Source organism: Canis lupus, chromosome 8, assembly GCF_011100685.1.
Source record: "Canis lupus familiaris isolate Mischka breed German Shepherd chromosome 8, alternate assembly UU_Cfam_GSD_1.0, whole genome shotgun sequence".
Taxonomy (NCBI): domain Eukaryota; kingdom Metazoa; phylum Chordata; class Mammalia; order Carnivora; family Canidae; genus Canis; species Canis lupus.
The window spans coordinates 20,472,515-20,544,603 of record NC_049229.1 but is presented as its reverse complement, the minus strand read 5'-3'; the positions used below and the strand labels follow the sequence as shown (position 1 = coordinate 20,544,603).

Genomic DNA, 72,089 nt, shown 5'->3' with positions numbered 1-72,089 from the left:
TTCGCTATTATTATCAAGGTGTTCAACGGTTTTTTATTGATTTTAGGGGGGATCTCTCTATCTCCTGGATCTGAATGCCTGTTTCCCTCACGTTAGGGAAGTTCTCAGCTATGATTTGTTCAAATACACTTCTGGTCCTCTGTCCCTTTCGGCTCCCTCTGGAACCCCAATTAAACATAGACTTTTCCTTTTGAGGCTGTCATTTATTTCTCTTAACCTTTCCTCATGGTCTTTTAATTGCTTTTCTCCTTTTTCCTCAGCTTCCTTCCTTGCCATCAACTCGTCTGCTATGTCACTCACTCTTTCTTCTACCTCATTAACCCTCGTCGTTAGGACTTCCAGTTTAGATTGCATCTCATGTAATTGATTTTTAATTTAGACCTGATTAGATCTAAATTCTGTAGTCATGAAGTTTCTTGAATCTTTTATGCTTTTTTCCAGAGCCACCAGTAGCTTTTTTATTGTGCTTCTGAATTGGCTTTCTGACATCGAATTGTAATCCAAATTCTGTAACTCTGTGGGAGAGAATACTGTTTCTGATTCTTTCTTCTGTGGTGAGTTCTTTCTAGTCATTTTGCTCAGTGAAGAGGGGCTAAAAATGAGTTGCACTGGAAAAAGGAGGAAAACAAAAGAGAAACAAAAGAAAAAAACTACACAAACAAAATACAAGGTGGTGTATCTTCTGGTTCTACATAATGTAAATATCTCGGCCTCCGGGATCCCTGGGTGGCTCTGCGGTTTAGTGCCTGCCTTCACCCGGGGCCTGATCCTGGATTCCCGGGATGGAGTCCTGTGTGGGGCTCCTGCATGGAGCCTGCTTCTCCCTCTGCCTGTGTCTCTGCTTCTCTCTATATATTATAATAAATCGGCCTCCCCTGGAGCTTCCAGTGCTGCTGGGTCAGGGACTTGCTCTTCCCCTGTCCTTCCAGCTGGTTTTCTGGGGGCCGGGTGTGCTGTGCTGATTCTCAGGTATGTGCACCTGGGGGAGCTGCCCCGCCCCCTGCCAGGTGCACAACTCAGTGGGAGCTGTTTATCCTGTCAGGCTTCTGTTCCCTGGCAGTCCGGCTCCATCCCAGGCACAAGGTGATACCAGGAGGAACAACACAGACTGCAGCCAGCTCTCCACTCTCCAGGTGGAGAGTCCCCCAATAACTCCCGCAGTCTACCAGTCCGCACTGGCCTGGATGCTCCCGAGGGCGGGGGGGCCTTGATCTGCACAGCTTGGGAGTACCCAGCAGCAGGAGTTTCCTCGCTGTCCTGTGCCCTTCTGGCCTCTGCCTGTCCCGGGGGGAGCACAGGATCCTGGGCTGTGTCCCGGCGCCCTGGGATCCAGGGCCTGCGCGGATGCTATTGCGCTCCCAGGGCCGCTGAAGGGCAGGGCGCCGCCGCCCCCTCCACCTAGAGCCCCCTCCTGACAGTCCAGCTCCTCCCCGAAGCCCCACTGGGTGCACACTCCAGTCCTTTACCTAGCTCGGCCCATGGTGTGTGGTTCGCTCTCCCCTGGTGCACTTCCTCTGTTAGTGACCCGGGAACCTGGGGGCTCCACTGCCTCCCCGCAGTTCTGCCCGGTTTCCCTGCTGAGCGCCCTTCCATCCAGGAAGAATCCGGTGCAGATTTTTAAATTTCCTGCTTCTCTGGGGCTGGGCTCCACTGTCCAGAGATTCTTGCCACCCCTCTTAGCCCGGCTCCTCGCGGGCCCCTCCCGCACTTGATTCTTACTTACTTACTTACTTATTATTTATTATCTATCTATCATCTATCTATCTATCTATCATCTATCTATCTATTATTTATGATTTAGTTTTCCTGTCTTCCTACCTTGTTATAAGTGCAAACTCCTCTCTGCAGCGTTCCAGCTGTTCTCTCTTTAAATCCCAGGCCGAATTTGTAGGTTTTCAGGATGATTTGAAAGTGATCTAGGTAAGTTGGAAGGGACAGGTGACTTGGGTCCCTTCTCTTCCGCCACCTTGCCCTGCTCCCCCAATTACTTTACTATAAATTTAATCTTAAAAATAAATGCAGCACATACATATCATAAAGCACATTCTAGCACATATTGGATAGCCTTCGGGGATATCTAACACACAAATTTTGTATTTGAAAGGATTTTATTATTTTTAACTTTACTTTTTAAAACTATCCAGAGTTCACTTAAGCAAAATAATTTTCTTAGTTAATTGTGCTCTATAATTCATATGATAGTTAGATGGATTTTTTATAGCTACCATTAAATATATTTTTTAATTTAAATTGCTAAAATATATATATAAATTGTTGATTACTTACATGTATCATAGCCTTCTGTTTTTTTGCAATGGTTTCAAAGTGAAACATAGTTTTAATTTTAAAACTTTCCCTGGAATTATTTCAACATTATATGATTACTCTGAGGTCTATTTGAAAGAGCATTTCTATGTGTACCTGTCTTATATTCATTGTTGACCACATGGTTGAAGAATGCAATGAAAATACTGAATACTGACTCGTGGACTAATAACAATAAAATTTTGAAACATAAAATATTAACAGGAAAATTGAAAAAAACTTTTTTAGCCAAATATTTATTTTATGAATCAAAATAAACCTGTAACTTTCATGTGAACAATACCTGTTAATCACAGAGCTAGATCATGTTTCCCATACTCACTTTTCACTTTCAATTAGATATAGTCATGTAATAAGTTTTAGGCAATGTAGTAAGAGCAGCTACTATTTTTGATGAACACATTTCCAGGGGTGTACATGCTCTCTCTCTCTCTCCATATTTTATATTATATATATGTAATATGTATTAATATACATAATATAATAGTATGTTTTATTACAACATACATGCATAATACTTATAATACATATTCCTCCATGATCTCTCTATATTTATGTAATATTATATATAATGTATGCTATCCATTTATAAATTCTTTTTTTAAAGATTTTATTTATTTATTCATGAGAGACAGAGAGAGAGAGAGACATAGACACAGGCAGAAGGAAAAGTAGGCTCCATGCAGGGAGCCTGACATAGGACTCAATCCTTGGTGTCCAGGATGAGGCCCTGGCCTCAAGGCGGCACTAAACCACTGAGCCACCCAGGCTGCCCCATTTATAAATTCTTATGTGCTCTTTCTCTCTTTCTCAATGTTTGGAACCTAGAGATGGAAGTAATATTCAAGACCATCTTTGAATTGTATGTTGAAAGTGTCCCTATGATTCCTGGTCCCCAGTAAGTCCCACTTCAAATTGTTACACGAACAAAAACCATTCATTTCTTTTAAGCCACCTAATGTTCTGGGTATATTTCTTAGTATAATGTAGCCCAGAAAGATTATTGTATAATTGTGTACTGAAATATATGTTTTACAAAAAATAAAAATTATTAATGTTTAATAATTTCATATTATTCGAAAGTAAATAGTATCTGCTTATAGATGGCAGATAGATTGATTTCGGAGGCTGAAGAGGAGATCACGGTAATAAATAACAAAATATTTAGTACATATACTATCTACAATAACTGGAAAAGCAAATCAAATGACCACTTGGACTGTAGCTCTGGGAGCCAAGCGTGGAAAAAGTTGGTACATTATTGAACATTGACAGTTGCTTGCTGTGTTTAGCAGGATAGTAAAAGAAAGATGAGCTCAGGCAAGAATTAGCCTGTTCTCATGCAGAGATGAAACTAAGTTACATCTATAAATGTAAGACTTTTCCAAATGGGAGAAGCAAACATCTTCTGGATCTAAACAACAGAAAATATGATGAGAAAGTTTATGAACAAAGAAGATCCATTACAAGTTCCCTGAATACAAGGGGACTTGGCCTTGAGCAAAGCTCTGATTAAGTATGTTGACTTCCCACACAGGCTATTGTTTCACCTGGCTCAAAATTTTCAATTAAATTAAGAAAAGAAAGAGAGCAATAAATCAAAGAAAGTTGACTTAGTACCTTAAGTTCAAGGGGAAGAAAAGTATGTGTTATTAGCAACACATGAAATGAAGAGTGAAAATAAAAGAAACATAATTAAAAAAGACATTTTACTTTAAAATAAGTTTAGACTTAGAGTAGAGTTGTAAAGTTTGTCAGGACAGCTCCTTTATATTTTTCAAATAGCTTCCCGAATGTCAACAGCTTATATAACCACTGTACATTTTACATTTACACCCTGCTTGTCATTGTTTCTAGCACGTGGCACCCACTCATCTATTCTGCATTTTTATAATATTCTTATTTCAAAGCATATAAATGGAATTAAATAATATGTGACCTTTTGAGATTGGTGTTTTAATCTAGCATAATACACATAGTATATATCCAAGTAGTTGCAATTATCAATAATCTATTCCTTTTAATGCTGAATTATATTCCATGATATGGATATATCACAGTTTGTCTAACCATTCAGTTGCTGAAAGACATGCTGGTTATTTTCAATGGTGACTGTTAGAAATAATGCTACTATGAACATTTGAGTAGGAATTTTTTTGTGAATATAATTTTTTAATTTCTCTGGAATATATGTCCAAAAGTGTATTTACTAAGTTATATGGTAGGTGATGCTTAGTTTTGTTAAAAGACTGTCATATTTTTTCCAGTGTACCTATATAATTCTAGATCCCCACTACCAATGTATAAGTGACTCTGGTTCTCTGCATGCTTGTCAGCATTTGGTTTTGTCAGTATTGTATATTTTAGTCATTCTGACAGGTATGTAGTGGCATTTCATTGTGGTTTTAATTTGTATCTTCCTAGTGCCTAATGATGTTAGATCTATTTTCAAGTGCTATTTGGCATTTGTGTGTCCTCTTATGTAAAATCTATATTTGTTTTTCTTTCCAGTTTTCTTTTTTAAAATATTGTATTTATTTATTTGATAGAGAGAGAGAGAGATTGGGACTTCATCAAGATAAAAAACTTGTGTATAGCAAAGGAAACAAATGACAAAACTAAAAGGCAACCTGCAGAATGGGAGAAGACATTTGCAAATGACATATCAGATAAAGGGCTAGTATCCAAAAATCTACAAAGAACTTATCAAACTCAACTCCCCAAAATCACACAATCCAATCAAGAAATGGGTAGAGGATATGAATTGACATTTCTCCAAAGAAGACATATAAATAGTTAACAGACACATGAAATATATATGAATATATAATGGAATATATAATTCATCAGTCATGAAAAAGAATGAAATATTGCCAGTTGCAATGACATGGATAGAACTAAAGTGTATAATGCTAAGCAAAATAAGTCAGTAAGACAAAGACAAATACCATTTGATATCACTCATATGTGGAATTTAAGAAACAAAACAAATGAACACAGAGGAAAGGAAGGAAAAATAAAGTAAGATAAAAAGAGAAAAACCATTCGAGACTTAACTATAGGGAACAAACTAAGGGTTTCTTGAGGGGAGGTGGTGTAGAGAAGACATAGTTGGATATTGGGGACTAAGGAGGGCATGTGATGTAATCATGACTGGGTGCTATATACAGCTAATGAATCACTAAATTCTAACCCTGGAACTAACAATACACTATATATTAACTAACTTGAATTTAAATAAAATCTTAAAAAAAGTTTGTTGTTCATGTATATGAAAATGAGATTAATTTTTATGAATAGATCTAGCATCCTAAGAAATTTATCAACAAAGGTATTAATTTTCAAGGACTTTGGAGATTCTTTATATTATTCTAGGTATACCATAATGTTATCTGCAAATTATAACATTTTTACACATACACAAACACACATTTTTGTGTCTTCCTTTTCAATCTATGGGCACTTTGTTTCTTTTTCTTGCCTTAATGTACTGACATCCAATGTAAATTGATTTAAGAATGGCAACAATGGATATTTGTTTTCAAACTTAGAAGGCAGACCTTTAGTCCTTCTCCATTGAGTACAATGTAAATTGGAAATTTCTTTAAAATATTGGTGATCTTATCAAGTTGAGGACGTTTTCCTTTATTTTCATTTTTTTTAATTTCATCCCTCTATTTCTACTTTGCTGATAGTTTTTAAAATAAATTAGTGGTAGGATTTTTCAGATGCTTTTTTTGAATTGATAGGATTATGTGATTTTTTTTTCCTTAGCCTCTTGATATGGTAGATTATTTGATTGGTTTTCAAATATTGAACCAGCCTTGTATACCTGAAATAAATTTTATTTAATTTATATACAATTTTTATACAATTGTGGATTAAATTTGCTGATATTTTCCTGACAATTTTTGTATTTAATTTTATGATAGATATTCTTTTATTGTCGTTTTTTTGGTCTGATTTTGATACCAGGGCAATTCTGGCCTCAAAAACAAGTTGAGAAACTTTTTTATTCTCTTCTGTATTCTGAAAGAGATTGTGCTAAATTGCTGTTAATTCTTAAATGTTTGAAAATTAGTGATTATACAGTGAAGTTATCTGATAATTGTTTTACAAGAAAATTTTAATTACAAATTTTGTTTATTTAATGGGGTTGTAAGACCCCATTACTTTGTTATCTATTTCATTTTTGTTTAGTTTCATTAGCTTGTAGTTTTGGAAGAATTGATCCATTTCTTCTAAATTGTTGAACTTATGAGTGAAAGGTCGTAAAACCTTATTGTCTTTTTAATAGCTACAGTGTTTGTAGTTCTATAGGAATGATCTCCTGTCAATCCTAATAGTCATAATTTATTTATCTTTCTTTTCATCTTTTTTAGTCTCTTTACTTTTTTAGTCTTTCAGCTTTCATCTCTGTTTTTATCTTTTTCAGTTACTGGCCCTGTTTATTTTTTATTTTTTATTTTATTTTATTTATTTATTTTTTTGGTCCTGTTTAAAATTTCTTTACATTTGGGTTAACTCCTCCCCCTCCCCCATATGCTAACTCTCCAGAGAAAATATTGTTCTTGCAGTTCTCCTTGCTGTTCCCATTGTTATTTTTATCTAATGCTTGATGGCCTGGTGGCAGGGATTGGGAGATGGAGCATTCTCTGGCATTTTGACAAAGATTCAGTATTAAGTAGGTACTCTAAGCTTGTTTCCTGAGTGTGGTCTTCACAAAGGATCCTGTATACATAAGTTTACCATAGCAACTAAAGCAAACTACCACAAATCAGTGGCTTAAAATACCACAAATTTTAATTATTTCTTATCATTTTGAAGGTCGGAAACCTGTACCTGCCAACTCATTGGTGAAGTTGTATTCTTTCTACAGGAAGGGAAAAATCTAGGTCTTCAACTTTTCCATTTTCTAAAGGAATTCCTTGGCTAATGGTTGTTTCTTCCATCTTTAATATTCATCATTCTAACTTCTGGTTCTGTTATCACAGCTCATTATTCTGACTTTTGTACTTTAACAGTTCAATGAAATATGTATTGTAATCCCATGGTATGCTGGATTCTCTGGAGAAACTGTCCACAAAATTTTATTTTAGGAAAAAATTGTTGGTAATTCTATATTAGTTTCCTATTGATACTATAAAGAGTTATCATAAATTTAATGGTTTAAAAAATATAAATTTGTTATGTTACAGTTTTTGGGATCATATACCAGAATGGATCCTGTGGGCTGGAATCAAGGTGTCAATAGTGCTATGTTCCTTCTGAATATTACAGGGGAGAATCTTTGCATATGGTAGGTACTGAAGGTCCCTTGCATTCATTAGCTTGTGGATCTTTATTTTCACAGTACACTATTTTTTTTCCCTTTATTCATGTCATTTTATCTCTTTATCTCACTCTGAACCTTCTACTCTTCTCTTAAAAGGATCTTTGCAATTGCTTGTGACCCAGAGAGTGCAAGATGATCTCTCCTTGTATGGAGAACTTACGCAGATTGCCAAAGTTCATGTAAGGCAACATATCATGGTTTCTGGGATTAAGATGTAGACAATTTTGAGGCCAGTATAGAGCCTACTATGCTGATCTTCCTCCACTGCAGTGCTGGAACTAATACATATTCCTGCTCTTCTGTAGGTTAGAGCTATTATTTTTTTCCTGTTCCTGTCTCACAGCTGCAATGAGTTTCAAAAATGTCCTCAGGCTATAATTCCATTTATGTTGATTATATATATATATATTTTTTTTTTTGACTGGACTCTATTTCTCTGCTATAAGATTTTGACAATACCCTGCAAGAGTGAGCCTAGTTGAATGTGGAGTTAAAATCCTATGCTTATCTTTCTCACAAGGATTATATGATATTGTGTGGAATGTCTCAAAAGGACCTGTGTATATAATTATTTGGCTTTTATATTTAATATATAGAACTACTGTATCATAACTGAAAAAGTACGTGTATGAATATTTAAAACACTTGGACAGCTGCATGCAAAAGAATGAAACTAGACTACTTTCTTATACCACAGACAAAGGTAAACTCAAATGGATTAATACCTAAATGTTTAAGACCTGAAATCATAATACTTCTAAACAAAAACAGGCAATAAACTCTTGAACATCAGTCTTACAATGTTTATATGGATATGCATCCTCAGGCAAGGGAAACAGAAGCAAAGATAAACTATCAGGACTATACCAAAATAAAACTTTTCTACAGTAAAGGAAACCACCCACAAGATGAAAAGGTAGTCTACTAAATGGGAGAGTATACTTGCAAATCATACATCCTATAAGGTGTTAATATGCAAAATATATAAATAACTCATATAGTTTAACCCAAAAAATTAATCCAAGTAAAATATGAGAAGAGGACCTGGACAGACATTCTTCCATGGACAGGCAGATGGCCAACAGACACAGAAAAAGATGCTCAATATCACTAATTTCAGGGAAATACAAATCAAAAGCACATTGAGATATCACCTCACACCTGTCACAATGGCTAGTATAAAAAGACAAGAGGGATCCCTGGGTGGCTCAGCAGTTTAGCACCTGCCTTCGGCACAAGGCGTGATCCTGGAGTCCCAGAATCGAGTCCCGCATTGGGCTTCCTGCATGGGGCCTGCTTCTCCCTCTGCCTGTGTCTCTGCCTCTTTCTCTCTCTCTGTGTCTCTCATGAATAATAAATAAAATCTAAAAAAAAAAAAAAAGACAAGAAACATCATGTTTTGGTAAGGATGTGGAAGAAAGGAACCTTTGTGCACTGTTGGAATGTAAACAGGTGCAGCCACTGTGGAAAACAGCATAGTTTCTCAAAAAATTAAAAGTAGAAATACCATATGATCCAGTAATACCACTTCTTCATATTTACTGGAAGAAAACAAAAACACTAATTTGAAAAGATATATGTACCCCCATGTTTATTTCAGCATTATTTACAATAGTCAAGATACAGAAGCAAGTTAAGCATCCATTGATAGATGAATACAGAAGAAATATGTGGTTTAGATATACTCAACCATAAAATAGTAATGGAATCTTGCCATCTGCGACAACATGGATAGACCTAGAGGGTATAATGCTAAGTGAAATAAGTCAGATAAAGAAAGACAATTCCATATGATTTTACTTACAAATGGAATCTAAAAGACCAAACCCAACCAAACTGACAGACTCAGAAATACAGAGAAGAAACTGATGTTGCCAGAATGGAGAGGATTAAAGGGATGGGCTAAATAGGTGAAGGGGATTAAGAGGCCTAAATTTCCAATTATACAATAAATAAGTCATGGAGATGTAAAGGAGACATAGAGAATACACTCAAATAATACTGTAATATTTTTTATGATGACATGATAACTACACTTATGGTGATCATTTTGTAGTGCATATAAATATCAAATAACTGTGCTGTACACCTGAAACTAATATAATATTGTATGCCAACTATACTTTAATTAAAAATAAGCAGAAAGAAAATGTATTTGGATAATAAATAATTAATGGATCATTCAATGATATGATTATTGTGGCTATTTCAGAAAAATAGATATATCCTTACCTCCTCTAAATTCTAGTTAAAGTTAATGACTAAACATCAAAAAGTAAACCAGAATTAGCCAGTAGTGAATAATTTCATGATCTTGCCTGAGAGATATCTTTCTAAGCATATGAACAAGAGAAGTAAAAAACACAAAGTTCACTATACTTCAGCAAATAAGTATTCAAAACCACTACATACCAAGCACACACACACACACACACACATGCACACACATGTGATACAAAATCGTGGGCAAAGGTATAATATGAACTATTCAAGAAGTTAATAGAGGTATAATATTTTTCATAATAATGTTGGTAGACATCTCAAATATTAGGGAGTATTAGTGGTATAAAATATTCTAACTAATCCAATAGAAAAATATAACTAAAGAATTATCACACACTTAGAAATAAGTAAAAATAAAAAAAAAAAACTAATGGTATCATTATTGAGTTGAAAGAGGCATTCTAATTAAATGCTAAGTGATCATGAAATGACTTGTCTTCCCTGGAAATAAATTTGTAAGTATTTATTATGCCAACAAAATTCAAAATTCTAAATACCTAAAATATCTAATGTATAAACTAAGGAGTAATAATGTGAATAAAGAAATGTTCAAGCACAAATAATACTTGCATAACCCATGCCCCACTTACTTGAGAAAATGCCATGTAGACAGTCTTATAAATAATTCCCAAGCCATACTATAATGGTAAAAGGATATCGTGATTCAATAATTTATATAGAAAGTAGACCCCAAAGCAAAAGTGAATTTTTTGTATCAGTGTTTGTCCATCTGAGATGGGAGGCATTAAGAGAAAGACAATAAACCCCTAACAAAACCTATCAAAAAGCAGTAGAAATGTAGATTTTGTGTTTTTCATATAATTTTTTTCAAACTTTTAAAACTTTCCATCATAAATATATGTTTATATGAAAAATCCATATTGTCTTAAAAATGCTATTATAAAACTTCAAAAAAATAATTTTGACTATGGTCCAGTTTGGTATTTACTATTATTGCACATTTTCAATGTTTTAATTAAGACAAAATATAAATATGGGAAATGAAATGGACATAATGTAGGACTGAAAACTGAAAGATGTTATTTACAACATCTTCTTTATGGTGTATGTACAGAGAGAGACAGGGTTTAAGAAACATCTTATACAGTAAGGAGTATAAAAAATATGTAGAATAAACTCTACATATATGTAGCATATATATAAAGTTGAATTATATAAAAATTTGCATTCAGAGCATAAAAAGTTGGAGGTAAGAAATAGTGGACAAAAGAAGAAAAATGAAAAATGGATGGAGCATGCAAATTGAGTTATTCCTTCAACTGAAATACATTAACATGAAATCCATCTACGGAGAATGACTTTAGCACATGATATACTTTACGACAAAATAACATTCTCAGATGCTTTTACCAAATGGGGAATATCAAGCATGGAAAAGTGACCTAACATAATTTAAGCCTTAACACTTGTTCCAGAATTGCCACTGGGTCTATCAACCACCTGTTCAATCATTTCAGCAACTGGTTGTGTCATAATAGAGATGCAGCTGTTTCTTTTCATACTCCCTTAGGTATTAAAACCATGTGAAAACCAAGCAGCAGAATTTCAGATTTATAATAGATCAGTCATAAAGTTTGGACTTAAACTCTCAGTATGTCCATAATCATTTACTGAGCACCCACAATGTCTGTAGCAATATACTAAGTGCCATCAGAAAAATAAACAGGCAAAAAGGACAAATTGAATTCCTATATTTCAAAATGGAAAGTATGAACTTGAAGATGTAAGATCATTTATATACAGTATATATCAGTAATGAGAAGTATTAACACATGAATTTGAGCTTTGCATTATTTAAATAACAGAAAATCATGAGTGGAAGTACGAACCGTTTTTAAATAGGTTTCATTATTCTAGTATTTGAACTCTTGAAGAATATAATTTTATAAAGTAACTAAGATTACTGGGCTTCCAAAAATCAAATCTCAGCCCAACAAAATTCATGTCTTTGATAGTTGGATAGAAAACCAACACTTAGGGAAGTATTGAGGAAGACATGGTCTTAGTGTTAATTTACAATTACATCCATAACTCATTTTTAAAAATGTAAACTGCTAAAACAACTAATCTCTACATTTCTAACAACTTATTTATTTACACTTTCATATCTCTTTTTAAAAACCACGTAACTTTTAATAACTCCACCATTGATATGAAGTATCGCTGCTGAAACTAATTGCAGCTTTGGGGTACTGGCAGTTCCCTGAAGCAGACCCAGCTTTAAAAACAAAACAAAATAAAACACACTGCTTTGAAATTTAAAATGGATCTGAGTTTGGGATGAGAATCATTCCTTGGAGGTCCTTAAGTCTCTCCTAGTCTGGCTAACAAATCACCTCGTCTGGAGAGAGTCGGTGTAGTGAACTCCAGTGGCCCTAATGTATGCTGTTGCCAGGTGTGCCTTCATTTTGAGAAAAATCACTCAATTTTTTTCATCTGTTTTGTCATTTCCTAGAAAATGATAAGGTAGGGGGTTACCAGCAGCACTGATATTATATGGTGTCTAGTTAGAATGTAAAATAACAGGTCTCCCACAGAACTACTTAAATGAGAATCTCCATTTTGTTAAGGTTGGCAGATGAGTCACATGCATGGTAATGTTTGAAAACCATTGCATTATATAATTCTATGTTCTTTATTGGCTCTATATCTTTACTGACTTCAATTGAGATCAGTGATTACTTTCAATGGCAGTATAAAATGGTCCTTATCATAAATTTCCATTCTATCTTTCAAATAACAAAGTAGATAGTAGATTTGAGTACATAGGATATTAATATTTTGGTAGAGTTTTGAAAATCTGTGAAATCCTGATATTAAAAAAGAAAGGCACTATTTTTGAGAAATTAGTGGTATTAAACAAGTTTAGTTGCCTAATATATCAATTTATAATAAATTGATATTAATTTATAATAATCTATGACAATTTCTCTATCTTATAAGGACATATTTTTAAGAAATAGATTTCACCTAAAAGAACGGATATTTTGATGCAGATTCTGAACATGTATAAGCTTTTTTATATTTATATAGTATTAAAGAAAATTTTTGAAACACATAAATAGCCTAAGAAATCAGAAAATAATCTGATCTCTAACCTAGCCCATTTATTTTTTTCTCTACTCAAATACTTTGTGGAGGGACAATTTCTTTCCTTATACTCAGTGTCATTATTCTCAATTTTATTGCCTCTAGTTTTGAGGGACATTATATTCATGAAATTAAGCATGGAAGAATATCTAAGAATAGTTTTTTAGACATATATGTAGTATTCTAATTGCATATTTAAAATAAAAATTATAACTTTGCAATTCCTATCAAAATGTAAACATTTTTCACAGAGCTAAAATAATTCTAAAATTTATATGGAGCTCCCAAATCCCAAATAGCCAAAGCAATCTTGAGAAGGAATAACAAAGCTGGAAGTATCACAGTCCCGGAGTTCAAGTTATATTACAAAGCTGTGGTAATCAAAACAGGCTCACACTGGCACAAAAATAGATAGATCAACAGAACAGAATAGTAAGCCCAGAAGTAAACCCACAACTATATGGTCAATTAATCTCTAACAAAGGAGGCGGGAGTCTGCACTGGGGAAAGACAGTCTCTTCCACAAATGGTGCTGGGAAAATTGGACAGCTACATGGAAAGTAATGAAACTGGATCACTTTCTTAAAAGAAACTCAAAATGAATTAAAAATCTAAATGTGAAACCTGAAAACATGAAAATCCTAAAAGAAATAATAGACAGTATTTTTCTTTGATATTGGCTGTAGAAAGTTTTCTAAATATCTTCTAAGGCAAGAGAAATAAGAACAAAATTAAACTATTGGAACTACACCAAAATAAATGGTTTTTGTATAACCAACAACACGATCAACAAAACAAAAAGGCAACTTACTGAATGGGAGAAGATATTTACAAATGACATGTACAATGAAAGGTTAACATCTAAAATATATAAATAACTTATTTAACTCCATACCCAAAAAACAAATAATCCAATTGAAAAATGGACAGAGGACTTGGATAGACATTTATCCAAAGAAGACGCAGATGGCCAACAGGCACATGAAAGGATGCTCAACATCACTAACAATCAGAAAAATGCAAATCAAAACCACAATGAGATATCACCTCACACCTGTGGGAATGGCTAGTATCAAACAGACAAGAAGAGTTGGTGAGGATAGAGAGAAAAAGGAACCCTCATGTACTGTTGATGGGAACATAACTAGGTACAACCACTGTGGAATACAGTATGACAAATTCTCAAAAAATAAAAATAGATTTACCATATGATCCAGTAATTCAACTACTGAATATTTACCTAAGAAAACAAAAACACTAATTTGAAAAGATATATGCACTTCTATGTTTTATGCAATAGCCAAGATATGGAAGCAACTCAAGTGTCCATCCATAGATGGATAAAGAAGGTGTGCTATGCATATGTGTGTACACACACACACACACACACGAAATACTACTCAGCTATGAAAAAAGAACAAGATCTTGCCACTTGCAACAACATGGATGGACCTAGAGGGTAAAACGGCAAGTAAAGTAAGTCAAATAGAGAAAGATAAATACCACATGATTTCACTCATATGTGCAATTTAAGAAACAAATGAATAAATAAAAAATATTGTACACCCGAAACTAATATAACACTGAATGTCATTATATTAACACACACACACACACACACAATAACTTTCAGTTTGTAACTCCCTTTTCAAGTCTCCTCCACGTGTTAGTCACACAGCAAGTATCTCTCTTGCTGATATTCAGTTATTTATCTTATAGAGGAAATAGGTCAGAAAACACCATGGATTTTTTCCTTTTGCCAGCCAGCACTTCTAAAGTACTCATTTGGGAATCCATGACCAAAAATATAGTTGATAATATCAACACTAAGTATTGCTTCTAATGTATATATTATGTTCAAACAAAAGTTAATAATGAGAAATATTATCTGAACTAGAGCTAGGAAACCAGCATTTCAGATTTGCCTGGAATTTTAAAAAAATGATGTTAGCAACACTTGTGGCCATATCAAAATTTTTGCTTATTCTCAGATTTCCCAGGCTCCAAAACATCTCCCAAGTTAGAATGTAAGCAAATTGAAAATGGCATGTAATCAAAATTGCAAAAGAAAAGAACCAGGACATGACTGGTCCTATGAAGCCTCTTTGCACTCCTTTGGAAACATCATTTTTACTTAAGTACTTATCTGAAATTCGTTCGTGCAGAAATCATTCAAGTAATTAAAATATAGAAACTATTTACTATGGTAAAAAGTCACTTTCATAAATTATCTCCTTACTTTTCCTTATAATTTTGCCAATTATGTATACAAATCTAAAACTCTAATTAAATTATGATTGTTTTTGCATTTTACATGCATGGGATTATATTGGGTTTGCGAGTCTCCCAAAATAGAAAGTGTCACATCTTGCTGAATTGATTATGTCATAGCCTTGATTTGGGCTCCATTCAATAGCAGCTGATTTGGGTGGGACTTCACTAACATAAAGTACCAGGTAGAATGACTAAGTAACGCACAATATTGTCTCCCCAGGTATCCAGTAAGGTTTTTTTTATGTGATGGGGTCTGAAGAGACAGCATTTTTTTTTTCCTGATTGCCAGAAGGATTAACATTGTGATATGCTCACACAGTTAGTCCCAGTAAACTTTAGGTGATAAACAATCTCCTGAATTTTGTAAGGTAATTTTTAGCAGCCTCTACTGGTGGAGGCTAAATAGTGTGGTCAGGGTGGTTGATAGGGACCCTTTTGCTTTACCAAACAATAAGACACCATTTATTTGGTGAAAGCTTTGAACACCTGAGGATAGAGGTGCAAACACTAAATCCTGACCTAGATACCGGAGGCAAATGGCAGGTGGGGGGCTTAAATATTCTTGGGAGAGTACTGCAAATATTCTTGGGGCAGTTCTTGTCATATAAATGCAATTAGTCATATTCTTTAGGTGCCCGTGGGTTAGAAAAGAAGGAGTTGGAAATGTCCAAGATAGCATACCAAGTGTCATCAGTGTGTGTAATGCATTCAGTTTTAGCACTAATCTTCAAAACACAGGGACTAAGGGGCCAAAATTGAAATTCATTGGTGATAATCCCCCATAAACCTCTACCTCCATCTGGCTTTTTACCAGTGGTATAAGGCTTTTATATTGAGATACCATGTTATTGTACTACATTTGTAAAAATTAAGTTCTAACTCAAAGCTGTGATTTTCCTTTCTCTCTCCTAGGATTCTATACTGTTTTTGTTGGACTGCCTGAGAGTGAGGTGGGAGATAAATTGTGGAGCTATTTGTGTGTACCATTAGCACTTTCATGCATGAGTTCTTCCTTATCAAAAGAATCCTTTCGATCCTTTAATACTTTAAGAGAGAAATCAAGAAAAACATCAATGCCACTACACATTCAGCAGTAGAAGTGGTTAATACGATAAACTGAGTTGTCACAAAGGGTACCACCCACAAGGTCATGCTAGCTTCCCTTGCCACTTCATCAGTTAATCTAGGCTCTCCCTTCCTCAAAAATGAATAGGTTGGTGATTTGGATATCTGCATCCAACAGACTCATAAAAACTGATTCTTTCCCCTTTCTGAATGAAGTTTCCCAGCTTACACAGATGGGTGAATTCATACCACTTTGGTCCCCATTGTGCCATTGTGGACAGTGAAACCTCAGCACCACCTTTCTTGCATACATTCGTACTTGCATCCTTTCTCTATCTTCTTAAAACTGTTAAACTCATTAGGAAAGAAGGAGAGATTAGAGGACAGAGGAGTGATTGACTCTATTCCATTAAACAAGATGCATTGACTTTTGGTTCCAACATTATGACAACTGCTTGTAGCTCAACTAAATGAGCTTGTAATGTTTTTGTCTAACCAAAGTTCTATATCATGTGGCATGGTTGTCATTACTAACACCATTTATTTGGCTTTGGGAACTCCCTTACTAAGAAGCTATAGTCATATGCTTCCAGATTGGGGCTGTGGGATTTGTTCCATTTGGCTGACTTCTGCTTGACTCACAGAATGGTATCAATTTTTGAGTAGTCTTTTTAATATGGGGCATCTGATGCTCCATTCTCAAGACTGTTATCTCTTAAGCTTTTATCCATTTTCAACATAAGGGGCAATAGAATTTATTTAGATTTCTTTGTACTTCTTTCTTGCTCTCCAGTGGGTTCCCTTTATTAGCATGTAAACCCAACCCAGAGTAGTAAGAGCTTAAATTCTAGTCAATCTTTTTTTCCTATGTTTTCCTGTGTGAGTTTATCTGTCTCAAGAAAAACTCCATTAGAGGGCAAAAGCTCCCTTACTCCAACTAGGATGAGAATTTGCATTGCCACCTCCCAATCGATCCAAGGTTGGAATGATGAATTCAACCATAAGACAACATACTTGTTGCCACTGTTCCTTAATAAGCATTACATGTCTATGGTTCCGGAAGGAAACACTATTTCTCTTTCAAGGCTATATACAAACCTCCTTTTTTTTCCTAGGATACACTACATTTTTCAAAGCTGTCAGCTATGCACACATCCTTGGGAAAATAGAGCAGAAAATAGCCCATGTCTTTCCTCACAAAATACTTGGAAATGCAAGAGATCCATGAATAATGGTTTCCTAATAATATATTCTTACTGGTTCTTTGTTTTTTTTTTTTCACATTTCTTGAGGGAATACAGTTAAGTATGTTTGTTAAAATCCCTCATTTTATTATGAGGCATTTGTATAGTTTAATATTTAGTTCTGAGAATTTATCATGGCCCTACCTTAATCATGAAAGTACAGTTTTAACTTGGATAAAACATTCTTTCTCATACCTGTGCTACTATATTACTTATAACTAAGAAGGGGGTAAAAGGAGAAATAATGAACATTTAAAAAATTATAGTATTGTAGTGTCTGCTTCTGGTGGGTATTAGGCCTTGTATATCCTCTATCATTTAAATCACAGAATGATCAATATGTCAACTATTATTTTCTTCAACTTGGAGAGGAACAGCCTGACACTCAGTAATATACGTATGTTATCCCACAGCACCATTTGATTTTTAATTTGGGCTTGTTAATCTCAAACTTTTCTGTGTAATTACATGTCTTCAGGCAGAAATCTTTGGTTTGCTCTGCATTGATAATTTTGCTTTTAACGCTTTTTTTTGGTAAATATTATAATGTCTTTCAGGCAGATTCTGAACACAACAATAAGTTGTTATGGTCTTCTTATAGCCAGTTTTGGAGCAAAAGTTTTTGTCATGCTAGTATAGGATCTTATAAAAAAAGAAAACTTACTAAACTCTAAGCTTCAGTTTCCTCAGATATAATTTGAGAATATATCCGATTTCCCAAGAGTTTTGTAAATATGAATGAAGCAATACATAAATGATACATATATAGTTCAATATGTAAGGCGTAGTATACCTTCAATCAAGAACAGCTTGTTATCACTTACAAGTCTCTGTACCAAAAATAGAAGAAAAGAAAAGAATAGATTCCAATATCTACATTTTAAAAGTAGCATTTACAGGCAACTTTTTTTATCCAGATCACCAAATAACTTCAGGGATTTATCTGAAGCTAACAATATGTTTTAAAAATGTATGATATTTATAAACTAGGATTTCTAACAAGCAAATATAGATCACATTAAGTATAATGACAGAAAAATATTTTGCCTTCCCATGATGGAGGTGTGTGTGTGGAGATAGACAGTAGCACCCTAATATATATACTATACAAACATTACATGTATATAAAAGTCACCCTCTCCAAATCATGCTATTCATTATTTTAAATAAGAATTTGTACTTTTTAGAAGGTTCTCAATTTGCTTATTTAAAATATTGCTAAATAATCTTGCTCCATTCCAGGCCCAAGTATATAAAGAAATAGCAAAATAAATTAACATTGTCTTTATATCCTTATTCATAATGTTTATTTTAAGTGCCTGATTGTAAAAATATAATAAAATGTATCCTGCCAGGTGATTTTTATAAGTGCTTCCGTTCTTTTCAATTGCTTTTGCAGGCATGCCAGAAACAATATGTTTTAAAGTTGGCATCATAACATACAGAAATGAAGAGCCAGGCTCTTTTAGGCAAGATATTTGTCAGCACTTGGTTCTAAACAGATTATCATTCATAAAGGGTTCATCTGCAGTAATATCTGAAAAAAGTATCAGTTAAGTACATTTGTTTCCAAAATCTAGCCAATATTATAGTAAACATTATAATTTTGGACCATATAAGTGAATGTTTCTGCCAAGCAATTTCAATCAACTGTAACTTTTCTGCAATTTTTTGCCTAGTGCCAGTTGAAACTGCTTAAGCTCCACCACCTCCATTAAATTCTCATATCCATTAGGACATGAGATTGAGAAGGAAGCCAAGCATTTTTTCATCATAATTCTCATTAGCATGACATTTTTTATGTTTAAAACACACTGAAGATCTCAAAGGTGTTTACATTATAACTTAGAGTAATGTTTTATAATTGTAATAATCAGTCACCCACTCCTGAAATGACAGAGGTTGAGTACCAATGAAAATTTTGAAATAAGAATGAAACAAAAATAAAAATGTTTTCTTTTCCTCATTTCCTCAGAAAAATGACCTAGATTTAGTATCTGACTGCCCTAGAAATAACATGGGAGAAAAACAAAAAAAATTATAGATTTTTAAAAAGATTTTATTTATTCATTCATGAGAGACACAAAGAGAGGGAGAGGCAGAGACACAGACAGAGGGAGAAGCAGGCTCCATGCAGGGAGCCCGAAGCGGGACTTGATCCCTGGTCTCCAGGATCACGCCCTGGGCTGAAGGCAGCGCTAAACTACTGAGCCCCCTGGGCTGCCAAAAATTTATAGATTAAAATTAATCACCAGAATTATTTTTAGCAATTTTTCATATAATTTCCTTCTATGTATATTCTGAGAAATAATTAAGGCATCTAATCCATCATGCTTTTGATATGATTTTAATTTTTATTTTTTTTTATTATTTACTTAGAATTTTAAAAATGCCCCAATGGACTACTCATGTTAAGGCATATGAATATTGGGATTTTTATTCTGCTCTCAAAGTATCCTAATTAGACACAAAGTAATCAACATAAGATTTTCTAACAGGTTAAAAAATTATAGTTCATATGGAATATGGAATATAGAAGCTTTTGGTTTACTCTAAATAACTGGAGGATCTTGAAGATGAAACATCTGTAGATTATGAAATATTTATAGGAAGTGGGTAATTTTCTTCATTTTGTATAGCATGTAGTATATAATTTGATGTATGGTATGCTATAAAAGCTCATTGATGCTTACCAATTTATTATTGATGGATATAATAACCACAAAACTTTTAAAGTAAGCCAATAATAAGTACAGTTAATGTGTAACTATATAAAATAAATCACACTAAATTGGATTTAGGTGATTTGTAGATGAGGTTGCCTGGGAAGCCACATTCATAATCACTTCTTACAGTGTAAAAATTGTTTTAGAAGACAATTAACATGCCTGGTTAGAAAATAGTTTTAATTTTTATAGGATTGTGATCTTAGGAGAAATATTTAGAATTTTTTGACATTATTATAGTTTACTGGAAATGTCTTCAATAGGCTAGGTAATATAATGTAGCAATACAGACCTTTCGTAATCTGATTCTGCTATGTATCTGACACCTAATCATAGGATATAGAGTTCAAATAGGCTCCCGTGTATGTGTGCATGTGTGCATGTTTTCCAGAGGGCAACAGGAAAGGGTAAAGCGTGAATCAAAATTAAACCCGATTCCTTCTATAACATGTGATCCTTTGGGGTTTATTATCAGTTGCTGCCCACGTGAGGTCTTGAGCATTGTCATGACCCATCATAAGCTAATTTTATAATTTATTAAATGTCAGCTGAAGGAATAAATTACTATCAATAGGAATCAGACCAGAAAATGGAGAGGAAAACTAGCTGTACATGCTAATAGATGGGAATTTACTACCGAACTAGGCAGGATGATAACGAATTATCCAATTAAATAATTGTCATAGTTTAGCTGGCTTTTTTAAAAAAGATTTTATTTTTTTATTCATGAGAGACACACAGAGACAGGCAGAGACATAGGCAGAAGAAGAAGCAGGCTCCTTGCGGGGACCCTGATGTGGAACTCAATCTCAGGACCCTGGGATCATGACCTGAACGAAAGGCAGTCACTCAATCACTGAGGCATCCAGGCACCCCTCACTGGCTTATTTTTAAGGTTTTAGTACATAGGTCCTCTCTAAACTTAAGAGTCACTATTTTGAAATGATCTGGAATAGTAGCTGGAGAGTCTATCACCTTAATTTGTGTACTGTTTCTGAATAATTTTATTTAACTGTAATTTGATTATCTCTGTACATTCTTTTTAAGTTCTTTTTTATTTTTTTTAACTTTCTGGGGATAAAGATACTCTCTTTCAAAATATGCCTGGCATTGAATTTATGGAGCTTTTTCATTGCCTTTTATTTTTAAAAAATATTGAGGTATAATAGACATATAGTATTATATTAGTTCCAGGTGTATAATATACAGATTCAATGTTTTCATATATTGCAAAATGATCACAATAAAAATGTAGTTAATATCTGTCACCATATGAAGGTATATCTTTTTTTCCCTGTAAGGAGAACTTGCAATATTTACTCTTCACAACTTTCAAATATGTAATACAGTATTATTAGCTACAGTCATCATGCTATCCATTACATCCTCATGACTTAGTTATTTTAAAATTAGAAGCTAGTATCTTTTGATGCCATATAACATAATGAAATATAATAGATCTTTTTAAATCTAGATCTGCAAGTGGATATTATGCCTAATAACAGGCTGTATCATCAAAATAAGCTTTTGAGTATGAGTTTATATGAAAATTTTGGAAGACAGGGACACCTGGGTGGCTCAGCAGTTGAGTGTCTGCCTTCGGCTCAGGGCGTGATCCTGGAATACAGGATCGAGTCCCAGATTGTGCTCTTTGCAGGAGGCCTGCTTCTCCCTCTGCCTATGTCTCTGCCTCTCTCTCTCTCTCTGTCACTCATGAATAAATAAATAAAATCTTAAAAGAAGAAAAGAAAAGAAAAATTTGGAAGACAATGAGTATTACCTTACATTTAAAGTGATTCACATTCTTATATGTGGTTAATCAAGCTGTTTTCTATTTCTATTTCTGCATATTTGTATTCCTCAAAGTCATGTTGAGATCCTAAACCCCAAGGTGCTAGCATTAGTAAGTGAAGTCTCTGGGAAGTGCTTAAGTTATAAGGGTGAGGTCTTGAATGTTTGAGATAGTGCCCTATAAAAGAGATTCTACTAAGTCCCTTAGCCCCCTCCACCATGTGAGGGTACAAAGAGAGGTCTCCAGTTGGGAAGAGGGCCTCACTCTCCATGCTAGTACCCTAATATTGGACTTCTGGCCTCCAGAACTGTAAGCCCTAAGAGTCTGCTGTTCATAAGCTACCTAGTTTGAGGTATTTTGTTTTATCAGCCCAAATAGACTAAGACAATTAGGTAGATCAGTCAAGAAATGCCTTACTTACTTGGTCCTCTACTTACAAAATATTCCATAGCAAGTATTATTATGTATCTTGTGAGGTAAACAGAATTATTGTCATATTAAGAATAAGGGAAATAACTGGTGGAAGGTTGTTAAGAATTATTAACTAATAAGAGGGGGGGCCTGGCAAGACGGCGGAGGAGTAGGGTCCCCAAGTCACCTGTCCCCTCCAACTTACCTAGATAACTTGCAAATCATCCTGAAAACCTACAAATTCAAACTGAGATTTAAAGAGAGAACAGCTGTAACCTACAGAGAGAAGGGTTTAGGCTTCTAACAAGGTAGGAAGGCGGGGGGGGGGGGGCAGTAAAAACAATCCAGTGGGGGAGGGGCCCCGCGAGGAGCCGGGCTGAGGCCCAGCAGCAAGAGCCTGGGGACAGGGGAGCCCAGCCCCGGAGAAGCGGGAACTTTAAAAATCCGCACCGGATTCTTCCCGGATGGAAGGGCGCTCAGCAGGGAACTCGGGCAGGATCCCAGGAGGGGCAGTGGAGCCCCCAGGTTCCCGGGGTCACTAACAGAAGAAGTGTAGGGGGTGGAGCATGCCACACCCCGTGGGCGGAGCTCAGTAAAGGGCTGAAGCCCACCGGGGGGCCTGGGGAGAAGCCAGGGGGTCAGGCCGGGGCTCCGGGCGGAGGGGGCTGCGCCCTGTTGCCTCAGGAGCTGCGGCCCCGGAAGCACAATTCCAGCAGCGCAGGCCCTGGATCCCAGGGTGCAGGGGATCCTGCGCTCCCCCGGGAGAGATGGAAGACGCTCCTGCCCTGAGCGCCCCGAGCTGTGCAGATCAGCGCCCCCGCCCCCGGAGCATCCAGGCCACTGCAGACTAGGAGCTGCGGTGGTTACTGGGGGAGCTGACTCCAGGGCTGGAGAGCCGGCCGCTGCCAGTGGGGTTGTTCCTCCGGGTGTCGCCCTGTGCCTGGGATGGAGCGGGGCCCCAGGGAACAGGGGCCTCACAGGGCCAACAGCTCCTACTGAGCCTGGCACGGGGGGGTGCAGCTCCCCCAGGTGCACACATCTGAGAGTCAGCACAGCAGGCCCTCCCCCAGAAGACCAGCTGGAAGGACAGGGGAAGAGCAGGATCTTGACCCAGCAGCGCTGGAAGCTCCAGGGGAGGCTGAGGGATTTAAACTCTATAGAACTAGAGGGTACCCCTCCTTCTTTTTTCCCTTTTACCAGTACATCTCATTTTTATTTATTTTTTATTTTTTTTTAAGATTTTATTTATTTATTCATGAGAGACACACAGAGAGAGAGAGAGGCAGAGACATAGGCAGAGGGAGAAGCAGGCTCCATGCAAGGAGCCCGACGCGGGACTTCATCCGAGGACACCAGGCTCACACCCTGGGTGGAAGGCACGAACCAAACCGCTGAGCCATCCAGGAATCCCCTCATTTTTATATCAGACTAAAAATTTCCAATATTTTTTCTCTTTTCCCACCTTAACTACAATATTTTAGCACCTCTTCATTTTTAAGTGTCTTCCTTGTTGACTTTCATATTTCTACAATTATTTTCAACTTCTAGATTCCCTTCAGTATACTCAATTTAATTTTGGGAGATATATGAGATATATTTTTTGTGTTTTGTGTTTTTTGTTTTCTCTGTCTCATCTTGTTCCACAATGGCGGAAGTTAATACCTTCTAAAACATGACCAGCATGCACCCAGAACCAAGTGGTTCTAAGTAACCATATTGTGCTGGTTCATTCTGAGAGATTATATTCTCTCTTCATTCCCATTGTGGCCCCCTCTTTTATCTTGTTTATGTTTTAATGGTCTGTGTTGAGGCTTTCTACAAGTATTGCTGGTTTATATAAATTTCAGACTAAGCATCTTCTAACATACAGAACTTAATACACTCAGAACCAAGAGGATCACCCTCTAGGACCCCTCAGGTAGACTACATTCTCCCTCCACAACTTCATCACCATCACCATCTCCCAGTACCCCCCCCCCCACTTTTTTTCCTCTTTTATTTTTTATTTTTCTTTATTTTCCTCTTTACTTTTTCTTTTTTCTTTTCTTTTTTCTTTTTTTTTCTTTTTTTTTTCTTTTTCTGCAAAAAGCCCACAACAAATATCATTCTCAATGCGGAAATACTGGGAGCCTTTTCCCTAAGATCAGGAACAAGACAGGGATGTCCACTCTCACCACTGCTATTCAATGTAGTACTAGAAGTCCTAGCCTCAGCAATCAGACAACAAAAGGAAATACAAGGCATTCAGATTGGCAAAGAACAAGTCAAACTTTCCCCCTTCACAGATGACATGATACTGTACCTAGAAAACCCAAAAGACTCCACCCCAAGATTGCTAGAACTCATACAGCAATTTGGCAGTGTGGCAGGATACAAAATCAATGCCCAGAAATCAGTGGCATTTCTATACGCTCACAATGAGACTGAAGAAAGAGAAATTAAAGAGTCAATCCCCTTTACAATTGCACCCAAAAGCATAAGATACCTAGGAATAAACCTAACCAAAGAGATAAAGGATCTAGACCCCCAAAACTACAGAACACTCTGAAAGAAATTGAGGAAAACACAAAGAGAAGGAAAAATATACATGCTCATGGATTGGAAGAGTTAATTAACATTGTGAAAATGTCAGTGTTACCCAGGGCAATTTACACATTTAGTGCAATCTCTATCAAAATACCATGGACTTTCTTCGGAGAGTTGGAACAAATTATCTTCAGATTTGTGTGGAATCAGAAAAGACCCTGAATAGCCAGGGGAATATTGAAAAAGAAAACTTGAGCCAGGGGCACCTCAATGCCAGATTTCAAGTTGTACTACAAAGCTGTGATCATTAAGACAGTGTGGTACTGGCACAAAAACAGACACATAGATCAGTGGAACCCTTGACTCTATGGTCAACTAATATTCGACAAAGCAGGAAACACTATCCACTGGAAAAAGGACAGTCCCTTCAATAAATGGTGTTAGGAAAATTGGACAGCCACGTGCAGAAGAATGAAACTAGACCACTCTCTTACACCATACACAAAGATAAACTCAAAATGGATGAAAGATCTAAATGTGAGACAAAAATCCATCAAAATCCTAGAGGAGAACACAGGCAACACCCTTTTTGAACTTGGCCACAGCAACTTCTTGCAAGATACATCTATGAAGGCAAGGGAAACAAAAGCAGAAATGAACTATTGGGACTTCATCAAGATAAAAAGCTTCTGCACAGCAAAAGAAACAATCAAGGAAACTAAAAGACAACCTACAGAATGGGAGAAGATATTTGCATAAGACCTATCAAATAAAGGGCTAGTATCCAAGACCTATAAAAAACTTATTAAACTCAACAGGAAAGAAACAAACAATCCAAACATGAAATGGGCAAAAGACATGAACAGAAATTTCACCAAAGAAGATATACACATGGCCAACAAACACATGATAAAATGCTCTGCATCACTGGCCATCAAGGAAATACAAATCAAAACCACAATGAGATACTACCTCACAGCGGTGAGAATGGTGAAAATTAACAAGACAGGAAACAAAAAACGTTGGATAGGCTGTGAAGAAAGGAGAACTCTCTTGCACTGTTCGGGGAATGTGAACTGGTACAGCCACTCTGAAAAACTGTCTGGAGGTTCCTCAAAGAGTTAAAAATAGGGCTACCCTATAACCCAGCAATTGCACTGCTGGGGATTTACCCCAAAGATACAGATGCAGTGAAACGCCGGGACACCTGCACCCCAATGTTTATAGCAGCAATGTCCACAATAGCCAAACTGTGGAAGGAGCCTTGGTGTCCATCGAAAGATGAATGGATAAAGAAGATGTGGTCTATATATACAATGGACTATTAGCCATTAGAAACAATAAATACCCACCATTTGCTTTGATGTGGGTGGAACTGGAAGGTATTATGCTGAGTGAAATAAGTCAATTGGAGAAGGGCAAACATTATATGGTGTCATTCATTTGGGGAATATAAAAAATAGTGAAAGGGAATAAAGGGGAAAGGAGAGAAAATGAGTGGGAAATATCAGTGAGGGTGAGAGAACATGAGAGACTCCTAACTCTGGGAAAGGAACAAGGGGTGGTGGAAGGGGAGGTGGGCAGGGAGATGGGGTGACTGGGTGACAAGCCCTGAGGGGGCCACTTCACAGGATGATCACTGGGTGTTATGCTATATCTTGGCAAATCGAACTCCAATATAAAAATATATAAAAAAGAATTATTAACTAATAAGAGAAGATTAACTACTAAGGGGTAAAGGATAGTTCAAAAGAATATGGGGATAGCAGATACAGAAAGAAGCCAAAATTTCTAGGGCTAAGGCAGATTATCTAAGGCAGGAACAAATTTGGAAGAGCTTCCTCAGCTCCCACTAAGGCTGAGACTCAGGCCTTAGTAGAGTGGGTTTTGGCAAGGCCCCGTGGATAGTAGGGAACTTCACTAAGGTGCTGCTTCAACTTTAAGAAGCTACTTGCTGGAGCACTGGTGAGGTTTACAGGAAGTTGCCCAAATACTCTGAGAAGATGCACTAAGAGTCACTGGTGGAATGCTCTGGGAAGCTGCCTGAGAATGACACTGTAACTGGGAAGCTACTTGTGAGGGTGCTCTGAAACTCACTCAGAGTGAGGATCTTTGGAGGTTGTACAGGCCATTAGCCACTGTGTGCTGCAAGCAAGAAACAAACAAAAATTAGGAAGGGTGCACCTTTGCCCTCCCATGTAGCTCCAGCACCTTCTACTGATCAATCCTAACACTGCACCATCTGGCAAAAGCACATCAGGACAAAGGCAGCTGGATTTGCTGCTGAGCGGCAATACACTGATAATTGTCACACCTTTGTATTTGTAATTTCTCCTGAATGTTAGCATATTGTCAGCCTCTTGAGGGCAAGAGCACTGTCAAACTTCTTGCCCCACCCCTCATGATATATATGCCAAAAAAAAAAAAAGAAAAAAAAAGAATTTTAAAAAAGAAAAGGATGAGGGAAATGCTTGGAGATGATATGTGGCATTTCCAAATCATTTAGCTTCTTCACTATGTTGTTTCCACAGAGGACTGTAGTCTAGTATGACATAAGATAATCGTGTCTCCTTTCAGACATCCACAGATAATACAAGCAATTCTCCAGTGACTATTACATACTATGATGGTAATGAGAACCAGCCAGTATCCCTTCCTTGAAGATAACTCCTCCCTCAAAAGACCACCTGTGTTCTCGTATCTCAACTCTAGTTCCCCCCACAGGGGAAGGCAAATGAGAATTGAAAGAACAGTTTTCTTGAAATTGTGCCTTGAAAAACTTGAAAACTGGTCTCACGGCTTGCTGTTCTCTGAAATTCAGAACGTAGGACTTTGACAGTTTGTTTTTCTAAGTTGTGGGCTATACTAGTCAATTCTGCAAAAACGAGTCAATTTCTCTGACTTGGCAATTCAGTCTTCCATGATCCAAAATGTAATGCATTCTGTCATTAGAATTCTAAGGGATTGTAAAGATCAACATTGCATCTGCTTCATGAGTCTGAACTAAACTGGAAGGGAGAAGAGCATCAGGAAAAAAAAAAAGATACACTGTACTTGCTCTTACTTTTGCCTACTCTTCGAATTTCATTGAGTAATAATCTTTTTCACTATATTTTAAAATTTATTTTATGTATTCTACAGGGCAATCTTTCTTATGAAGAGTTATTTGGGGAACACCTGGGAAGGAATTTTCAGAGCTTTCTCAAGCCTTCATGTTTAAAGAGTCAATGTAGGGGCACCTGGGTGGCTCAGTGGCTGAGCATCTGCCTTTGGCTCAGGTCATGATCCTGGGGTCCTGGGATTGAGTCCCATATCAGACTCCCCACAGGTAGCCTGCTTCTCCCTCTGCCTATGTCTTTGCCTCTCTCTCTGTGTCTCTCATGAATAAATAAATAAAATATTTTTAAAAATAGAACCACTGTAATGCTTGTAAAAATAGACTCAAGAGTGCTATTCAAAGGAATCTGATTAAGTGAGACTATTAGAGAATAAGGTAGAAACAGGAATCTACTTTTAAAAATCAGCTTAAATATTTCTTACATTCACAGTCTACAACTGAAGAGGGTTTGCCGTGTACCTAATAAATTTTAGCATATTTTATGGAATCTTGAAACTTTCAGCCTCAGTAAATTTAATGATCTCTCCAGAACTATATTCATAAAACTCTGCATTTTTTCTTATATATGAACCACAGCATTGTAGAAAAACAATTTAAAAATGTTAAAGAAAAAAAGTTACCAATTTTTCTATAAAAGTAGAACATAACTCCATGTAAAGAAAAATGACAAAACATGTTGCTTTCTCTAAGAATTACTGACAAACTGTAGCAATGGAAATACTGTATTTTGAGAATTTGAAACAATGAATTTCAGGACGCGAAAAATATTATTATTTAATATAAGTCAATTACCTGATGAAATGAAATCTGAAAATTTCACAAAGGATAATTTCTCAGCTTAAATGGCATCTATTATATTTTAAAAAAAAGCCTGACAACTTTTATGCATATTTTACCCATTAGGAAACTCTGAGGTAGAGGGCATTTGTTTTTGGCTACTCAGCCCCTACCTCCTCCCCAAGCATAGTTCTCTACACAAGAATTTTGACAAATTTATATGTATGGTGGGTTAATGATCTGTGAAATACTTTTTCATTGGTTTGAAATATTTTTCTTTTCAACTTTTTGACTATTAAATTGATCTTCTATATTTCCTTATGCTCTGTGTTTCTTTAGAACCAGTTCTAGCTTTGCTTTTTGTTTCAAGTGTGGGATGCTTTTTGTTTGAGATAACATGATGTACTAAAGAGAGAGAATTAGGAAATATAAAAGCTACCTACTGGACCTGTTTGTTCAACCATACACTGTGTAATGCAATGCAACAAATTATTAAAAAAAATACTTGTTTAATTTTTTAGCTTATCAATCTACTTTATACATATTGTCTAATTTCATCCTCATAGCATCTGAGGAGAGATAAGGCAGGTATACATGACCTCATTTTCCTGAAAATAAAAGTGAAGGTAGAGAGAGATAAATTTTCGTTTCCTAATTAATACTGTGAATGTGTTATTATATCAATATTACCTCTAATGCTTCTATCACTATGATTCCATATGTTTATATCACAGGTCAGGAATGCTTTTTCCTTCCTTCATCCAAAGTATATTACTATGCACAACGAAACATTTAAATGCTGACCAGCTTCAATTAGGAAAGAATCAACATATATCTCATGATAGTCTTTAATGGGAAGCAAACTAGAAATCACTGACAGTGCAAAAATCAAAATAATTCTGACTAGAGTTTTTAGAATGGACAAAAGGATGCAGAACTCTAACTGAGATACAGTGGCAGCTATTTTTTAACTTACTATTTTTTAAGATTTTATTTATTTATTCATGAGAGACACAGAGAGGCAGAGACATAGGCAGAGGGAGGAGAATCAGGCTCCATGCAGGGAAGACAATGTGGGACTCCATCCCAGAAATCCGGATTACACCCTGAGCCAAAGGCAGACGTTCAACCACTGAGCCACTCAGGTGTCCCTTTAACTCATTTTTTAAATTGTGGAGCCAAGCTCTGGATTCTAGGAATCCACAAAAGTTAGAATGGAGACTTGGTGTCATATTTTTCTCCTTGAAGGTATATATCAATATATCAATTTGGTTTATCTTCTCTAAGAGATTTTACATGGGGATGGGAAAGAACTGGACAGAAAATAAGACTCAACTTGCTCTTTAAGTCACAGGAAGTATAGCAAAAGGCAGAAATAGCAAGCTAGAGGCACGATGTTAAATTAGAAAAATGGAATATTAAATAGGAAAATTTTGGGATGCCTAGGTGGCTCAGCAGTTGAGCATCTGCGTTCAGCTCAGGGCCTGATCCCGCAGTCCCAGGATTGAATCCCACGTTGGTTTCCTTGAGGGAAGCCTGCTTCTCCCTCTGCCTATATCTCTGCCTCTCTCTGTGTGTCTCTCATGAATAAATAAATAAAACCTTTAAAAAATAAATAAATTAGGAAAACATCATATTATTCTGACTTCAGCAGAGGAGTGGTATGTATGTATTTCTCAAGACCTAGTCTGTATGAAGACTTTCTTAAAAATGAAATAGTTTGTAATAGCTATTTCAAGACTTCTGGAAAGGATAATTCTCTGCAGTATTTTCTTTTGCCCTTTCAACTGAATAAATTAAAGTATCTTTTTAAATTTGTTCCAACTATTCTACTATGCATACGAAATGTAAAACTTCTGGTTTTGACCTTTCAACCAGAAAGTTCTGGAAGTGTGAATATTATTATTTCTTCATCTGATGAGGCATTTTGTTTAACAGAAAGATGTTGATCTTGCCTTATTTCTCACCACGGATTTACTGGTTTAAGATAGTAAAGCCTGGAAAATTCACTTTTGCCCAGTGCAAGCTGAAGAGTTAAGTGATTCTTACCTTAGGTCAATTATCTTGCAAAAAACACAAATGGACAAGGCATTCCATATATGAGTACAGGAAAAAAAAAATATCTAAGACAATGAATTTTTTTTTTTTTTTTTTACTTTTTAGGAACAAAAGAAATCTCCAACATACACCTTCAATGAGCTCCTACAATTATATTGAACAAAACTTCACTGGAACACTACTGTCAGAAAACATGATAAATAAATTCAAAATATAGAGTTGTCACATTTTGGTGAAAGAACTATCCTCCAAAGCATTGTTCACAATGTAGTATCACTTGGGAGCATGGTGGAAATGCAGGTTCTTATGTTCTGCTCCAAACCTACAGAATCAGAATCTGAATTTTATGAATTATTATTCTTGTGTTAAATCTCCTAGACAGACTGTTCTGAAAAAAAAAAATTGTATCCTAGGATACCTAATTTGATGTATAGTTTAACCGAACCTATAACATAGCACAACTAATTAGCAAGGTATTTTTGGAGTCATTTTCGAATGAATATCTGTTTTTGAATCTCTTGACTGAAAGCCAAATCTGCATAACATCAGTTTACTTAGCTTATGTCCAAACAATCAAAATTCTTTTATAGGGACTTCACAGAGTACATATGTATACATGATTATATTCAGCTGATGATGTATATTTCAAAGAAATAATAAATATGGCCCTTTTAAGTAGATATGCATTTATATTGCAATGTGCTCTGACTGACCAAAAACAATGAGTAAAATATACTGATTAAAGTCAGACTCAGTATATATTTGATGCATGACTATAGAAAACTTTCTCAAAGGAAAGCACACATAATTAAGAGCAGTGAAGAACAAAGGTAAGAAAATGCTATTAGAGATGTTTAGATGCCTTGAAACAATTTTTCTCAAAAGGTGAACTTAAGACCAATACACTGGGATCACCGCAGTTACCTGTTCTCAATGCAAGTACTTAGGCTCCCCTACAAGCCTGCTAATGCAGTCTTTGTGTATGGGATCCCTCAACTCTGTTTTTTAACTTCTTGGTGATTCCTAAGCATATTAAATTTGACACACATTGACTAAGAAACAAAACAAAACATATTTTGTTGTTAGGTCATACAGAATAAACCTATGTGTCAGTCACTGATAGTTGGTTGAAAAAGAATTAATTTTCTCAGTCAAAAAATGATCCAACTAGGTCATTAAAATACCTACCTCAGAATACCACTTCCGGAGACGAGCTATGATCTCTGCCCTTTATGAATTCTGATTCTTTCTAGTATTTTCACTTTATAAGCTTTATGGGAATACACTGCTCTGTGAATTCCTAGTGGGACGGGTAGTATACTACCTGACTTCTTTCTTTTTATGGGAGCCACTCTTTCACAGCCCTGCTTTCATTTGACTGAACACTGCAAGAAAATTTTCAGGGGTACAATATCTTCTTATACCAAGTAGTTTCTAGAATTGGCTCTTAAAAAGGGAGAGAATAAAACAATGGAAAACTATGGAAACTTGGTTTCAGTTCCAACTTTTCTGTCAATTAACATAAACTTGGGGAAGATCACGTAACCCTTCTCATCCCATATTCGCAGCAGGAAACAGCTAGATTAGAATATCCCAAATGTCCCTTCCACTTTATCAGTCTATGATTCTAAATAAAATGTATTGAAATATTGATCTTAAGGAATAAATAAATAAGCTAATTCTATTAAGCAATAGGGGTTATTTTCTCTACATTTTAAAACAACTCACAAAAGAAAATTCTTTTAGGATGATTTATGTCAGAAACCTTTGGTACAGATTTTTTTCAGATGTCTCCTTTTAAGCGACATATTTATATACAGTTGCTGCTTGGGCAGGGTAACTAGTGGAACTTTCCCTGGAGCTGAAGTTGCTGAACTTCTCCATTAACCACATCTCAGTTCATATGAAGTTCAAGGTTGTAACATCACAGCTCACAATACAAAGCTTACAGTGGATTGAGTTCCTGGTTTTGTTTTTTGTTTTAATTATCGTGTATGCCTTCAGATTAAAAATCCCTCCAATAATCCAGCCACGGAGTTATTCAAAGGACAAAATTTTAGCCAAGTTTTCCACACATGAGGGAAACTAGGCTATAATTTTCTTGTTTTATGAATAATTTATCACCTTATATATCACTGCAATTTTGATCTCACAATACATTTGGGGAAATAGGTATTTGTTTTTCAGTTCCCTAAAAGTTAATTACAAGATTGTTCTAATTTATTTGTTTAAAAGATGTCTAGATAATTATGACAAGGTTTTTAATTATTTACTTTCTTTATATGAGCATTCAAATGTATTTCTTTTTGTTCACATTTTGGTAAGTTTGCCATATATATTCTCCTTTAGCTATTTAGCCATTAATATTTTCATCATGGTTGGTGAGTCATGTTATCTAGTCTTGGGACTTCCACAGATTTCCTCAAAAATGAATAATCATGGGTCTTTAGACTAAGTGGGGACAGTTGAAATACAAAAAAAGAGTCCTTTATTCAGAGGTTGTACTTGTGTAGGGGGTCTCAGTTTCAACTTTTTATTTATTTATTTATTTATTTATTTATTTATTTATTTATTTATGAGAGGGACTGGTTCTTTATTTCAAAAAGACACTTGTCAATTTTCAGTATCAAAACAGTTTGCACTATTGGTTTCTTTCTCCCAATCGGCCCCCAAAGAGAGGCCACCAAAGGAAGAGTGCATTTTAAGCCAATAAGCTGCAGGATGCACACCTAACAGACCTCATGGAAACCTCACCTAAAAGGGGAGTTGGGGAGGGAAAGAAACTTTTAAAAGATCAGCACACTGTCAGCCTACAGACTGTAGAGAGTTCTCAGCCAGACGGGGTGGTCAATGTGCCCCAACCCTAAAGAAGCAAAGTTTCAAAATAATATAAAATTTAAAAACAGTTTTGTACATAAGCTATTCAAGATTTCTCCAGCACTAACTGATACAAAGCACAATGAGATTGCACGTTTAGAGGCAGCAGCTTTGGACCCATAAAAGGGTGATGAGATGAGTTTGATTCATGTGGCTAAATCAGTGGCAAACATAATTCACTTTTTTCTTTCAAGGAGGCAGGAGAGCAAATAAGTGGTCACCTCGACATAAGGGGAACATGATCCATTCTGTAAGCAGTTAGGGCAAAGATAGGACAAGGATTTGGTTTCAGATCGAGGTCTCACCATCTTAATTTTTGTTTGGTCACATCTGATTAACTTTTCAGCCTAATGAATACTGCCCTCTCCACAGAGGAAGGAGTGGACAGGGCCCTGCCTTACTGAGAACCAGGGCCCAGAAAGAGACCCACTCTGGGAGCTTTGTTGCTCTGTCCAAAATACGAGCCAAATTAGAAAGGTGATTCCAGAAGTTGGCCAAAAAAGTGTGGCTAAGGGTTTCAGCTTTAAGGTATATTTGAGCAACATGTTTTTTTTTTTTTTCCATCAGATGTGACCAAACAGTTTCAACTTTAAATTTTTTGACTTCAGTAATCATTCTAATAATTATAAGTAGCAAGGCATTGATCAAAACATTATACATTTAATGCATTTAGATAATTTATAAATGTCTACGGTTCAGATTTATTGCAAATGACTCAATGAAATGGATGCTGGGTATTTTCTTATCAGTTTATTTATTTAGATGATAATTTCTGAATGCTGCAATGAGAAAGCACCAAGGAACTTTTGAAAATAAATAATTAAAACCAAACAAAATAATTTTCCACAACAAAGTCACTTAATATTTTTTATTTTTTTCACTTAATATTTTAAACTTTCGATTTCTATGCCAATAAAGAAAAAAAGAAGAAAGAAACCCAACAAGGTTATTTATTATCAAAAATCATTTTAATGATCTCTCCAGTGACATCTAGATGAAGTCTTCTTCAATTTTATTGAAAAAATTCACTGGAAACCACTCGACCTGCACATTGATTTGTTACACAGGGCTTAAAGTAAAATTAGACACCAGCATTTTGATTTGCCACCCTTTTTCCCTCTTTTGAATTTCAGTAGTGATTAAAGTAAGAGAAAAATGATAATAAAAGAAGTCTTGAAAATCAGATTCTTGCTTTCCTGTATCATGGGGATTCCCTCTTTTAATGATCTAATCAAATGATTGCATTTTTATTGAGAAAAGTTTTTGCTTGTTTTGTTTTCTAACAACTATACATGTGTCTTTCACATTTTTAATTTTCCTTTGGAGGTTTTGTGTGTGAACCCCACCTACTGTGCACACAGGCGAGCAAACATGTACATGCTTGTACTTGCGTACACATACCCCCATCACAACCAGTTCAGAACTGTATTTTATAATCCAGAATACTTTCTATTTTACATATAGCAGCTTATACCCTTATTTTTTTACCTTTATGATCAATATTTCTGTTTCAGGTTGGCTACTATGCAGGATATAGTTTGCTCCTAAAAATTTACCGCTCATATCTGCTTTCCTCAATTCCTGAAAATGACTTTCTGTAAAGTTTCAGTTCAAAATCATAATTGGGTGCATTAAAAATAAAAGTATCCTTGTATTTAAGAATGTTCTTATTTTATTTAAAGATAGAGTTAAAATAGGTTATATTTTCCTCTAAATGCTTATGGCCTAAAGAGACAAATTTAATTTCTTGAATATAAATAAAATTCAAATCAACATTATGCTGCCAATCATCTTCCAAATAATAGTGAAGAGGGCTAGAGAATTTGAGTGTAGTGGAAGGCAAGCGAAGGTGATAGCAAAAGGGATTGTTAAGTAATATGGCTTCTCACACTCTCTAGAAGGATTTAGTGATGCACAAGTAGGAACAGTTATTCTTACAATCTATTCATCCTCTCAAAAACATGGTATACATATTCTGATGTGTTTTTTTTTTTTTTTTTTTTTTTCTGAAGAACGCTGACAAATGCATGGTTGCTTCCTGGTTACTTAGAAAATTAAAGGTGCTCCTTCAGCAAGTTAAAGTATATGAAACAACCAAACGTGGATTCTATTTGCTTCCTGTTGGGGAACATTCAGTTGCAGCCTTACAATGGTCTACAGGGTGGCAAGGTATTTATTTGTCATGCTGATTAATCAAATTAAAGTTACATATGCATTCAGGTGCTGAACCATCCAAGAACTAGTGATGTAGTAATGAATTTCAGGCATATGGCAAAATACAAATCAATATTTACGTATCAAACAATTAGTAGTGTTTAAATAAAAACTGCAAAATATTACTAGTTTCATCTAGTTATTTTTAATTAAACTTTATATGATTCAAATATTTTAGGCCACAAATGAGGAAATTAAAAAAAAAAACTCATTGCAAAATGTGATCTATTATAGCTACTTAAGAGTAAGAGATGGTGTAATATAGATAATTTGCAAAAATTAACTGTAATTATTCTTGGATCTATGTACCTTCATTTGTGGTTCTTCATACCAAAAAGTATTATTTCCTAACTCCTTGAAGCTGGGCTTCAGCTTTCTCTCTCCAAAAACTGTGACTATCAACTGAACAAGTTCCTGTTAGTTTATGGGATAAAGAGGAACTCTTGGAGGAGAAATGAATTGTCAATCCTGAGGCCTTCTTAGACACCTTAGGCAACCTTAACTAATCTAGCAGCTGACCAAAGAAGCATGATGGAGCACAGTTGAGATCAGAATGATGGCTGAGTCAAACACAAATTACCAATCTGTGAAATAGTACGATAAACAAATATTTTTTGCTTTATTCCATCAAAATTTTGCTCAGTTTATTGTATACTATGATCAATGGAAATATGTATCTGATATAGAAGGGGTTTTCCACTGATCCAGTAATATTATGCAGCCATAAAAAAATGAGATCATGTCATTTGTGACAACATGGATGGACCTTAGGGTATTACACTAAAAATATTAAGGCAGACTGAGAAAGATAAATACCATATGATTTCACTTATATGTGGAATCTCAAAAACAAATGAATAAACAAACAAAAGAATCAGACTGATAAATACAGAGAACTGATAATATTATGGCAACCTGTTCTATAAAACATTTTTATCATCAAATAAGCTCATCTTTGATCAGATTTTCTCTAAGTTGCCAATTTTATATGATTATAGGGACTAGAGAATATGTTTCCTAACTATTACAAATAGGAATTTTTCTTGTAGAATACATTCTTTATCCTTCTTATCCATCTTAGCTTCTGTATCTATTTGTTCTCTCTCTCTATTTTGCTGTAATTTTTTGCATGTTTCCCATACCTTTGAAGAATTTGCTAGATAAAGCTAATTCATTATTTTATTTGTAAATCAATTTGTTAATTGAATTATAAATTCAAACTAAGTTGTTCATTGTATATCTAGTTCTAAATGCACAGTAATAGTATGGGAGATATCTTTTTCCTTCTAACCTCTGGTTAACAAAGCCTTTTTCTTATTATCAGATCAGTGGAGAAACCCCCTCTTTATCAGATAACTAATGCCAGAGGGGAGGGAAGAGGAAGGTGGGCAAAATGGGTAAAGGGGAGTGGGAAATAAAGGCCTCCAGTTATGGAATGAATAAGTCATGAGAATAAAAGGCACATCATGGGGAATATGATCAATGATACTGTAACAGTGTTGAATGGTGGCAGGTGCTAGCTACACTTGTGGTGAGTAGAGCATAATGTATAGAGAAGTTGAATCAGTATATTGTACACTTTTTTTTTTTTTTAGTATATTGTACACTTAAAACTAATCTAACATCATGTGTCAGCTATACTTGAAAAGGAAATTGAAAAAGATATTGCATTATTTTGTGAGTGCCTTTAACATTGGGACTAGTAACAGAAACAATATTAAAATAGTTATAGGATTTTAATTAGTATGACTTCTAACATAAACATGGTACTATTTTTCTGGAAATTCTGTTCCATATTAGATTACAAAATAAGAGTATAGATATTGAAAGGAATAGAGATGATATGATTATTTTCAGATAATATGATTAAATATTTAGAAATATTAGAGATCAACAAATCAACTAATGTAATAACAAAATTCAATAAGGCAGTTGCATACAAATTAATGTACCAAATTTTGCAACATTTATATATACAAATACAAACTAATTATAAAATACATTAAAAATCTCACAGTACTATTAGGTGACATTAAACAGGCCCTGTTTTAAGTGCTTTACAGAACCCATGGGTCTTATAAAAAATGTTATTTTTTAAGATTTATTTACTTATTATTTATGATAGAGAGAGAGAGAGAGAGAGACAGGACGAGGGAGAAGCAGGCTCCACGCTGGGAGCCCGACACGGGACTTGATCCTGGGACTCCAGGATCGCACCCTGGGCCACAGGCAGGCGCCAAACCGCTGAGCCACCCAGGGATCCCCATAAAAATGTTATTATCCTCAAAATTCAGGTGAGGAGACTGAGGCTCAGAGAGTTAATAGGCCATCACCACATAGCTACTGAGGTAGTAACGAGATCCTTATCCTTATCCCAAGCCAACTGATTCTAGAATCTATTTCCTAAGTTTCCTATACTGTCCCTTGATCTCAACCACAGAGACAACACAAAATATGCAATACCAAAGCCAAATTTAAGAACTTTTCAGGATTCATCAAGAAAAAATAAAATGCTTATAGAGCATAACTGGAAACATGGAAAGCGTGTCTATTTTCCTATCTTTATAATTAGCACAGTAGTGGGTACATTTATTAAGCACTAAATAAATGTTAGTGAATATATAAACTGATAACGTTTAATGTTGTAGCAATGTAGGAAAACAAGCATTCTCATTTGTTGTTGGTTGGGTGTAAATTTGCATCATGTTTTAAATGAATATTTTTACATTAATGTTTATAATAGAAAATGTAACTCTTTAACCAGGAAACCTTCTATTCACAGTTTTATTCTAGATAAATATTCTACACTATGTAAGAATGCCTTTGGCAATAAAGAAGTGAAAACTTGATAAATCACATCTTAAAAATAGAAGTTCGTGTTTTCCCCATATAATTGGACATAGGCAATGTTTGCTATTGATGAAGTAGTTTCACAATATAACTGGTTTTGAGGTTCTATCATTCTCCTCTGACATCCTTAGCATCTTCTTTCTCCTTCTCTTTGTTTCATTATGGTTTCAACATGTCAAACTCTTCTCCAGGTACCAGGTCTGCTTTCCAGAGAAGGAGAAGGAAGGGAAAAGGGCAGCAACAATACACTCTTTTCATACCTGTTGCTTCAATTGGAGAGTAAATTATCTTTCCAAGTGACCCCCCCTCCACCAGATTGTATACGGTTTAGAAATAAGTTACTCTAAATGCAAGAATTTACTTAGCTTTCAATTCCAAGTTGATACTGTCTACCAGGCTCTCACAATTAATGGCTGGATATATATGTAAAAAGCTAGCCTTGTGCCATCTATAGGATAAGAAAAAAGCTAGAAAAATATCTCGGTAACTATTGATGGGAGATCAATGATTATATGGCCATATATAGAGAAGAAAGGAGAAAGAAGAAGTAGAAACCCCTTAATTACACACTTTAGATTTTGAGTGAAGGGTTGCAATAGCTGGCTTTTTTTTAAAGGTTTTATTTATTTATTTATTTGAGAGAAGGAGTATGAGCAAGGGGAGGGGCAGAGGGAAAAGAAAAAGCAGACTTCCCACTGAGCAAGAAGCCCAATGAGAGTGAGCCTGAGCTAGATCCCAGGACCCTGGGGTCATGACCTGAGCTGAAGGCAGATGCTCAACCCACTGAGCCACCCAGGCATCCCGCAGCATCTGATCTTACCTCTCTTTGTTATGATGATAGAAAAAAGGCTAAAATTAGGAAACTATAATAAGATATTGAAAAGCATAAATGATAGTCTCATGCTCATTCTGTTTTTACAGCGCATTATTTTCTGTTAAAGTGAAGATATCCACAGGTTAGCTATCATGACTGCAAATGTCAACAACATCTCTTAAGAATCTGGCAGCCAGTATGGTCTAGCCTGTGATATATGGAGCAAAGACCCAGTATCACAAGATACTGAATATGGTGAACTAATAACACTAAATAAAACACTGATACATATATTTATTTTTCTCTCATCTTCCTTACCCCCAAATTACTTTTTTTTTTCCTCTTGGTTAGCCAGGATATTTAGGTTAATATGCTTGCCTGTCTGTATATTTATTTGCACTTTCAAGTTTTAATCAGCAGTATTTATTACTTTAATATTTATAAACTAAAAAGAACAAAGAAGCATATGATGTTCTATTGCTGCTTAAAAAAGAATAAAGCTTTTTTCCCCACCCATAAATATTTTAACCCAACTGAACTAGTCATAGAAAGATAGATTTCTAAGCCCATATTTTAGCATCATAAATTGATGGTAATCTGAGGCATGGTCCATTAGATGTGATTTATGCTTCTCGTTAAATATAGTATAGCAATATTTTTTTTTTGCAAAGAACAGTTAATAGTAAACAAGTTTACTCTGAAGAAATTTAGATTCTCTATAAATAACACTACTATGGAACTTCAGCACTTCTACTTCTGTAATGCTAATTAGTAGACCAACTCATGGTATGTTTTGAATTATCTAACAAACAACTTGTTTAATATTCTTTGTCACAAACTAAGCAATGCAAAGAAGTTATAAAAAGCTCTTTAAAATCTCATTAAAATCCTGAAATTAAAAAAGACTCTAAGTTTGTGGGAAATATAAACTAATGTTTCTGAAATATAACGTTTTCTTTTCTTTTCTTTTCTTTTCTTTCTTTCTTTCTTTCTTTCTTTTTTTTTTTTTTTTTTTTTTTTTTTTTTTTTTTTTTTTAAGAATAACATGATCCTAACAGAAGTCATGCCTGAAAATTGCAGGTATTTTCCACAGGAAAAATTTAGCTGACTATAGAGTCATACTTACATAGTGTGATATGTTATGATTCAGAATATATTCATCCTCCTTGGCCCCTTTCATGGAGTACTTTATACCTCCACCCTGTGGGTGTTGTATTTGGTTGTGTGACTCACTTTAGCCAAAAGAATGTTAGGGACTATGACATACATACATTCAAGCAGGCTTTATCTCTCTTTGCATGGATTGGTTTGTTTTCTCTTAGTGCTCCTGTGCACAGACATGAGGATTTCACTTCCCAGATAAGGTACGATCTTTCAATTTGGATCTAAATATCAATTTACAGCTAACCCACATCTTGGAGGGAAACCTAATTGAACCACTAGAGCTTAGCAGAGTCAAACCAAGATGCAGCTGATCCAATTGCCTAAGAGCACAGAATAAGTGGTTGTGCCTTTAAATCACTTATATTCTAGGTTGTTTGTTATGCAGCATTGCTACAACCAAAAGATAACTTACACAAATGGTTAGCATCCCAGGCTGGTGAATATGGGAAACATATATAGTCAAAATCATTTCTGGAAATTTTTCAACCTTTTATTCCTAAAATGTTTTAGGAACAAAAGTTAAAATACATTGTAGTTTTGCATGCACACCCCTGTAATACGGCTAGATAAATGTATATTTCAAAAACATGTAAAATAATACATATCCTAACTATCATTTTATACTACTACATTTTAAACATCAGAAATGCACATCCTATGGAAGAAACTTAAAGTGATAACCGCTGAGAATTACCATGACTTCTGTCTCATGAATACTCCTGGACATGTATTCATTTCATAGGATTGCCTCCCTAATAAATGGCTACTTTCCTCTTCCCCTATTTTTTTTTTGCCTGAGTGTGCATCAAAACTCCTCTAAATAACTCTGCAACCAACATGAGATCAATATATGTGTACTAATATTTTCATCATGTTTTGTGAATCTTAATTAAAAATATGTACACATTTGATTATGCAATCATAGTTCTGTTAAGTGGTATTACTGCCAAGAATTATAATCCATGTGCAATTCAATTTTAGATTTTATTCCTAAAAACATTTTAGTTATATTTATAATGATCTGTATATGCAATATAATTTCAATCAAAATCACAATATATTTCATGAAACTAACAAGGTGATTCTGATATTTTTATAAGGATCAAAAGTAAGAAGAAAGCAGACCTAAGAATTACATAGTCAGTCAAAATGAGCAAATTGTTGATAGAGGAATCCTTACAGGATATACCGATATTATAAAGATCCTAGTAAGAAAATGTGGTATTGGCCACAAAGCAATAAAATAGTAAATAATCTAAAACCAAATCCTTTCATATTTGTAAATTTGATTCAACAGAGAATCCATTGTAGATTAGAAAGAAATGACAAATTATTCAATATATTTTATTGGGTAAATTGGTTATCCATAAAGAAAAAATGAATTTGAAACTCTCTATATTTTGTCTCTTTAGATGGATACAAGAAGTAAATTTGGAAGACAATTTTAATGTTTATAAGAAAATATAAAATTTTAATCACAAAATTATCATAAAAATATCAACCAGAGGGATCCCTGGATGGCGCAGCGGTTTGGCGCCTGCCTTTGGCCCAGGGCGCGATCCTGGAGACCCGGGATCGAATCCCACATCGGGCTCCCAGTGCATGGAGGCTGCTTCTCCCTCTGCCTGTGTCTCTGCCTCTCTCTCTCTGTGTGACTATCATAAATAAATAAAAATTAAAAAAAAAATATCAACCAGAGCAATAGCAGCTAAACAATTTCCAGAGCTCACACAGAACACAAAGATATTTAAGCTCCAGCCAGCCAAAGCTAGAAGTGGAGATTCTTGTTGATCACCTGAGACATTCAACAAAGTAAGCACACACATAGATTGCACATTAGTAGCAGAGCTAAACCATCACAGAAGTAAAGCTAGGGCAGGGACAGGTCTGGAGTAGTTTTACTCTAGAGGTAATTTTTGCTAAGCATCACCATTTGCACCCATATTTTATTATTCTGTATATACTCAAAGGAAGCCATATGCACATTTCTGGAGTTCTTTTCCTACATAACTTCCTCTTTTGGGGAACACAGTCTCATAACATCCAGCCCCCTGAGCCAACTTTAACTGTGAGCTCAGTTTCCCCACCTCAACCAGCACCATCACCCTGGAATTCCCCTCCACTGTAGTCCCAAGTGTGCTCCTAGGAAGAAAATCGAGCAGCCACTGGGCTCATCTCAAATGCCATCTTTCTCTCAGAGATAACAGTTCTTCACAGACTATTATCCAAAGCCCTAAAACTTTTGTTTCACATACTTCATACAGTTTTCCAACTGTGTCTGGTGATAGAGAAAACAATTTTTGTATAATAATGATTTCCGCAGAAGGAAAAGTAAGGTGAGGAATGGAGTTTTAGGTAACCAATCTAGTAATAGTCATTTGATGATGAGTTTATGAATGTATTTTTATTTTCAAAACTCCTATATCATAAACACACACATATATATGCACATACATTTTTTATTAAATATTACAAAATGTGAAAGACTGTTTACCACATATGAGAGAGGTAACATTGATTTGACAGTCTAATGAAAGTTGAGCTGATGCATAGGACTACTTTCATGACCTACTTTAAGGTCAGAGTTTCAAGATTGGCCAGTAGAATGCACAGAAAGAGTTTAGAGAAAGATAGCTACAGGCTTCTGCCCCTGAGAAATAGGGCTAATGTTTGTGCTTTTGCAAATTTATGAAAGACTAAGCCATGAAGAGATTTGTAAAGGGAATCAATCAAACTTGAATTTTGACATAGGAGTTTGACATGCGCATAAGACTTCAAAGTAGAGATATAGTAGAGATATTTTGAGTGAGGTTGGGGTAAAGTATTAATTTGGAAGTATTTGTGCATGAATGTGATTTAAATCTAAATATCTAGATAAAATCATCTAAGGAATAAGAATAATTACAGAGAAAATGATGTAGTCAGAGCTCTTGGACATATCCCATACAGACAGACCTTCTGTAGGGTGAGGAGTTAGGAAAACAAAAACAAAACCAAAAAACTGAAGAGCAGAGGGTCATATAGAAGAAAAAACTAGCAGAATACGGTACAATGGAAGTTTGAAGACAGAAAAGAAGTTGCTAATCAGTTATCTCAGAAAATAGGTAATAAGGAAAGATGAGGAAACTAAATAAACTAGACTCCATTCTATGCTACTCATTTTGGCAAAAAACAAAACAAAACAAAAACCTGAAACAACAAACCTATTTAAATGTGGTAATAGAACCAGTAAGACAAGACAAAAATGTAGTGTTTTGGAAACCACATAATTTATTATGTATATTAGAATTTAATTTTGTAAACGTAATAATTTATCACTGATGGTGCTTGAATTTATTTATTTATCATCTGAAGCTTTGTATAACCCAATTATTCATAGAGACAGGTTCCATGCATTATTATTACATAACTTTTCCATTGTAATGTGACTTTGTAAAATGGAGCCGGTCATTCAGATTGTCAACTTACTCACCAGCATAAAATCTATTTCCCTTGGTAGTGCTAATAATAACACAATAGTTCTTCTTGGTAGACAGATTGTGCAAGTCATTTACTTCTGTCTCTATTAAAGAAGGCTACAACAACTGTTATCTCCCACCTGAAATATCCTAAAGAAAAAGTTTCAATTTTAAAGGTTAAAGCAACATTCCATCCTTTTATCTACACGCAGACATTGTTCACACTCTCAAGAGCCTTTTTATTTTGGTTTACTGGAACAATGAATAAAAAATTTATGAATTTACAAATAAACTTCAGTTCTTTAAGTGGTCAACCTACATGCCTACTTGAAATGTTCACCATAAAGGACAATAAAAGAGCTTTGATCTAAGCAAGCAGAAATTCTCTTTTTAGCACTTTTTCTGTTTTAAAAGCTTCTTAAAGATGTTATCTTACAAAGACTTAAATAGCAAAAGGGAAGAGTGATATACAAGACTGTGAGCTCCTGGGACGCCTGGATGGCTCAGTGATTAAGCATCTACCTTTGGCTCAGGGTGTGGTCCTGGGGTCCCCAGATTGAGTCCTACATCCGGCTTCCTTCGAGAAGCCTGCTTTCCCTCTGCCTATGTCTCTGCCTCTCTTTTTGTGTCTCTCATGAATAAATAAATAAAATCTTAAAAAAAAAAAAAACAAAAAACACAAGATTGTGAGCTCCTGAAAGAAAAATAAGTAAGAAGACAGGACAGCCTAGGTAACTAGAAACAAAAGCTCAGATTCTCTAGCCTGACTAGTGAAGGTCTTTCTCAGTCAAAGCCAGGAGGAGATGACGTTTCTTCAAATGTGCAGACCCCAGTGCAAAGCTACAAACAGCATGAATATTTCGAAAACATGACACAATCATATGGACAAAATAAATCTCTATGTATCAAGCCTAAGTAATTATAGATCTAGAAATCATTGACAAAGAATTCAAAGTGTATCAAGCTCAGTGATTTCCAAGAGAATATTGTTTAAAATACCAAATAAAATTGGAAAAATGACTTATGAGCAAAATGAGAATATCGATAAAGAGAAACAATTAAAAAGAACCAAGTAGAAATTCTGTTTTATCTTGTATGAAATGACAACCAAAAGAGAACGAGGATGACTATATTTATCAGACAAAATAGACTTTAAGTTAAAAATTCTCACAAAAGAAAAGAAGGCTATTACATAGATAAGAAAGAGCCAACTCATCAGGAATATAATAATCATAACAATCATAAGTATGTATCCAAGCACCAAGTATGCAAGGCAAACATTCACCTATCTAAAGGGAGAAATAGATAACAGTAATAGTAAGAGACTATTACCCTATTTTCAACAGTAGATAGCACATTCAGGAAGAAAATCAGTATAGGACAGCGAACTCAAACAACACCATAGTCCAAAAGGACCTAATAGATATATACAGAATATTCTACCCAACAGCAGCAGAATGCACACCCTTCTCAAGTGCATATGAAACATTCTCTGATAAATCACGTTACTTTACAAAATAAGTCGAAATAAATAAAATTATTATTTATTTATTTATTTATTTATTTATTCGAAATAAATTTAAGATGATTGAAATACCAAGCATCTTTTCTGACCACAATGGAATGAAACTAGGCATCAATACCAGAAGGAAAATTGGAAAAGTCACCAGTATATGGAAATTAAACAGCACACTTTTCAGCAACAATTTTGTTAATGCAGTTCTGCCAGAGTCTTGATTTTATCCCCCCAAGATCTGTATTAGTTTTTTGACTTGTAGAACTGTGAGATAATACATTTGTTTTAAACCACCAAATCTGTGACAATTTTTTTTTACAGCAGGAATAGGAAACTAGTATAGTTACTACTCATTTATTGCCACATTCCCAGGTTATAGAAAATTTCTCTAGTGAACCTGGTATACTATCTCACTGTAGTCAGAAGTCTTCACCATGTAAAAACTGAGAAAGCTCCCACAATTTATTAGGTTCCATCATAGAAGAATAGGATATTTTATTTCAGAGTTTTACTGGGAAAATGGTATGTTCTTTTTTTAAGAGCTTTAATTTCACTTATATTTTTACTCAATCACTATAGGACATTGTAGCTAGTGAAAAAAAATAGAACTTTGTCTTGAAAATTTATCATTGCCCAATGTCTTTCTTGATGATGTCCTTCATGGGTCTATGTCAAAATGTAGAATCACTACAAAATAATGTATGGAACAACATGCTTTAGAAAATCAACAGGCAGTTTAAAAGAATGAGACAAATAGGAAACCACTGCAATCTTCTTACTGCATGGGAGACTTTTCCATTGCTAGGCTCCTGCAAGTTGGACAACTTCTCTCTGGCTCCTGTAGTACCTGGTAGCCAACAGCATCAGTTCTATATTGGCTTGCTGGTAACAAGGTTTCCTTCACTATTAGAAAGTAGAGCACTCCTATGAAAACATCCACAAGTAAAAATGGCATTAAGCAAAGAAGCAGTTACCACTAATTTATACAGAAAAAAATTTGAACATTCTCAGGTCCCCAAAAATAACCTCTGTTAGGCTTTTCTGATACTTTAGGACACATCTTACTAACAGATACACAAAATAAATTGAGATAAAGCCAGGTGCTCATAGACACAGTCCAAAACTATGACAGCTTGATGCTGAGATACTGTGTGGTTCCTGGAGAATGAGCTTAGATAGGCCCCTCTCATTGCTCAGGGTATATGTTGCCTCTCTACTGGCTCACTACAAAACAAACATTGACCTTTATTTTTGCTTTACCCTTTTTTCATAAAAGCAAAATCCTCTTTGGATTTCTTTAGGTTAGCAAAAAAAAAAAAATACTAATGAAAGCCTTTTGCAAATGTGAAGTGGCATAACATGAACTTTCAAAAAGTAGGGAAGAGCTGTGTAGAGAGTACTATTTTCTACTATCTTGGGACATTACTAATAGTTCAATATAAGGCATGACATCTACTGGTTAAAGGTTTTTAAAAAGAGTCTAAAGAGAAAAACATGAAGGCATTGAAAATGTAGAGGGGGAAAAAGATCAAAGAACAGTGGAAAAGAAAAGTTTAGTTGTAGAAGAAAAAAAATAACTGCACTTCTAATTAAGAGTTGATATCAAGTTGACACTATGCAGGATGCTTGCACAATTGAAAATAATCGAAAATCTATGCATGCTTTTTCTTTTTATTACATATTTTAGACATGTGGAGAATCACCTGACATACTTTCAAACAGTGTAATAAACTAGCTTTTGCTGTGTATAGATTCTTCATTCCCATTAAGGTGGGATATTTGAAATAAATATTTCCTATCAATAAGAAATAGAAATGTTTATAAACCAAATTTTTTGTAAATTCAGAGGAGAGGACATTTCTTATTAAATGTACATTTTACATTCATATTTTAGGAAAGTACTCAATTTATCACTGCCACATACATCTTTTGAAGGCTAAGAGTCATAATTTTTATGTTTACTTTTACAACTACATTACAGCAAGGAACAATGTAAGAGATTATTAGAAAAAAAGTGTTCTTCAAGGCGGAAGAAATAATATATTGTATGATTTGCAAAGTTTTGATCTAAGTAAAGTCTAGACATTTTTTTCTTCCATCGTTACTTTCAACTATGATCATTAAGTCTCTATTTCCTGATCTGCAAAATGCATCTGGATGATCTCACAGGTTATTAGTCACTCTCTCATATTATTTCTTAAAAAAAAACACAATTATGCTAGAAAACCCAGTTTTACTGTGGATGTAATCCTATGCAATCTACTCCCTTCAGGCATACCCGGGTTGGTTTCTTACAGTAGCTGTAGTGAAAAGAGAGCATTGGCCATTCTTTCACTTCTCTGCTTACCCCAGTGCCTAGCAAAGGAAGAGGGTAGGTATCCTGATCTTATTCTGAGAAATAGTCTTTCCCTGTGTTTTGAAGATTCTCACTACTCTGGTATTGAGGCTGAGATGAGTAATAGAAGAGGCAGATAACTTCATTTATAATCTGTTTATTTTGCTTTGGTAACAATTTATCTATGTTTTCACTCCTGCTTATTTTGCTTATGTCTCCTACTAGTGGCCTCAGCCCATAATGTTCATGAATGTCTAGCAAATATGTTTAGCTTTACTCTGTTCCTTCTTTCTATGGGGAGCTCTTTATAAAGGAGCAGCTCTAAATATGGCTTCAGGAGTAGTCCATCATACGCCATCTCTAGGTAGTGTGCCACCCTTACTGGTGCAGCAGAACCTTGGGCAGTCCCCTGAGCAATCTCTAACCTTCATGGCCCAAAATAGAGGCAAAGGAAACACTAAGTAGTTCTCACTGCCTTCTTCTCAGAGATGCCACTGATTCTTCTTGTTTCTCTGCTTCAGGCTGCTATCTCAAGCTACACTGCCTTAAAAAAACAAACAAACAAAACACACTAAACCCTGAGTCCAAGAACATGTGTCAGTTCACCCAAAGAGCTCCTTTATAGTAGCATGAGAAAGATTCGGAGATTCAATGCTCAGTTATCTTCCAGTAAGAAAATGAGATACTAGTCTTGTACCTTACAGAAATCTCCAATTTCTGTCTCTAAGGTGAATTTTTACCCATACATTTTTACTCTGCTTTGTGAGGAAAGAATCTCATTTCTTCTTCAAATAGGCAGGGTAACTAAAACCATTCTATTTCTCATTTGTGGTAATCTAGGACTTCCTCTCTCTAGTTACCGTCCCTGATATTTTGATTATATACTGTAGCGGGGAGTGGGATAGAGTAGGAGAGTGAGGAGAAAAAGAGTTCACTGTGAAAAACATGGTTTAATCTTGTTTGTAAGCACTGGAAGATAGTGTGTGGTTCTATTTATGAATGGACTTTTAAAAAATATATGGCATCAAGTATTAATTGCTTATGACTGTGGACTTTAGTGCTATTTTGCAGGGCATTAGAAAAATTCTCCACTCAGTATCCTGTCATATACATATCCTTCCAACCTATGCTAGGCTAAATGTTTTTTTGTTTGTTTGTTTTATTTATTTATTTTTTAATGTGTGACTTCTGTTGTCTCTCATCCCTATGCTGTTTTTCCTGTCTTGGGGGAGTTGTAACTTCACTTTACAGTTTTTCTGGCCAATTTAGAATTATTAGCCCTTCCAATTTTCTTATGTTTCACACAAAAATTAATTAATAAATATTCTCTGGTATACCTTCACAATGTCCAGAAACTGGAGATTTTTGGCCTGGAATACTGGTCCTGCACTGATTTAAGCTATCTTTAATTCTCTTCTGAATTATTGCAATAGCCTCCTAATCAGCCTGATTGCTGAAACTCTAGCTTTCCATCCTTCAGCCAATTCTCTACAAAGCAGATAGATTAATTCTTTTAAAAGGTAAATCTCATATTTTACTTCATTAATGTATTCTCAAAATCCTCCAGGGATTTCCCATGTAATTTGGAGTGAATCTAAGACCACAGAGTCTGTCTCTCTGCCCTACTTACTTCTTTGCTGTTCTTAAATGGTTGGCACATTCTAGCTTTAGGCCGTTTGCACTAATTCATCTTTTGGCTTGGAGTTATATCTGCACAGATATGTACACGACCCATTCCCTCAATAGCCTCCAATATCACCATCAATATGAAACCACTCCTGCCTGATTCCCTTACTTAAAATTTTAATTCTACCTTATCATGTTCATTCCTAGCCTTTATCACTATTTTATTGTTTTCTATATGCCTGATTATCTCAGGACCCTTTATTTACTTAGCAAAAGGAATATTACTTATTAATGGCTGATTAATAAAGAATCACCAAATATCAGTGGCATCTAACAATTCAATTTTCTTTTTTATGCATCTGTGGTCAGCTGTAAGTGGGCTTTCTTGACTACTTTTGGTTGTCACTTTTGGCCTACTGTGAGTTTTACTTCTGTAATCCATGTTGGAGAAGCAACTTGGAAGCTACTTGGAAGAAATTTTCTTTGCAATGACAAGTGACCGAAGAGATTATATTTTCTAAGAGTTGTGCATACTGACTGCAGACATACATTTTGAGCACCTATTTGCATTATACCTGCTAATATCCCATTGTCCAAATTAACTTTGTGTGACTTTTGTAGGCCAAATTCAAGGATGGGGAGATGCATAGGGAGCTGCATATACTCTGCCTATGGAGACAGAAAAATGCAATTTTTAAATTAATTATGAATATATCACAAGTATGCAGATAGAACTTAACCAACCACAATAGGTGAAAATATTTAGATCTCATAATTATAAAAGTATTCTACCTTCTATTATACTTATCCAACTTTATACAATTAAATCAGACAAATATAAAAAAAATCAAGTTTCTACTAAAGTTTCTAATGAGACTTCCTTCTCACTCTGGCACTGGTACTTGCTGTCAAAGGATACATGAGATATAGAAAAGTGAAAGAAAAGACAGAAGAAAGTCTTCAACAAGCAAGTTAGTTAAGCAGAGATTCAAAGGAATAAAAATACAAAGGTTTTCAAATAGTATCTAATTTCTCCTTTAGTCTCACTTCCCAAACAACTCAGTCCAAAACTGTTAAAGATCGAATGGCAGAGGCTTTGTAGGAGCACCAGTGTAGGGGAAGAATGTCTGTGTGGGAGAGGAAGACCATATGTTAAGATTGCTTTTGAGAATATTCCATCCTGGCTTTTTATTTCTATTTTCCTTACTATTTCTTATCCATGTTATTTGACTTGATGACAATATATTTCCTGATAAACCTGTTTGTTGCACCTTATCATTTCATACATTTTCTGATTCATCATTTGCTTTTTGCTTTAATGTTATTCTTTCTCTGTGTGTTTATCTAGTCTATATGGAAGCCTAGGTGACCCCTACTTTAGGAAGTCCCATGATATCTGAATATATTCGCAAAGATGGAATTTTTTGTTGTTGTTGTTGTTCTCAGTGTTCTGAATGTAAACAGCCAACCTCATGATGTGAAAACCTCATAATATGAGACCATATTAAATCCTCCTATGAAAATATTTCATTAATTTAGCTAGTATCTGTCCTACAAGGCAACTCAATTGGAGGATGATTATGTAGGCTGCTGGCCTGATTCAGAGGTGACTGTTTTTAGGTCCAACAATGTTTCCTAGTCTAATCATTAAGTTATAGTAAAATAACTTGGTACAAATTGCATTATCCATTCATAAAGAATCCCTCATGAGAGGGCTAGCCATGCCAGACAGTCCAAAGCTTCTAAAGTAGACAGAGTAAACTATCAGGTATTTTCACTTCAGAACCTTAACATATAGACACTCCATCATACAATTCTCTAAGACTGAACTATTCCCTATTTCTGCTATTCCCTCATGACTCTTTCTGTACATATTTTACATGAGAGAGAAATCACAGCTATACCTCTCTTGAATGTATTAGTTTAAACTCATCCTTTGTCTTTTATTTTTAGTATATGCCCTAAATATACTTGAACTATTAAACATGAAGACACATTAATATGTGAGAACAAAAAATAGTTACCTTTGACCATAGGTCATACAAAGAGATTATAAGTTTATTATTTAAAGGTACTTGATACTGATAACAGAACTTTATTATATTCTAATTTTAGAGGAGTATAGGAAAAGTACTGAAGAGGATATGCAAGGATGTTAATTTCAACTTGGTTTCTGTCTCCAAAGAATCATTGTTTTAGGGTTTAGGGGCATTTTAAGCCTTTTTGTCCAATTTTGTAAGTTTTATAATAAGGATCAAATAGGATAAGTCATTTACCCTAGAGTAGTAAGTTCATTGTCTTGAATTCCAGACTTTATACTACACTACTTGTGTCATTAAATAGTTGCATTTTTTCTTTTTTTTTTTTTTTTAGTTGCATTTTTTCATATGGTTCATAATTCCTGATCTTTAGCTTATAAGATAAAATTAAATTAATTTTGATTGTGTTCTTAAAATATATGATTCTATGACATTAATTTGTTTACCTAATACTTCTCTAGGCCCCCACTGGACATATTTTCATTTGGAATATCCTTTAATTCCTTTCTACTCATATGGAGAATAAAATAACTTTAAAGTACACTGAAAACAGCCTAGAATCCATCCCAACATAGCTGGTATTGCTCTACTGCCAGTCTTCTACATGACACTTACGGAGATTTGCTGTACTTGAAATCTTCGAAGAGTGCATAAAGCACATCACTGCTTAAAGTTTTATATAAATAAATCCTTATTGATTTTGCTGTGTAATAGAGTACCTCATTTGTGTCTTTGGTTGCTTTATTTATTCCTTTCCCCTTTATCAATTTTCTGAGAGAAAAACATTTCCAATCTGGGCTGGAAATCTCTCCAGTTACATGCCTAATCCCTATCACTTTTCTTTAGGTTCACTATAATATTCTTACATTTGTCTTACCAAATATCATTCATAACACCTAGAATATAGTAGCTTTTGGAGTAGTTGTTGAATAAATTCATGTTTTAGAGGATTTTTATCTTAATAGTTTGAAGTGAAGCAAGTAGCAATCTCAATTCTCCCACATATTCACCATTATCCTCATATTAGTAAGACCAAACATTTATTTTTTTATAATTTTTTGAGACCAGGGATTTTAAACTGTAATAAAGTTTTCTAGAACACCAAAATAAAACTGTCTCTTAAATTGTCTCCCTCACATCCTTAGTAGCTCTAGAATTTATATACAGGAAGAGCTTAATGGTAGAACTCTGTGTGCTCAAGGAAAATGATAAGGTAAGGGTGGGCTGGAGGTTTACTTTAGAAATAGGTTTTCTATAGCAACAGTGACAGATGACTCAGAAAAATGCAGATATCTGAGGAAATGACAGGAGAAAATATGATGTTGGGAAACAAAAGGTAATATTTTAGGAGAAATAATTTCACAGAGACAGAGAGACATTAGAAGTCTTGTTTTAACAAAAGAAATTAGTTTCTTCCATCTTGGAAAAATATGAGGCAGGCCTAATTCTAAACTTTGGAAGGTTTACACAAGACTACAAAAAGAGGGCAGCTCCTGTGGCCCAGCGGTCTACTGCCTTCAGCCCAGGGCGTCATCCTGAAGACCTGGGATCTAGTCGCACATCCGGCCCCCTGCATGGAATCTGCTTCTCCCTCTGCCTGTGTCTCTGCCTCTCTCTGTGTGTGTGTGTGTGTCTCATAAATAAATAAATAAATAAATAAATAAATAAATAAATAAATAAATAAAATATTTAAAAAAGACTCTCTCTCTCTCTCTGTGTGTGTGTGTGTGTCTCATAAATAAATAAATAAATAAATAAATAAATAAATAAATAAATAAAATATTTAAAAAAGACTACAAAAAGAGATTCACATATCACATATCCAGATATATGAATGTACAAATGTTATAAATATATAAATGTTATATAGTATTAAATATGTTCTATTCTTGTCCCTTGATAAAGTTACCTGACATTTTATGTAATAGTATGTTACCTAGATTTATTTACTGAACCCTTCTATTTTCATGGAAACAGGGAAGGCATAACCATTTCCTAACCCTGGCCTATACTCTGTCTTACGTTGTCCCATAGGAATCTCACACCCATGTATGTGGACATAGCCCACATAAACTCCATCCAAACCTCCACTATTTGAGCGTCAAGGGTACCCAGATGAGCTTTAATTATGAACTTTGGGAAGGTAAATCTGTGGAAGACAACTGAGAAGATGTTAGGCATTGAGCTGAAATAAAATGAAAATATTGGGAATATTCTCTTGCCCATATCCAAACAGTGGAAGAGCTAGAAATTATAGATTAAGAAGTTTAGAGGGCAGCCCAGGTATCTCAGCGGTTTAGCGCCACCTTCAGCCCAGGGAGTAATCCTGGAGTCCCGGGATCGAGTCCCACGTCGGGCTCCGGCACGGAGCCTGCTTCTCCCTCTGCCTGTGTCTCTGCCTCTCTCTCTCTCTCTCTCTCTCTCTCTCTCTCTCTGTGTGTGTCTCATGAATAAATAAATAAAATCTTAAAAAAAAAAGCTTAGATATTCTGGTCAAGATACAACCTGATTCGGAGAGACGAATGTGCAAATGTTAACGCATTCAGTATAATTTGGGAAAAATCATTTTTTGTGACTTTAATATACAAGTAAGTTGATACCACATATGAGGTGCTCCTGATTATGTCATTTTTTCCTCATATTTTTATCAATCAACGATCACACTTATTTTGAATTAAATATAAGTGATGACTATTAAATAATTTTCTGAAATAATATATCTGAAGTGTTGCAATAAAATCATCTTGATTGCCTATAAATGTCCAGTTAAAAAGTTATTCTTATTTTATTAAAAAATCCTTAAAATAAGGTTAAGTATCATTAAATATTTTCCATTTTTATGGGAATATAGTTAACTTTTAAGCTCTAAAAATACACATTAATTTAAAAACTTTACATAGAAAAGTCACTGTTGTAGATGCATCCACAAGATACATCGTGACAAGTTATAATGCAAACACAAATTCTTGGTTCATTTTTTTATACATTTGTATAGATAATAGCACAGCATGAAGAATCAGAGTTGAATTCCTATCTACAAGTGGACACATTATATCTGTGTGATATTGGGCAAGTATCAATAACAATACATCAATAACAATACATCAATAACAAGGATAACAAAGGATCAGAGAAAATCTCTAGAATCTATATGAGTCTATATATGAGATTGTTAACTAGTTTTCACAGTCCATTTTCTTCTTCTCTATACATTTGTTCCAAAGGACATGATTAGACTATATTTAATATGCCGCACCCATCAGAATAAACAGAGAGCCCCCTGTGAGAAACAACATAGCTTGGACACTGGCTGCCTAACTTGCTTACATCAAGCCCCATGCTCCCTGTGCTCTGGTAGGACTGCCCTTCTTGGTCCAGCCTATCTCAGTCCCCAGCATGACAGGCCTCTCCCCTAGAAAACCAACACAAACCACTGTCCACCACACCACATATCTTGATCAGAGAGTTCCACAGGGCCTCAGTTCTGATGAAGTTGATGTCAGGTCTCATTTCACTAGTGTACCTAGTTAAAACTCACCACATTCAGGCCAGGGACCAAACACTATCCACAGTAGACAAGTAGAACCTCTGCAGGTGACTGGCCTGAATGACAGAGAAGCCACAATACAACAGCAGAGCAAAGGGAGCACACACCAGAGACACTCCCTGAAGTGCCAGGTCCTGGGTACTACATGACTTAATCATAATATCATTACTGTCAGGAGCAGGAGCTATAACTGGCTTTTCTAACACAGAGAAGGCAGAGACTTAGACAAAATGCTGACAGAGGAATGTATCCCAAGTGAAAGAATAAGATAAGACCACAGACAGAGATCTACGTAAAACAGATTTAAGTAACATAACTGATGGAGAATTAAAGCAAGAATCATAAGGATATTCACTGGGCTTGAGAAAAGAAGCTATCAATAAGACCCTTACTACACAGATAAAAGAGTTATAATTGATCAGAGATGAAGAATACAACCAACAAGATTGGTAACAGGCTTGATGTAATGAACAACAGGCTAGAAGAAGCAGGGGAATTAATTCATAACCTAGAAGAGAAAATAATGGAAAACAATGAAGTTGCACAAAATAAATAAATAAATAAATAAAGACTCATGTAACATGAGAATACACTAAGGGAACTCAGTGACTGCATCAAGCATAATAACATTAGTATTATAGGAGTCTCAGAAGAAGAAAGAGAAGTGAACAGAAAATTTACCTGAAGAAATAATACCTAAAAGCTTGTAGTTAATTATTGTAATTAAATTTATAAAATATAGTTATTAAGAAAAAATCTTAAGCAGAAAGATAAAAGTCAGTAATTTATAAGTATATAAGTTGAGAAACATCCATGACCAGCAGGATGTTTCTCAACAGAAAGTTGGCAAGCCAGTAGAGAGTGACATGATATATTCAATGTGCTGAATAGGAAAAATATGCAGCCAACTATGCACTATCCAGCGAGGCAATCATTCAGAATAGGAGAGATAAAGAGTTTCCCAGACAAACAAAGCTAAAGGAACTCATGACCACTAATCTAACCCTGCAAGAAATAGTAAAGAGGACTCTGAGTACAAAGTAAAGACCAAAAGTGACAAGGATAACAAAGGATCAGAGAAAATCTCTAGAAACAATAACAAAACAAGTAATTAAATGGCTATATATATATATATATATATATATATATATAATTACTTTGAATGTAAATAGACTAAACTCACCAATCAAAAGATGTGTTAGAATAGATTTTAAAAATGAGACCCATCTATGTGCTGCCTATAAGAGACTCATTGTAGACCTAAAGACACCTGAAGATTGAAATTAAGGGGGAAAGAGAACCATTTATCATACAAATAGTTGTCAAATAAAAGCTGGAGTAACAATTCTTATGTTGGACAAACTAGACTTTAAAACAAAGACTAACAAGAGATAAAAAAGGGTATTATATAATCATAAAGAGAACAATCCAATAAGAAGATACAACAATTTTAAATATTTATGCACCCAACATGGGAACACCCAAATATTTAAAACCATCAATAACAAACATGAAGGAATGTTGACAATAACATAATAATGGTAGGAGGACTTCAACAGCCCACTTACACCAATGGACATGTCATTTAAACAGAAAAGCAAGAAGGAAACATTGGCTTTGAATGACAAATTGAATCACAACAACTTACAGATGTATTCAGAACATTCCATCCTAAAAAAAAAAAAAAAAAAAAAAAAAAAAAAAAAAAGGTACAATGCACATTCTTTTCAAGGGCACATGAAACATTCTCCAGAATAGATCACATATTAGGTCACAAAACAGGCCTCAACAAATACAAAAAGACTGAGATCATACCACAAAGCTGACCACACAGCTATAGAACTATAAGTTAACCACAAGAAAAAAAATTCGAAAGACCACCAAATACGGAGATGAAACAACATGCTACTACAAGAAGGAAGTATATAGCAATACAGGCCTGCCTCAAGAAGCAAGAAAACTTTCAAATACATAACCTAACTATACACCTAAAGGAACTAGAAAAAGAACAACAAATGAAGTCTAAAGCTAGCAAAAAGAAGGAAATCATAAAGATTAGAGCAGAAATAACATAAAAACTAAAAACAAACAAACCAAACAACAACAAAAACAAAACCAATGAAATCAGGAAATCGTTCTTAGAAAAAAATAATATTTCATGCTCATGAATTGAAAGAGTTAATAAGATTAAAATGTCCAATACAAAGTCAAAGCAATCTACACATTTAATGCAATTCCTATCAAAATACCACCAGCATTTTTCACAGAGCTACAACAAACCATTCTAAAATTTAGACCCACAAAAGACCCTGAAATACCCAAAGTAATCTTGAAAAAAAAAAAAAAAAAAAGAAAGAAAAGAAAAACTGTAGGCCTCACAATTCTGGACTTCAAGTTATACTACAAATCAATATGGCACAAAATAGACACATAGGTCAACAGAACAGAATAGAAAACCAAGAAAGGAATCCACAACTATATGGTCAATTAATCTTTGATAACCCAGGAAAGTATATCCAATGTGAAAAGACAGTCTCTTCAATAAATGGTGCTGGGAGACTTGGACAGCAACATGCAGAAGAATGAAACTGCATCACTGTCTTATACACACAAATAAATTCAAAATGGATGAAAGACCTAAATGTGAGGTGGGAAATCCTCAAAATCTTAAAGGGGAACATAGGCAGTAATCTTTTTGACATAGGCCATAGCAACTCTTTGTAGATATGCATCCTGAGGCAAGCAAGGGAAGTGAAAGCAAAAATGAACTATTGGCACTTCATCAAAATAAAAAGCTCCTGAATAGTGAAGGAAACAATAAAAAAAATAAAAAAAAATAAAAACTAAATGGAAACCTATAGAAAGGGAAAAGATATTTGCAAATGACATCTGACAAAAGGGTACTTATCCAAAATCTACAAAAAGTTAATCAAATCCAATACTCAAAAAATGAACAATCTAGTTAAGAAATGATTAGAAGACACATATAGACATTTTTCCAAAGAAGACATCCAGATGGCTGGGAGACATATGAAAAGATCCTCAGGGAAATACAAATCAAAACTGCAATGACATGCTACCTCACACCGTCAGAATGCCTAATATTAATAACACAGGAAACAACAGATTTTGGTAAAGGTGTGGAGAAAGGGGAACCCTCTTAAACTGTTGGTAGGGATGCAAACTGGTGCAGCAACTCTGGAAAACAGTATGGAGGCTACTGAAAAAGTTACAAATGGAACTACCCTATGATCTAGCAATTGCACTACTAGGTATTTACCCAAAGGATACAAAAATACTGATTTTAATGGATACATGCATCCCTGATTTTTATAGCAGGATTATCAACAAATAGTGAAATTATTGATAAAGAAGAGGTGGTGTGTATATATATATATATATATATATATATATATATATATAATATTACTCAGCCACCAAAAAGAATGAAATCTTACCATTTGTACTGATGTGGATGGAGCTAGAAAATATTATGCTAGGTGAAATAAGTCAGAGAAAGACATATACTATATGATTTCACTTATATGTGGAATTTAGGAAACAAAACAGAAGATATGAAAAAAAAAAAAAAAAGACAGAGAGAGAGGCAAACCAGGAAACAGACTCATCTGTCTTCAGCTTGGGTCATGATCTCAGGGCCATGGGATCCAGCCCCACCTGGGGCTCCCTACTCGGTGGATAGTCTGCTTCACTCTCTCCCTCTGCCCTTCCCCCTGCCAGATTGTGCTCTCTCTCTCTCTCTCTCTCTCTCTCTTTCTCTCTCACCCTCTCTCAAATGGATAAATTCAATCTTTAAAAAAATAACTTTTGACACCTGCAATTGAGTATCAATTGATAGCAAGATCTGGGTCATCAATATTTACTATATTAGAATATTTCCATCAAAATAAGGAGTTTAAAGGTTTGATCTGTTGATTCTAACTGCATTGGAGAAAAGGAGGAAAGAATAGTACACTATTCTTTCAAAGAATATATTTCAAAATATTTTCTTTGAAAATATTCAAAGAAATTTACCAAATTTCTTTGCCAGAAAGCAATAATCTGAAGTACTACTTCAAAATAAGTGTGTCTATGTGTAAGGTAGGATGCTTTATAAATGCAAACTATCAATGATATTTTTTTTTCAATCACCAATGCCAGTGTCAGTATTGAATTACCCTTTTAAAATCTGTATGGAAAAGTTATTTATGAAATTTTTATTTCATAAAGAGATGACCAAAAATTGTGAAGTAAAACATCCTAAGAAGGTGCTATCTGGCAGTTAATTAGTGAACATATTGTTTTGTTACTCTGAATTCTGTGATTTGTTGGTATTTTCAACTTAGTATATTTGTTGTGATTTCTTTTAGCATTTTAACTAAATATTATTTTTAACCACTATATATCATTGGTAATTTTGTATTCCTTTCCTTAATGTCGACCCACCAAAATTACATCATCTTCAGGCCTCCACAAAATCTGTATTTATTCCTCTCTATGCTTGGATATGAAAGAATGAGAACTAAAGAAACATGATAAAGTGTAAAATCATGCCCAAGACTAAGTTTGAAACTCATTTAGCTCATTTATTAGCTGACAAGTGATGTAACCTCTTTATGCCTGAATTCCCTCCTCTAACACTGAGAACAACAAAAATTTACCTTATCAAGCTGTTGTAAAGATTATATGAAATGATTAGGAGTGCCTAGCATATAATAATATTTTCTGGAATTTCAGGGTTAAATTTTAACAGGAATTCTCTGCAGCATATTTATTACTGTGAACTAGGATATATTTTAGAAATCTCTCTTATATATTAAATATCTAACAAAGGAAGTAATAAAAAGAGAGAATATAAAGATAATACAGTATTTTTTTCTGGAGTTCTGAGAAATCTGAAAAGAGATATTATGCACTGTTTTCCACATTTGCTTGCATGTTCTTACAGCCAGTAGAAATCCTCAGAAGATAGGATTGAATTTCAAATATTTTGGTGGAAAAATGCAAACAATTAACTTCAAATGACAATAGAATGCACTAAGACATCAATGCTACATTCTATTTTGTTAAATACAGTTATTGTTACATATTTTTTATTTTAATTGCGTACCATGCCTGAGATTACCTTCAATGTTCATGTCTCTGTTCTAGCATAATAAGTTTGCTATTTCAAATACTGATATTACATGGAATTAAAATCATATATTGGAACTGGGCAATAGCATTGAGATGTAGGCAATACATTAAGATACAAAATAATCTTATTTTGAATAATCACAAACAAATTATGAATTGTTTTTTAGAGTAGGAAAAGGTGGACTTTAAGGGAAAAATGTTAAAACTATACAAATAAATAATTCAACTGACCTTCTAATTTTTTTCAAATTTGTTTATGTGTTTGTTTTAGGCAGCGAGGGAAAAGAGCCTGATGTGGGGCTTGATCTCACCACCCTGAAAACACGACACTGACATCACTACCTGAACCGAAACTAAGAGTCAAAAGCTTAACCAACTATATCACCCAGGCACCCCAATGTTCTAATTTTGGAATATATATTATTCTTAAAAGTTTACTTCAAATAAATTGAAAGCTATTACATAAAACTAGATTACTATCTCAATGACATTAATTGAGCAAATTAGAACAACTTGATTATTGATATAAAAGTATCAGATTTATAATTCACAAAAGTGTTATCTTCAAAACTGTATTTTTATTCTAGATACTTTTACAAACAGTATGATTGTAATATTTTTTAAAGATTTAATTATTTGATTGAGAGAGAGCAAAAGCAGGGGTAGAGACAGAGGGAGAAGGAGAAGCAGACTCCCTTTGAGCAGGGAGTCCCATGTGGGGCTCAATCTCAGGCCCCTGGGATCATGACCTGATTCAAAGTCAGACACAACCAACTGAGCCACCAAGGCTCCCCTGAATTATAATATTATAAAAATAATGTTAATAAATAAGCAAAAATTAGCTAAGATATAAAAATTAAGGTCAATTGATATTTTGATTAAATATATATCTTTCTTTTTATAGAAATATTTTCTGGAGAGTAGAACCCCTAAATATGCAAGACTCCTAAATCTGATATGACACAATGTGCCCTCAGGATTGGAATTCTAGTCATCCTTTGTAATGGCCCTCTTCCCATTACTTTATTGCCTTTCTTTAACTAGAAACTAATTATTTGAGAAACATGCCAATATTGATAAAACATAATTTCACAGTGTAAAATTAATTCTAATATTTTATTCTGGACTGCATTTATTTACAATAATTTTCAAAATTTTACTCCTTATCAAAATTCTTTATATAAAATTAAACATATGGAAAATGTAAAATTTGTAAAATATAAAATTCCATATATATGTATGATGTATGTGTGTATATATGTGTAAATATCCCATATATATATATATATTTCTGCACCATACGATATTTGAATAACATTTTTTTAAATTCCCAGAATATCCATGATATGTTTACAATGAATGTAACTTGAACTATCATTCCTTTTTTTCTCAATGGAAAAATAAGAAGAAATAAAAACTAAATCTTTTTCTCTTTTGACATAATAAAAATGGAAATATATTGCTATCTCTAATACACTCGGATAAGATTAAATGTTCTTTAGAAAGCATCTATAATAGTTTCTTGCAACCAGTGTTTTTGTGTAAAATTAAAATCATCATCAAGTTTACAAACGTCATTGTCATTTCATTACACTTTCTTTCAGCTTTGGATTAAAATTGTAGAGTTGATGGCAAGTGTGAGGCTTTAAGACAATTTTTGCAGAAAAATGTCTTTCATTTGTTAATTATCATAAATTCTCAAATAAAGATCTAATGAACTTAAATTACTTTGTAACTAAAATCCTTATAATAATAACTTTGTTATATTGTTCTTTTTTAAAGATCACTGAAAAATTCTGGCTCATAGTTTTCCTTTTCGTACTTTAATTTCCGATGTTAGAGATGTAATTTATATGCCCAAACTGACAATGTATGTGATTTATATCCTTTCTAAAATTACTTATCATGTATTACCTCAATAATTTGGTATAATTACGCATATTCTAAGTGTTCTATGATGCAGAAAATAATTTTAAATATACTTACAGAAATTATCAGTAATGTTGGGAAAGCAACTATTTATAAATAATACTAGATTTTTAGTTTGTTTAGAATTTTTTAACCATCAAATCATAAGTTAGAAGTTTTATTTCACTGTTTTTTTTCTTCCCTTAGCTTTTTCTTTCTTTTATCAAAGCTATTTTTAGCACTACTGTGTGACCAGCACTCTGACATACATTCTTTGTCCTCCATCTATTCACAATCATGGGATGGACAAATGTATAAAATAATCAGGATTCATACATAAATCCATAAAGCATAATTAGAACAGGATCTAATTACAAGTCTGTAAATGATGTGCCTCTCTTTTTTTTTAGATATAAAGACGGGGCACGAATAATATTGCAGTGAATTTGGAATGATAAGCAGTATCTTATGCATGGGAGAATGGCATCTAGAACTAGGTATACACATGAAAATTGCAAAGCTTCATATGGAAATTATAAAGATCAAATGTCAAATAAATATAAAAATACTGTATTCCTTGCATCTTCATGATATGATTAGGAGGAATGATTATAGCTAATTAATATTGAATTTACCCACTTAACCTTCCTGTTTTCATTTTGCCCATTTGACATCTGCATGTAGTTATTCACAAATTTGTCACTTTCCAAGGCTGAATCCAACCTGGCACACTTTGACCAACCTCATGGTGTGACTGCACAATAACAGAAGGGATAAAAAGAAGGAGAAACATTCAGTATATTTTGTAGAGGATTCATGCTTTTGGTAATATTTAATAAAGCAGATTGTTAATCTTTCTCTGAGCACTGAAATAAAATTGAAGGAAAGACTGTTTTATTGAAAGGAGATAGCAAGTTTTGTCATCAAGGAGTCCTAAGTTTGTACCAAGGCTTTTTCCTAGCTACTTTCCAATTTTGCTACTTTGGATAAGTTTTGAAACAGCAGGATTCTGATTTTTCTTTATGGAATTAAGAAAGCAACTCACACAACTGTTGAGAGTATTATATGAGATATCATTATAATAACTAAAACTGATATGAGAAATGAATGATTCTAAATGTTGTATATAGTGCAGGACATATTCTAGGCATCCAACATATTTTTATTGCACTTTATTTCCTAACATATATTAGAAAAAAAATCAACATTATCAATGTAAAAATATTAGAAAAAATGAATGAAAAAAAAAAAAGAAAAAATGAATGAAAAAAGTTCACTGTTTTTGTGGCAGAATAATGCCACACTTAACTGTTTTACTTTATTTTTTGAGAGAGAGAGAGAGTAGGGGAGGGAGACAGGGAGACAGAGAGGGAGGGAGGGAAATAATCTTACGCAGCTCCACACCCAGTGAGGAGTCCTTTACAGGGCTGGATCTCAGGATTCTGAGATCATGACCTGAGGAGAAATCAAGAATTGAACACTTAACCAACTGAGTCGTTCAGGCACCCAATGATTAACTTTTTGTTCAGATAGTCTGGTATTCCCTCAGGCATTCTTTGGTCTAAAATATCTGCACTGTATATCATTGCTCCCCTCAGCTCCTGTTTTTGCATGAATGTCAAGATGGAAAAGAACAAAAAAAGAGAGAGAGGTAAATCAAGAAACATATTCTTAACTATCAAAAACAAACTGGTGGTTACCAGAGGGGAGGAAGGTGGAAGGATGGATTAAATAGATGAAGAAGATTAAGGAGTGAATTTCCTGTGAGGAGCTCCTGGTCTTATATGGAAATGTTGAATCACTATACTGTACCCCTGAAACAAATATAACACTGTATGTTAACTAACTGGAATTTAAATTAAAACTTAAAAAGAAAGATAGAAAGAACAGTATATCTCTAATATGTGCCTGTGATTTTATTACTTATTTGAATTTATATGTATTTAAGTCAAATTAGGTATTCAAACATATTGAAATTATCTGAAAATCTTAGTCTTTTTTTTTTCTGGTATTGATTCTAAAGCTTAATGTGGCTAAATGATCCGTGGAAATGGCATATTTGCCACAAAAATATTACTATACTAAATACCAACATCTTAAATACCTTATGGCAAGCCTCAAAGAAAGGTAACATAAACTGTTTTTAAAAAGGCATAATTAAATATAATGTTAATACAAGCATTCAAGGAGCTTTTAATCTTTTCTTAAGGAAAAGAATAGCCTAGATAGAGGAAAATTTATTTGATTTTCAAAAATAATTGTGTAAGTATGCTTACATAATGCATCCATTATCACTGTCGAGGGTAGAAGGAAGATTGGACCATCATTTTGATATTTCTCACACCTTATTTTGTAGGAAATCAGAGTTTACAAAATATAATGATTAATCATATTTAAATATTGTTTTCATAAACAATCATGGTAATGATAGTTGACATTTATTTGTCACTTGTAATATACCTAACTCTAGGCTAAACATTTTACATGACTTATCTCAGTTAACTCTGCCAAATAGTGGGAGGCAAATCTCTAGTATTATGCTTATTTTATACAATAGGAAACTGAAAAGTAATTGTCTTAACTAAGATGGCTAATAAAGATTTGCAATTCAAAAAAGATAGTATAGAAAAGTTTAATTGGAGAATTTCTTAGCTGTGTTATGTATTAACAATTGACATTCTGACTTTGTATAGAAAGAAAAGAACCAGTTTTGTAGACAAATAAGTATATGAATGGGCCCAATTTACACGTGCTTGTTTATCCTACAATATTCCAAACTGGTTTCTTGACCTCATGATTTCGTAAAACCAACTTGGCAATAAGCATATTCTTTTCCTGTTAATTTTATATATTAACTGATTTGCAATGCAGAGTCATATTAACTGATTTGCAATGCAGAGTCATTCAATCATGTAAAAGTATTTACTGTATATTTTAAATTAAATACTGACAAAATCCCTTCCTCTATGAGAACAGTATGCTGTTTGAAGTGGACTAGATGAAGTGGTGCTAATTAAGCCTCTGGCATTCACCGTCACTTCACTGTTTTTCACTTATCCAAACAACGTTCTGCAAAGGGAATTGAGTATTTTAAGATTGATGAGTAGAAGTATCATTCAAAAGCATGAGCATTTCATTACAATGAAATTTTAATATAAATTTTAAGTTACCATCATTAATCAGACTATTTTACAAGGTTTTGCCCTTTTTTGTGCAAAAGCATAAATAGATTTTAAACAGAGTAGTAACTCATTAAGCTAAAACTATTACCTTTGTAAAAAGAGAGGCAAAAGTTATTTGTAAAGTAATAGCCTGTGTTCTTACTTTTAGGATTGTATAACATTAGAAAGAGAGCACATGAGACTCTTTACCCATGTATGGGTGTGTTTAGTATATACACAGCATAGAGATCCTATAAACTATTTAAACAGTAAGTAGTATGGCCAACTATGCACGTTATAGATTTAACACAGAGAAGTTATTTTCAGACTGTGACAAAATTATTTTAGATATAATCGAAACCTCTTGGAAAATGACATGATACTGAAAATGAAGTTTTCGTAGCTTTATTGTCTGGTGTGTGATTTTAAATTAGCTAATTAGTGAGATCTTTTAACTATTGGTTCTGAACCAAATGAAAATAGATAAAGGAGTCCAGAGTAGTAGATCAGATGCAGAGATGCACAAAATATATCTTCTTATAAATGAGCATAAAGCATCCTTGTCTTTGCCCTGCAGGGCATAGGATTTTGAAAGTCAAGCCTGGGCTGTGTTTCAGCCCTTAGCGCACCTAAATAAGATGCTTGGTGTAGGGTAAAGTGGCACAAAATATGTGACTGCCCTGCTTTGTCCTAAGGCCAACATGGGCCTTCTACTATTCTCTACCCCTTGATAAATGAACTTTTGATACTACAACTGTCACAAAAAGAGCAGTTAGGAAAATGCAAGCTTTCCCAGCAGTGTAGAGAAGCCAGTACCACTGAAAGCAAGAGTGGAGATAATAACAAATTCTGTTTTAGGAAGGCAGATCCTAGTGAATGAAATAGAGGAGTCTGAAACTCAGAGGTCAATGTATTTCAGGTTTACTACAGTTACAAACATTTCTCTAACCTGAGGAGGATGTGGAGAAAAGTTAAGGTAGGTTACAATCTTTCAATATTGTTCCTTAAAGGGAAGTGAAACTAATTATTCCTCTGTGGAAAACAAAAACAAAAACAAAACCCAATAAAACACTTAAGTATCCCTCTACCAGGAATAAGAACATGGAAATAGAGAATGAAAAGATTTGCCTTAAAAAATGGTTAAAATTTCAAGTATATATCTTTTAATTAAATAGAAGAAATGTATTATCATCACTACTATAGATAATTAGTTTAAAATAAGCTATCTGGGGATGCCTGGGTGGTTCAGTCAGTTAAGCATCTGCCTTCAGCTCAAGTCATGATCTTAGGATCATGGTATTGAGCCCCTCTCACCAGCTCAGCAGAGAATCTGCTTCTCCCTCTCCTTTTGCCCAGTCCCAGTTCATACTCTCTCTCTCTCTCTCTCTCTCAAATAAATACATACAATCTTTAAAGAATAAAAATAAGGGAAGGGAGAAGAAATGTGTGGGAAATATCAGAAAGGGAGACAGAACGTAAAGACTGCTAACTCTGGGAAACGAACTAGGGGTGGTAGAAGGGGAGGAGGGCGGGGGGTGGAAGTGAATGGGTGACGGGCACTGGGTATTCTGTATGTTAGTAAATTGAACACCAATAAATAAAAAAAAAAAAAAAAAAGATTCCACGAAAAAAAAAATAAATAAAATAAATAAATAAGTTATTTGAAAAAAGGATAAAGTGCCAGGATATAGTGAAGCACTCTATAGGTACATCATTATTGACAAATAATTTTAGAGAAAGGATAGTGACCTTTTATTGATATATGTGGTAGTTAATAAATAATTCTTAAGTATTCATTGTAAACTGCAAACTCCTAATTCTGGCGTGTATTCAATAAAATTTTCTTAACATTGCATAAACATTGCATAACATTGCATAACAGTGCATAAACATTGTATTGTGTTTTTTGCTAGTCCTATGTAATTTACAGATATTATTTATGGCCTATGTTTCCAAAGAGCTTATATGCAAATATGGGGAGACAAACAAGTTGATAATTACCAGAGGATGTCTTAAGTGTTTTGTTGGAAATAAATCAGTGTAAAGGAGAATATAAGTGGAGCATTCAAGAGAGACTTGGTAGTTCAGGTAGGTTTCTAGAGGAGATGATAACTATTGTGAGTTGTGAAGACCAAGTGGAAATTAGCCAGACGAAATAAGAAGGGCTAGAAAAAGAGCTATCATGGATATATGCAGACTGAGATAGGAAAAAGCTGATAATATGAGAACATAAAGTATTTCAGAATACCTCAAGGTAAAGTGGGGAAGAGACAGTGATAAGGGATAAAGCTTGAGAGGGTAGATTTGGTATAAAAGTATATTAATTTTCTATTTATCCTGTAATAATTATCAGAAATTTAGCAGTATAAATAACACAAAGTCACTATGTCACAGTTCTATAGGTCAGAAGTTTGGGTTGACTTGACTGTTTTCTCTGCTCTGGGTTTTATGAGCCCATACCAAGGAGTTGACCTTCTGGGCTCCTATCAAGAGGTTCTGGTAAGAATCTGCTTCTAAGGTCATTCTGGTTGGCAAAATCCAGTTAATCATGATTCTGAGACTGAAATATCATTTCTTTGCTGTCTGCCACACTTTATTCCTCTATACTGCTTACATTCCTTCCCAAATTTTCCTCATCAGCAATGGAAGGTTCAGTTCCTCCAAGCTTTGAATCTAATTTTCTCCTCCTAACCCCTTTCATCTACATATCTCTCCTGTTCTCTCTTCTTCTGTTAAAAGTTCATGTAATTAGATTGGGGACACCATGATAATCCAGGATAACCTCACTATTTTAAGGTTAGCTGAATGGTAACCTATTCTCTTCACACCCATAGCTAGATTAGTGTTTGACTAAATAACCAGAGGATGATCTTGGAGGGAGGGATATATTTGCTAACTGGACCAGAAGGTCATTTTTTTAAATTAGCTTCATCTTAAAGGAAAATAATTCTGATAAAATATTATAGGTGCAGAAGTAACAAAACCAACTTTACATTTTAGAAAGATCACTAGGACAGCAGTGTACAGTTTGAAATATTAGGGGACAGGGACTGGAGGGCTTCAGAGAGACCAGTGAGAATGATCATTTAGTAATTAGAAGTGATCAGGATCATAAGACAATAAGAGCAAGAAGATATGAGAGGGGATAAATTTTAATTGCACTAACAAAGTAAAATATACTGTCCTTTGTTCGCTATTGGAAATAAGAGAATAGATTCAAGAATCACTCTCATTTTTGGTTTAAGTAACTAGATCAATAAGATTAACACTTAGCAAGTATGAAAAATACCCAGAAGAAGAACATACTTCAGTAAAAATGAAATATCGTGTTCAGATATAAAGAAAATGGGTTCATTATTTTCTTAGAAATATTGATTTTCATATGCCTACAGAATTGGACAACTTCTAATCAGTTACCAGATACATAAGTTTGAACATAAAAAGTAGATTGAACTGACTACAAAGATGTGTGAGGAATCAGTGATTGGTACTTCAGAAAATATACATCCATTGAGAATAGAAATCAAAATCATAAAGGTACCTACCTACCTGGCTCAGTAGATTGAGCACGTGACTCTTGATCTTGAGGTTGTAAATTTGAGCCTCACGTTGGGTGTAGAGATTACTTAAAAATAAAATCTTTTAAAAAATAAAAATGATGATTTTCTGAAACATTAGCAGAAGAACAGAGACAAAATGAGTCAATAGAGAATGGAGATGGTAGAGGATGAGAAATGAAAAGCAGGAGAGTAGTTTATAAGGCATATAGTTTGGGAATATTATGCAGACATTAGAAAATATGATGTGTCTGGGTAGTGCAGCTGGTTAAGCATCCAGCTCTTGGTTTTGACTCAGGCTGTGATCTCAGGGTCATGGGACTAAGTCCAGTGCTGGGCACTCAGGACTGAGTCTGCTTAACATTCTCTCTCCCTCTTCCTCTGTCCCTACCTCTTGCACTCACATTTTCTCTCTAAAATAAAGAAATAAATCTTAAAAAAGAGAATGTTAGTATTTTGTAAATGTAAAACAGGTAACATATAAAATCATCAAGAGAGATCATTTAATTGAAAACAAACAGTTCAGCAGAGGGAGGGTATATAATTCTCTATTTGAAGTTGATAGAAGGGGATTATATCAAAGTTATTCTCAAAATACTTTGCTCTTAGAAGAGGAAAGGAATCATCTTGCATTATTTTCATGTCCATTTAAAACAAAAACATAAGCACTTGTATTATTTTGAAAATGTTATAAAGCAAGGAGGGATATAAGTACACATATATGATTAAATTATCTATTGAAGTGCTGATGTATTAAAAGAATATTTGCTGACATGAGACAAAGTCACAGTCTATACTAATAAAAATGTCTGAATAAGACTTAGAGTACAATGTAAGCTTTGTGAGATGTGGTACACACGACAAATTCAAAAATGCCTCTGAAATGATTTTCCTAATATTTATTTTTTAAATATATTCCTTTTGAAAATAGGAGAAAACTCATTGATCTTAAAAGCGAGGAAAATATATGCAATATAAGGTAATATGTGAAAAAAGAATGACATAAATGGAATAATGTGCCTGAGAAAATGGGAGAAGATGTGATTCAGACAACAATTGCAGTTATTGCTGTCTATAGCAGTAAAATCTCCTCTACTAAAATGGCAAGGAAGGCTATCAGGATGATTGATGATGCTGATAAGTTTGGAGGTGGAAGCCCTGGGAGCCATTATGTTCTCTATTAGGTAGAACTTAAGGTATTTAGCTGAATGTGATGGGAAAAGTGGCCAGGGCAAGGGCCTTGAGGAATGTGTAGAAATAGCCATTATATGGGCTTTGTGAGGATGGTGATTAGGAGAAAGGTACTGTCTGCTGAGAGTTTTACAAAGTTTCAAGAACCATGATGCAACTATAATAATTAAGACTATTTGAAAATAATACAAGAATAGACAGAACAATGTCACATAATAGTCCAGAAAAAGACCCATATCCATGAATATATCTTACATGAAAGAAGGGCCATTGTACAATGGGTAAAGTTAGGCTTTTTGATAAATAATATTGGAACAAGTAGTTATCTATAGTTTAAAAAATAAAACTAGATCAATTCTAGGGATGTCGAAAACTTAAGTTTGAGAGAAGGGCTATAAAGAATTTAGCTATAACTATGGAAGAATATTTTCCTAACTTCAGGGTAGAAAATCATTTATTAATTTAATTGAAGTATAATTAATGAAAATAAGCTCCATAGATTTTAGGTGCTCAATATGTTCTGACCATCACATACACTTGTGTAAATATTACAGCAATCAAAGTATAAGATATTTTCATCACTGCAGAAAGTTCACTTGGGCCTACCAATTCCCAGCATGTATTCTGATTAGCAACCACTTTCTGATCTCAAACATTATAGATTAGTTTGGTCCTTTCTTGAACTTAATATAAATGGAGTAATAAATTATGTAACCATGTGTATCCACCTTCTTTTGTGGCAGCTATTTATTCTTTTTTTATTGCTGATTAATAGTCCATCATACAAACATACCATGATTTATCAATTCTCTCCTTCGAACATTCTCTACAATTCTTTTGTGAACACATATTTTTATTTCTCTGGGGTAAAACTAAAAATAAATTTCTGTGTCAAAGAGTAGACGTTTGTATAAATTTACTACATAAAGCAGTTTTCCAAAATGAATGACAGGTTTATACACCCACTAACAATATATGAAAGACTCAGGTAATCTACATTCTTGTAAAAAGTTGGTACTGCTATTTTTTTTAATTTTAGGCTTTTTAATTAGTTTTTAATCAAACATAATACCTCTCATTTTAATTTTAACTTATATTTACCAGGCAACACTGTTGCACTGCACATTGCACCATATATTAATATCCTTTTTTTGAGATGTATAAAACTTGTGAGAATTTTTTTCTTATGGATCTCGAGGGGTTCCTTATGTAATATGATACTAGATTTTAGAAAGATACATGTATTGCAAGTATGAGACTTGTCTTTGCATTTTCTTATCTGAACTGTATATTTTACCATGGTAATTGTAAATTCCCTATCTGATCATTTCTAAATTTGGCTTGTCTTTCAGTATCATGCCACTGACTCTTCTTTGTCTGTGGTGTACATTTTCTTGCCTTATCTTGGGTGTCTTGTATTCTTTAAGATGGGCATTTAGTATAAAAATAACAGTTGAGAACAGTGCCAGTAGTGTTTACCACTGCAAAAGAGTATGCATTTTTTCCTCTTAGGTCACTATACTAGGAGCTGAACCCAAAGGATTTGTAGATAAAATAAATATGGAATTTGTTTATTCCTTATTTTTACACAGTTCATCACTAGATTCAATTTTTTTTTAACCTGGAATGTGTACTTTCCAGTGAATAGTTC

The 72,089-nt window shown here is 34.4% G+C and overlaps 1 long non-coding RNA gene across 1 annotated transcript; it reads left to right on the top strand.

Annotated features, from left to right (window-relative positions):
* Nucleotides 1-20,198: 20,198 nt before the first annotated feature.
* On the top strand, nucleotides 20,199-52,582 carry LOC119872987. Its single transcript, XR_005362847.1, has 3 exons — nucleotides 20,199-20,249; nucleotides 35,935-36,091; nucleotides 52,400-52,582. It is a non-coding gene; the product is annotated as an uncharacterized LOC119872987 (long non-coding RNA).
* The last annotated feature ends 19,507 nt before the right edge of the window (nucleotides 52,583-72,089 follow it).